The following is a 72,089-nucleotide window of genomic DNA, read 5'->3' as shown; positions in this document are numbered from 1 at the left end:
TTCCAATTATATCTATCAATATTATGAAGGCTTTTACAGAAGGGTTTGTTCGTATATCATTCATAGCCTGAATTATACAACATTGTATACCTAAAAACATGGCGAAAATGGATATTTTAGGGCTGTTGACAGTATTTTCTGATTTATGGAGTGATAAAAAGAGATATCAATATTCCTTCTGTAAAAGCCTTAGATACTAATATGACTACAAAATGAAACAAGAATTTTGAACCTGGCTTTATCCAAAGTTCAGATTTCGATTCCTGAAATGTGTTAAAATATGTGCATATTTAATGAGATAATGGATCATTTGCATATTTAAACATGCTATTTCAGAAAACTTGTAATTAGAATAGAAATTTCTAGCTGATACCTTTAAGTTAAAAAAATTACCCTATTCACCTGGGGTGTCTCGCCTTAATGCTTTACCGCTAATGAATAAATCCTATATTGCTAGTCATTTTATTAAAACTACGATTTGTAAACTTTTTGATTCCAATTACAATAATCTTTTTGTCATAATTGTAAAACATATCTTAACATCCATCAGCAATCAATACAACAAATTATCCAACACTAAATAGAAGAAATCTGGACCTATTTATTTTTATACAACAGCATGTTTTGGGACTGCTCATTGATGTCATCAAGAGCTATTGAGTCTACCTTTTGTAGTCGGCCTCTCAGAATGTTTAGCATTTATTTGTCTCTTAACATTCCTATAATAATTAGTAATTAGTAATTTATTGTTGATATTGTTTTGTTCTTTATTTTTGTTGTGAGAATCACTTTGCAATTATTGTGTAAGTGCTATATAAATAGTTATACTAATATTATTGTTGTTACCATCATTACTATTATTAAAAATGTTTTCTTTGTTTTCTTTGTTTATCGCTGCAGAAAGGATCATGCCAGCCCACATCAAACACCTGATCAAGAACTTGTGAACCTCACTGCTGCGGACACCTGTGTGATATTCGACTCTGACTGGAAGTTACCCTCAAAATGACCTGCAGGTAAGATATATATATATCTGCTCTGTCTGTCCTAAAGATAGTTCAATAGGGCTACAACAACAACAACAACAACAACAACAACAACAACAACAACAGTCTTTCCATTTATTCCCTCGGTTCTTTAACCTGTTAAACCCCAAGGTCCCCGTCGGCGGGGACCCTGGTTTTTTTTTCACGACACTGTGTCCCATAGGGGATCTTAATATTTAAGAACCTATTAATGTGTCATACCAGATTAACGGAAATAATATCAGCTAACTGACGATACAAACCATTTTTACCAAAACAAAACACAAGTCTCATAAGAAGCATCTAAATGACCCCTTAGCGAAAAATGCTAACGGACATTGGCACAGAACTCAAGATAAAAGTACCCTTATTACTTATTGTCGCTGCACATACAAGATATCCGTTTAAAGCTGAGGTTCCACAGATTATTTAGGTATATAGTATCATCACTGAGTGATCCGGACTCGCGACAGGGGAAGCAAACACAGACATCACAACACGTACCTTTACGGAGCTTCTAGGGAGATCGTCTCACCGTAGCTGTCAATCTGATCAAAAGACGTGTTCAATGGCATTAAAACGAGAAAAAATGCGGCTGAATCGGTTAATCCATAGGTTTTTAACGTCTCTGTATACAAAAATTATTTCATTTATAATCCATAATTCCATTTTTATGTAAAAATCGCAGAGCAAACGTTAGCTGCTAATGGTAGCCACCAGAGTGGCTGCTGCTGCTTCCGGTCTTGGCTATGCAGCAGTCTAACACACACACATTACCAAATAAGGACTAGGTGGGAGTTCCCCTCGATTCCATTGGCTCTGACGGTCAGAAAGAGATGTCACATCTCAAAATCCAGCAAGGGGGGCCAGAGATATGGAAAATCCACCCAAATTGCCCCAGAAGAGGTTTTTTTTGCTAAATCTGTCTAAAAAAGGTCAAATATCACTTGTTTTGCATCAATCTTGATACCGGGTACTTATGTTGTACTTTGGACTCCTAAAGCTTTTACAGGGTGTCCGCGGGGTCTTAAAAAGTATTAAAAGTTGATAAATCAATTTAGCGAAAATTAAGGCTATTAAAAAGTATTAAACGGCATTTTCCAAGGTATTAAGAAGGTCCACAGCAACGACAACATGAAACACCCTTTAATTTACTGAAACAACATGTCGGGAAACCCCCTCAAGGTGGCCCCATGCATAGCGTGCCATAAAATGCTGCTTCTTATTTTAAGTTTCGTTGCCTTGCTCCGCTCCGTGGGGGGGGGGGGGTTATCTGCTGGTGGACTACCTGAGAGATATACAGCAGGAGAACACGCCGCCCACCGCGGAGAATAAACAGAAGGGCAACCATGACAACCATGCTCCGGGGTCTTCTTCGCTGCTATTGGTGTATTTTGTGGCGGCAGCAGCGCCACTTACAGGCCTGGCATATGTACTACAGCGTTTCCAGCATTTCCAGCGGTCTAGTGTGAACGGACACGTTAATGAATCAAATGCGTGTGAACGGAAGACTTTTTTGCGTATGCGTTTTACTGTATGCGTCCTCGTGGGGCCGGGGTCTAAGCCAAACTATATCCGGTAACAGAGATCTGCTATTTTAAAGTAAGGTCAACACATATGTTGACACCCTAAATATAGTCTATATTAAGAACGAGAAAAGTCTTAACATATATATCGTTTTTTGTGAACATATGCCAAATGTGTGAGGGTGATGACGTCAGAGCATCGTCCTATGTGCCGGGCTTAGCCCCGGACAGCCCCAGCCCAATTTAACCACTGGGTATTTGTGAGGGAGCTCCTATATGGCATTACCCCGCTGAAGCTCACCAAAGTTTAATATATTTCATAGTTCAAAGTTTTGTCAATTGTTTTGTTTATTGGTCAAATACTGGTTTCTGAGGAGTTTTACTGGAATGAAAGAGCACAGAGCACAGAAGCAACAAAGCAGCATACTGCATTAAACCTGACCTTCACAGAGAGGTTGAAGTTCATGTGGAGAGGAGGCTTCAGTAGTCTCTCTGTTTAGTTGTGCTATCTTACAATCAATATAGTAAATGTGAGGTAAAGTGTGTCGCCAATGTAACCGGTTAGAACTCGAAGTTGCGATGAGGTCTTAAAATGTATGGAAAGGGTCTTAAAAGGTATTCAATTTGACTTCAGGATTCCTGCTGTTGCAGTACGCTTAGTTTATTTTTTATTTAAGAGTTTTCTAAATCCACTTGTGTAAATGTCTCTCTGCGTCGCCTTTAGCCGGTCCAGCAGTTCTCCAAGAAGGAGATCGAGGACCTGCTGAGGAAAGGAGCCTACGCCTCCATCATGGACGAGAACGACGAAGGCAACCGCTTCTGCTAGGAGGACATCGACCAGATCCTGCAGCGAAGAGCCACCATCATCACCATCACCAGGTATGTTCTTAGCAGCATTAGCCACTTGCTCTTTGTGAGACACAAAGTACTTGTTTGAAATGTAATAATTAAAACTAGGGATGGGTACTAAACGGGCCCCCGGGGCTGAATTATTAAAGGCCGTGGTACCGTTAAGGTCCAACGTTATCGATCTTTTTATCGGTACTGGAGACATTTAAAAAATAGATGTCATATGTATTATATCTACATAAACATTATATCGCAGTCTTACTGTCGCCAACTCCGTTTCTAATATGCAATAAGACTACAAAATGCATCTATGATTTATTTTCGATCTTTCCAATCCAGACGAGATCTCTCTCCCCGGTGGGGCAGTTTACACACACAACCTGCTACATGCATGCAACACACACACACATATGTGTGCGCATACAATCACACACACACACACACACACACACACACACACACACACACACACACACACACACACACACACACACACACACACACACACACACACACACACACACACACACACACACACACACACACACACACACACACACACATGACGGAGAGAACTAAGCGCCCCGAGGGTAGTTATATGTTACCCGTCTTGAGCATGGATGTTTAATAAGAACTGGATACAGCGTCGGAGGAGGAGGGGTCTCGTTCTTTCCTATGAGAGCTGCTCATTGGCACATTAAGTCAAAATGGCCCAACTTTTGAGAGAGCGAAACGTCAGATTACCCGTCATGCCTGGCTGTCAGAGCAGACGAACCCGTTTGTGCGCTCACAGAGCATGCGCCCCTTAAGCCCCGCCCACCGAGCCCCCACTCTCGGCTCACTAGAAAGAATGAAGAGAGAAAATAAATCTAGATTCGGCTTTTAGTGCATTTTACAACTTTAAGGACCGAATGTTTCTAATAAGGGCTATACAATAGTTCATACTGGGTAGTTTATTTAGTTTAAAAAAAAATTATCCACCGATTTACAGACGTCTCTTTGCCCATGTTAGTCTATGGGAAAAAGTATTTCTGGGCCGGTCGACGTCACAGACTGATAAGGAAATTGTAGTACCACCATTTGGACACAACGAATATTTTCCTCAGAGTCCGGCGCACTTCCTGGGGGCTTTGTCTTGATGTGGACTATGCTCGTTGCCAAAAGTGCAATAAGAGTTTAGCATGTAAGGGCGGTAACACGAGCAATTTGTCTAAACATTTAGCAAAAGTGCACCACATTCAGACGGAGGAATGCACCGGGTTCGACTGTCTTTCTAGTAGCTCTGTAGCCCCATCCACGAGTAACGTTTCCACGTCAGGTGTTATGTATGCTAGCAGCAACACACAGAGTTAACTCCATTATACAAACATGGGTTAATGATTAGAGGTAACTGAGTTATTTATTTTGTTAACGTTTCAGCTATTCTGTTTGCAGTTCATCACATAATTTAATACGATTTGTTAAAACATTGTTGTTTCTTATTTTCAGTTTGCTTCAAGCAGTTGCTGTACGAGAAAGACGTGGAGGACCAAGAAATGCTGGCCAGATTTGCAAAGACCGGAAGATACATAACAGAGAAGATAATGGATATTAACAAGAAAAAGAAAAAAAATGTTTAGAATTTCTTTGAATTATATTTGTTATTTTTAAATCAAATGCATCTATTTTAGATGATATATTTATTTAGATGTAGTTTTTTTTGTAATATTATTGTATTAAGTATAATTTATTAAATAAAAATACTGTTGAATACTATACAATGTCTTTATTTTGATAGTTACCAGAATACATTGTATATTTAATACTAACATAAGCTGGTGATAGATAAATGCTGGTCTGCTGGTATGCCAGCAGACAAATATTTATAAAGAAAGAAACAGAAGGGAGGGAATGATGATAGCTAGACTCAGAATAAATCACACAGCATTGAATGGTACGCTGCATGTCATGGGGAAAAGTAACATTGACAAGTGTGGGAACTGTGGAGTAAAAGAAGATTTAGAACATATCTTGTTACATTGTGACATCTATAAAGCTGAAAGAGAACAACTAAAGGATAACGTTTTAGAGGCAGAGAGGGAATGGAGTGTGGTTGGTATTTCGGGAACAAGAGGAGAGGGAGAAAGAGCTACCAGAAAAGCACTGTTTACCTTTAGTGAAACTGGGGTAGGTACAATTATCTAACATTAGGTCAGGAAAGATCATAGATTGTTGTTTTGTTTTATTTATTTTTATTATTATTTGATTTCGACCGATCTCCTCTGAATTGTGCGGGAAATAAATAAATGTGTATTTAAATGTATGTATACATATTTATTGCCTCATTTATTTATTTCAGAATTTATTTCATAGGCATATTTATATATAGCCTATATATGTATTTATTTAATTATTTATTTATTTAATTTTGGCTTAAATGGCATTCCATAGGGGAAGAAGCAGAGACCTCAGCGACATCCAAATGAATATGAGTGAGTATGTTTTTCCTATGCAACATTTTAAGTTGGTTTATAAACATGCGGTTAGAATGTGAAATTGAGTGTTGTAACTCGCAGAAATATCTGCAATAGTTTAGCATATGGCAGCTAAGGTTGGCTAGCTGGAATGCAGGAATACATCACAGTCGCAACCAAACAGTTTTAAATTGAATTAGAAATGACTGACTGAAATAAGTACGTTTTGACTGAAGTGAATACCCAAGTGGTTCAGACTTGTGTGTTGTGACATTTTAATTTAATATTGTGAAAGTGGCGCGAAGATGGCTGTTGGTCGGGTTTAGGGGTATGTGTTTGACTGTCAGTGAGCAAGACCGGCGGCAACTGAGCTGCCTGTGGCGGGGGAAGACAGAAGCTTGCAGATAAAGAACAGACTGTGTGATAGCAGTTATTGTAGGCACCACTAATGTTACAGTGAGGTCTAGCTTGCTAACGGTAAACCAGCTAGTGGTTGGGCGAGTGAGAGAGGGAGCTGGGCTCAGTGAACGACGCTGAAGTTGGCTTCCGATTCAGAGCATCCGATTCGGCAGTTAATGGGAAAGTTAAGGGACATTTAATTTACAGCGCTGAGCGAACAATCCTCCGTGTTTGAACGTCTTAAATCGCTGCATAGCCGATTTATTTGGACTGGATTATCCCAGAGGGTCTAAAGATTCTTTATAACACAGTTTGAGATTTGTGAAACCTTAATTCTATTTGTGAAAATACAAACAAGGGAGATTTCAGTGCTTTTTTCACATGTAGACCAGATTAGACCAGGTCCTGATCTGAAACCACTAGACCTACACTCATCAAATCTGGACTGGATTATCCCACAGAGGCTAAAGATTCTTTATAACATAGTTTCAGATTTGTGAAACCTTAATTCTATTTGTGAAAATACAAACAAGGGAGATTTCAGTGCTTTTTTTAAATCTAGAACACATTAGACCAGGTCCTGATCTGAAACCACTAGACCTAGACTCATCAAATCTGGACTGGATTATCCCACAGAGGCTAAAGATTCTTTATAACCCAGTTTCAGATTTGTGAAACCTAAATTCTATTTGTGAAAATACAAACAAGGGAGATTTCAGTGCTTTTTCACATGTAGACCACATTAGACCAGGTCCTGATCTAAAACCACTAGACCTACACTCATCAAATCTGGACTGGATTATCGCAGAGGGTCTAAAGATTCTTTATAACATAGTTTCAAATTTGTGAAACCTTAATTCTATTTGTGAAAATACAAACAAGGGAGATTTTGCTGCTTTTTTTAAATCTAGACCACATTAGACCAGGTCCTGATCTGAAACCACTAGACCTACACTCATCAAATCTGGAATGGATTATCCCAGAGGGTCTAAAGATTCTTTATAACACAGTTTGTGAAATCTTTATTTTATTTGTGAAAATAGAAACACAGGTGGAAGGCTGAGGTTGCTGCAGCAGGCCAGGATCAGGATCAGAAAGTGAACCTCCCAGCTTGGCAAGCAGGGCACAAACAGGACGACACTCCCAGTACCTGCCAGAGGACAGCAAGGCAGGGAGCACAGACAGGCAGAAGGGGTCGTCACAACATGTTGTTTTGTTTTGTTTTATTGTTCTGTCTTTGTATTTAAGTATTCCAGTAATGTATGTTGCATGTTTTAATTTGATTGTATTTACTTGTTTAAATGAAATTTGTTTTAGGTTCACTTATAAAATCTGTCCAGGGACAACAGATGATAGCCTCTTGGCTAACTCTGGCACATTTACAGGAATGTTAATTAATGTGCACTGTCCCTGTTAAACAAATGAATACATAAATAAAAATAAGTGTATGCTCCTCATTTAGGTGATAATTCTTTATCTACAAAGTTTTCGTATCTTAAATACTGTTTCATAGCAAACAAAAAAATTAAAGAGATGTTAAAGGAATTCAGGTTCATGAGATAAAATAGAATAAAGGTTTCACAAATCTGAAACTGTGTTATAAAGAATCTTTAGACCCTCTGGGATAATCCAGTCCAGATTTGATGAGTCTAGGTCTAGTGGTTTCAGATCAGGACCTGGTCTAATGTGGTCTACATGTAAAAAAAAAAGCACTGAAATCTCCCTTGTTTGTATTTTCACAAATAGAATTAAGGTTTCACAAATCTGAAACTGTGTTATAAAGAATCTTTAGACCCTCTGGGATAATCCAGTCCAGATTTGATGAGTCTAGGTCTAGTGGTTTCAGATCAGGACCTGGTCTAATGTGGTCTACATGTGAAAAAAGCAATGAAATCTCACTTTTTGTATTTTCACAAATAGAATAAAGGTTTCACAAATCTCAAACTGTGTTATAAAGAATCTTTAGCCTCCGTGGGATAATCCAGTCCAGATTTGATGAGTCTAGGTCTAGTGGTTTCAGATCAGGACCTGGTCTAATGTGGTCTACATGTGAAAAAAGCAATGAAATCTCACTTTTTGTATTTTCACAAATAGAATAAAGGTTTCACAAATCTCAAACTGTGTTATAAAGAATCTTTAGCCTCCGTGGGATAATCCAGTCCAGATTTGATGAGTCTAGGTCTAGTGGTTTTAGATCAGGACCTGGTCTAATGTGGTCTACATGTGAAAAAAGCACTGAAATCTCACTTTTTGTATTTTCACAAATAGAATAAAGGTTTCACAAATCTCAAACTGTGTTATAAAAAATCTTTAGACCCTCTGGGATAATCCAGTCCAGATTTGATGAGTCTAGGTCTAGTGGTTTTAGATCAGGACCTGGTCTAATCTGGTCTACATGTGAAAAAAGCACTGAAATCTCACTTTTTGTATTTTCACAAATATATTAAAGGTTTCACAAATCTCAAACTGTGTTATAAAGAATCTTTAAACTCTCTGGGATAATCCAGTCCAAATAAATCGGCTATGCAGCGATTTAAGAGGTTAAAACACGGAGGATTGTTCGCTCAGCGCTGTAAATTAAATGTCCCTTAACTTTCCCCTTAACTGCCGAATCGGATGCTCTGAATCGGAAGCCAACTTCAGCGTCGTTCGTCAGAAAGGAGTGCTGACGGAGAGCACCGGAACGCCGCTCCAGCTCTTCAAATATTGCAGTACCCATAAGGAGCCGTACACATACCGCAGTGTTTGCGTGGCTGTGTCTTTAGTTGTAAGCACAGTGGCGATCTGTTGTTATTAGCATCTGGTTAGCTAGCTATGCTAACGAATTTAAAGAGCTTTTCTACAACCAGGTGGAAGAGAGCTCTCCTGAGAGGCTCAAATAACCTCAGCTCAGTGAGGTTAAGGCAGGGCCGTATTCATGGAGTCAACATTGGGGGGGACCAAAAATTCAATAAAAATTTGAATACTAATTTCCTGCCATTCTAAAGGAAAATACATAAAAAATCACTAACACATTGGATACTTTAAAACCTGTTAAACCCCATGCCCCTGCCCGTGGGGGCAAAACACAACAATAGTCACGAAACTGTGTCTCAGGCATGGTTGTAGGAAGCATCCTCAATGTGGGTGGGACAATTTGACGGGGGGTGTGGGCGGGTGGGGGACCTAACCTCCTCTAGGGGGGTCCGGGGGCATGCCCCCCACCGGGAATATATATATATTTTTTTTTAAATGTTGAAGTTAAAAGCATCAATCTGGTGCACTTTGAGAGCAACATTAGGGACTAAATCTATGGATACATCTCAACAACACCCATGTGAAACAGAACTGAACAGATTTACTTTTTCTTTATGCATATTTTACAAATCACTCTTTTAAACCTTTTTAAACTGTAGTATGAGTTGGAATGATTTCATACCTGTTATTCTCTTATTTTGTATAACTATAATGATCATATAAAGGTGTGCCTTGGAAATACTTGTTTTGCATCAATCTTGATACAGGGTACTTATTATTTGTTATAGTTTGGATTCCTAAAGCTTTTAGTCTACCATCCCATCATTCAAGGGTGGTTTTCACAATAAGTAATGGTTTATTTGTTGCACGGACACTATCATTTACATTTTTTTTACTATGTTCAATCTGAATTTACTTTAAAAACATCTATATTGATATATATATTATATACTGACATTAGCCGGCCAAACCCTGGCTAACAACTGAAACCAGCTAGCCCACAGCTAGTTAGCTACTATTCCTGAAAAGTTCGGTTTTAAACTCAGAACTACAAGTTACTTACACAAAGAAGCTAAACCGGAGGGTTCATTAACATTACCATTACGAAATAAAAATAATACTTAATAATACTTTATAATTACTTTAGGGCTAACTAGAAAAGATACCAGAACTGATGGAGGGCAAATTAAAACATGACTGACCTGCTTGGAGCATCAAGCTAACTGAAGGTGGACTCAGACGTGCAACAGCGAAATACACCCGCGGGTACAAAATAAGGAATTCATTTACATATGAAAAGAAATATCATTTTGGTGAAGCTCACAATAACAGAAAATATTTTTTTTCTAGTATACAAATAACCAAAATAAAGAAGTCAAAGAATAGCAATTTTATTTAAATTAAAAAATCAAAAAATCAAAACTTTTTTTTTTTTACTATTTATTGGGGGGGACATTTTGAGTGTATCTGAATATTGGGGGGGATGTGTCCCCCCCAATGTATATGGTGAATACGGCCCTGGGTTAAGGCACAACTTGATATGATCATTATAGTTATTAATGAGACTAAATGAAAAACAGGTATAAAATACTATATGACAGTAACAAAAAAGTTGTTAAAAATAACAAGATTAGAGTTTAAAAGGGGAGTGATTTGTAAAATATCTAAAAAGAAAAATCTGCCTACAGTTCTGTTTCATATGGGTGTTGAAAGATGTATCCATAGATCTCTTCATTTTGCTCTCAAAATGCACCAGATTGATGCATTTAACTTCAATATTTAATAAAAAATCTTCCCGGGGGAGCACGCCCCCTAGAGGTCTGATGACAGACAGTAATAGATTACATTATGGGATGGGGGGGGGGACAATGTGGACCTCTGTCGCCTGTCAGCGGAACTTACATGATGCTGTTTAAAACATAATAATAAAGGGCGGTGCCGGCCGTCAGCGAACCGAGCCGGCCGATCTCTGAATTTTGAAAAGCGTTTTAGCCAATCAAAATGAAATATGCGGGACGCACCTAAAGTTGTGAAAATGCTGTGCAGTCCCTCGCAAAGCGGTACATCTGGTCACCCTAGCTCCTGTGAGTGACAATATATTGCAAAGACTGACTGACAATTCATGTGCTGGTGGTAACACATTTTTAAAAACTATATGCTGTTTTACCATTAAGTAAATATTTGAGTGAAAGTAGCCAGACCTGTACCAAACCCAGACGTTCACATGTATTGAATTATAATCCATGTTCATATTTCTTATACATCAAAAGAGTTCTACTTTCTAGTTCAAAAATGTATTTAACCATGTCTGATACATTTTTAATTACAGGACGTCTCCTTATGAAGAAACATTCTATAGCTTGAACCGTGGACGTTCTACATATGTATGGCTCCTCATTAGCAGTAAGTACAATGGACATCTTACTATTTAATGCATGGGTGTTTAACATTTAAAAAAAGGATCAAGGTTTATTTTAGATTAACACTAAAGTGGTTACAGTAAAGTTGGTAACTCGTATATCTATACTCTGATTGTCATTTTTTGTTTAATATTTGTGTTTGTTTCAGTTACATGTGGAGGTGTAAAGACTGTGCTGCAGAGGAAGATTTCATTCTGACAATGCTTTGACAAAAGATCATCAGGAAGTAAAAAAAAAATGTCATTCCATTAACTTTTACTGTGGTGCTGCAGCCAACAAGAAAATGTGTTGATTTTATGATTTGATTTATGTGTTTTTCTTTATTAAATGTTTGTAGGTGGAAGCAGAGTTTGCTCGCATCACCACTGGCCCACTGAGATCTAAGTTCATGCAGCAGCTAGATCACCACTCCTCCAAGCTGTTAAGGATTTTCCAGAAAAAAGGGGGTGCCGCTGGGCAGAAAATAAGGAATATCATGGCAGAATACGACATCTAACAAATGCCTGGTTATTAGAAATATTAGTTTTGTTTAAATTCATTTTTATTGTAATTATTGTTCAGTTGTATTACTTAAGCATGCAGTAAAATGTTGGAGACATGTGGCTGATGGAATACATTTTAAGTCATGTTCACACAAAGATTAAAATGTACTTGATCAAGTCATTTTCAAAATGAAAATGAGTAAATTAATTGTATTTTCATCTAAAGAGATTTGCATATTTGTGTACCTTTTCTGTCGAATGTAGTAATACATAGTGTTTCATGAATGCAAATTCACATCAGTTAGTCTTTAAAGCAGAAGTTTGGCTTTTTTGAATTGCAATAATTTGATTTACTGTGCTGTATGGTAGTGAAAACATGCTTATGCTGAAACATATTTCTAAGATTATCATAATGCTTAGTTCCCAGTTAAATAAATAAACAGGATAGTTAGCTTGTGCATTAATGCATCTAGTGTTAAATGCTGCACAATGTAAAAATACTATTCCCCCACTTATGCATTTCCCTTGTCCCTGGTTACAGAATGACGCCATCGAGACAAGGAGAGCCTGCGTTATAAAAGCACTAATTGTGTACCTTAATGAAGACCCCGAAAGCCTGATTAGAGAGTACCTCGTAAGTATTTGTGCCTCTACTTTCCACAGTATTACCCTCTGGAAACAAAAAAAGTGATTTATTTCGTACTTTTTTGAGCTGGTTTTAAACAAACTAATGGCACCACAGGTTTGAAAGAGCAATCGGAAAATAACCCATATGCATGCATAGTAAAATTCCCTTTTCAAAATATCAACAGCAGACCGTTGACCGTTGCTTGAAGGTATAATTCAGAAATGGAACTGTTGAGTTTCTCAAATTTAGAAGTTTTGAAAAACCATTTTCATATCCATGGTTAACTAAATACCCACAAGCCCCTAGTAGATACCGTCAACAACTAGAAAAGCTACACCCAATGTAGCCTGTAGGTATGCTTATCTGGGAGCTGTATATATGTTAATTAGAAAAAGTGTTGCTTTTTTCCCTTGTGTGTGTAAGTCTGGCTGATGGTCTATGTGTTCTACCTTTTAGGATGTTGAGACTGACCAGAGTGTAGATGAGATGGTCTTGGGAATCTTCGCCATAAAGAAGGAAGGTGCAGAGCTAACAGATTCCCTCGCAGATGTGGGGATTGTAATTGAAGGTGTGGAAGTGCTGAACGATCTTCAAAACATTGCGAACGCACTGGCAATTTTATTTGGACTCACATATGCATTGCACTTGTGCTATCCAAAAAAAACACGTTGTTTTTTTTTAGATGCACGTTTGAGGTTCTTCAAAAAATTCTGATGGAAATGGAAGTTCGCCACCTGTCAACAAAGGCTCAAGTTGCAGTTTGGGCTATGTAGTTAAAACATGGTGCTCTTTTGAACATTTTTGTTGCTAGCTAAATGTTGTACAACTTCAACCTTTTGTGTTTGTTGATAAGGCGTGATACAAAGAAGTCTTTATGGGTTTCCATGATTTTAAACTTGGTAAACCTGGTTGCCTATGGTTATATCGCGTTTCATGTGAAATAAATGTATTTTTTTCACTGAACAAAAGTCAGTTAATTTGAATTTACTTAACTACACTTCGTGGAATTTGTTGACATAGTCTGGTTTAGTAAGTGAACTTAAAATGACTTCCATTATAGCAATGAATACCAGTTAAGTAACACGGAATGCAGTAGTGATTTAAGTGTGTTAAGTTGGAACTACAAATTAAAGTTAAGTTGATCTTACTAAATACAGTTGAGTATAGCAGATCTTACTTTTAAGTAAAATGAATATAGGTGAGTTAAGTTAGTATTATATAATATCTTTATGTTGGCATTAATCAAAAAATCAAGTATGTCTAAAGAAACTGCACTGTGTTGACGTAATATTGCTCAGTTAAGTTAGCTGGACACAGAGCTATTAATTAAATCCAGGGTGACCGGGTATTGTTGAAGTTAATTAACACGGTCAGTTATATTCTTCTTACTAGTGTTATTTAATTATAACCTACTCAACTCAGTTTCGTGGAATTTGTTGACATAACTTAAGTAAGTCCAAGAAAAAAAAATTGTGAGTGTATTCTACTCTACAGTGAAGGCCATTAGCAGAACAATATAGCCTAGTATACAAAACATTTACAGCAAAGTACCTGCACTGTAGACACAATCCACTGACGTTAGCAAAGGTAACCAAGATAATTGAGGTATTTCTTTTTTATAGAAAATGGGTACTGCACCATTAATGTGCCCTGATGAGAGGGGGGGAGAAGTGAGGACATGTCGGGATAACACATATTTAACCAAAAGAAACTAGTGAAGTGTACTGATGTAAATGAGTGAAAGATGTACACATAAAAAACAACTTACAATCACAACCAGGTTTTATGATTTCGCTTCTGTCTGGGCTTTGTGTTGAGCAGGGAAACGGTGTTAGCTTGAGCAGATCTCCTCTCCAGCCCTCTCAGCAGACACTGCGGGGTGATTTTGTGAATGCAGTTTAGAAAAATAAAAACAGAGACCAGGCCACAACATCAATTATCAACCAATCAAAGCAAAGCAGACATCTAGATGAAAGTGTCCTAAAGGGGATTACATTTGACCCTGTGCTGTCGTGTGACAAAAAATGAAGGAATCAAATGTCCCTTTTTTCTCTGATACTTTATAGTATATTTGTTCCAAACAAGTATTGAGGACATTATACCAATGTAGATTCAAATGTTGTGTCAAATCAGTTGCTAACAACTTCTTGCCCTGTTAGCGTTACACAGTGAGTAACAGAGTAACTATTTCAGATCTCCTAAAATTCCTTTCTGTCTGGCATCAAGGACAACAGTTTAGGTGAATATATGTAATACGAAAAAAAATGTATGTTACCTGAATTAGATAAAGGTAAAGTGAAGCTGGTGTTTAAGCCATCAGGAATCAATTTAAGATAAGATAAGATGGACCTTTATTAATCCCGTGGGGAAATTCAGTGGTTTAAACAGCAACAGGGTAAGAATGCCAAACAGGACAGCACAGATTCACACAGATTAAAGATACAATTAAAGACTAAACTGTTCACTCAACAAAAAGTCATTATGTAAAGATGATGCGTTCGTTGTTTATTACCCTGCTCTGAGTGTTTCAGCGTACCTAACTGGGGTAGGTATAGACGACGGACAAATAGGATGGCAAAGAGAGAAACACAGTCTGCTTGGCCTCGTGCAGGCTGGTTAGATAACTAAAGGTTTGGAACAGGGTGTAACAAACTGTGATTCGCACCGGGCTCTGAAATACCACAGGCCCGGGGGGACTGAGTGAGCTCTTGGCCCATACCTGACCTCAGCACATTTTCCCATCCAACACCCTTCTCCTCTCTTCTGGCATCTTTTCATAACAACCCCCCACCCCAACCCTCTTTCTCTCTGTGTGAGACAAACATCCCATGGTTGGTGTGTATTCTCCACTTTCTCATTTTAACCCCTTAAACCTTACTGACATGTCAATGGCAAACAGGTTACAGTTTTTCTCGATTGCTAACACACTAAAATTCTACATGAAGCACAATTATTTTAACTGACACTCAAAGAGCAAAACATCGGCTCAAATCTCAAAAACTCTAAACACGTTTTCAGCTTTTCACACAATTTGCAAATCAACATGGCACTTTTTGCAAACCACTGCACACGTCTCTCCACGTAAGACACAGGAATCTGACATAAAGTCACGTGTGAGCAGGTTTCAAACACTGATATTCAAAATGCCTCACACATGGACCAATGATCAAGAAACACATTCCACCTGACCAAACACCTGGTAGCATAATTGTTGGCTCATCAATCAGGATGTTAGCACTATAAAAAGACCAGGTGAGTACTTTCTTACAGCAACAATGGAAGCCAACGTGGAAGCAAGAGGAAGAGGAAGAGGAGAGGAGGAGGAAGAGGAGGAAGAGTACTCTCTAATGAAATGAAATGTTATCAACCATGGTTTGACGATGAGAGAGGCTGGACGGAGGGTTCAGCCTAATCCAAGCCGATGTACTGTCGCCTCTGTAATCCGGACACTTAGACTTGAAAACAGGTTAGTTAGTTTTAGCTCTGCATAATTCATGATATATCAGTGTTTATATCTGTTGTGTGAAACGTATATTTACTTCATTACTGTAATTGAAATGTTGGCATGTTGCATACTATAACTGTACACAAATCCTGCACAATGTACTGTGGTAAACTTACTTTGATGCAACAGACACTGACCGACCACTATATCGTTGTTGTTTATCTGAAGGACTGAGAAACAAAGAGGTGGAAGGCTAAGGATGTTCGATGAGGCAGGCAGCAGCAGTTACTAACTGGGTTTTGGCAAACAATGCATCACACTTAGAGAGATCCGAAGCATAGTAGCTATGTGCTGAGATGCATGTTGCACAATGTTATCTTTGAATAAAATGTGATTTCTTTCAACAACTCATTTGTATTCTTCCTTTACTGTATTGCTGTAAACTCAAGCAATCTTTCTCTGCAGAAACCTCTCTGTACAGAGCACAGCCCATAACAGATGGAAGTGCTTTAGATGATGCTCAGCAGTGTGTAGTTGGGTGGTCAAACAATCTAGTATTATGAATGAAGTGTTATATTTGGTGCTAAAGTTTGCATTTGGTAAGTGTTTGTGTAGTTTTGAGTACAGTTCTTCACTTAGCAGGAGAAATGAGGTGTTTTGCACTTTGGGTGTGTGGTTTTGTGAATTGTGTTTGGTGTTCTGAGAAACTGAGCAATCTAAAGAAAAATGTGTGTTAGCAATCGAGAAAAACTGTAATAGAAACTTCAAACTCCTGCTGTGAAACCAATTTCTATTTGATGTATTTCACAGGTATAAGGCACTAAGTATCAAGTATCTGCTTTTCAGGGATATCTATTTTAAAAACAAACAGAAACAGTAGGAGCAGATGCAGAGTCTGTTGGTAGTGTTCAAACTCTACAAATAAAGATACCAAACACGTCAGATTAACAATTGAGCAAACAATGCATTGTTATTATTGAATAGCAAAGCAATTAACATGAACCTTTTGACCTCTTTAGTGGAAAGCTGATGATCTTCCAGAACAATATGAAGTTCCTGCCTGATTTATTGTAAAGTGGAAACCTATATTGTAAATACCAACCCCTAAAACATCAAATAACTATTGTCAACATGCCTAACCCATTAAGGACGTTTTTAACCTTTCTAGCTGTTCACACAAGAAGCAGGCATGGCAACATACTCTGAATGTATTTACACGTCCCCTTGTTGGCATTTTCAGGATTACTTAAGTATTAATTCAACAATGTTTAAAGGCTACCTTATTCCGACTTAATATTCTATTACGGTGCATAAACTATTTTAGAACATTTCAGACAATTCTGGGCGGAATAATAATAAGTCTGACCTGACTCCCTGTGCACACTCCTCACTCATCACACTGGTGACATTATTAGATTGTTAACACTGATGCCTTATTGAGTGAGCACCATTGAACAGTTTTAGTTGGTCATTGTAGAGAAGGATTATTTTACTCTATATGAAGTTTAATAAAGACAGTGATACTCAATCCAGGATCCGGGCCTTTCAGCTGGTCACCAGGTACTAAGAGCTCATGAGACTAATATTTGGGGTCAACAGCTGTCAAACAAATGCAGTGCAGTAGGAGGTACAGTTTTTCCAGCTGAGGTGTAGTGGAGTAGGCAGTGCTCGACCAAGTTCCCATATATTTTTCTTTTCATTTTCAAAACTACCATCACGATAAAAAAATGTAAAACACATAAAACAGCATTGGTAAAAACAACGGATAAAATGCACTTGAACACATTAAACACAGTTACTAGAACTATAAATATAACTTCTGCTTTCAAAAGTGTGCAGTTTTATTTGAATTAAAAGGTATTAGGATAAAATATACTTGCAGAATGGCTAGTTTCAGTATAATTATCATTGTATTTTTTACTACATACACTGCCAGGTAGCTTGAGATCACTAAAGTTTGATTCAAACTTGTAATACAGTTTTTCTCGATTGCTAACACACTTTTTTTTTTTAATTGCTCAGTTTCTCAGAACACTAAACACAATTCACAAAACCACACACCCAAAGTGCAAAACACTTCATTTCTCCTGCTAAGTGAAGAACTGTACTCAAAACTACATAAACACTTTCCAAATGCAAACTTTAGCACCAAATATAACACACTTCATTCATAATACTAGATGGTTTGACCACCCAACTACACACTGCTGAGCATCATCTAAAGCACTTCCATCTGTTATGGGCTATGAGAGAAAGACTGCTTGAGTTTACAGAAATACAGTAAAGGAAGAATACAAATGAGTTGTTGAAAGAAATCACATTTTATTCAAAGATAACATTGTGCAACATGCATCTCAGCACATAGTTACTATGCTTCGGATCTCTCTAAGTGTGATGCATTGTTTGCCAAAACCCAGTTAGTAACTGCTGCTGCCTGCCTCATCGAACATCCTTAGCCTTCCACCTCTTTTTTTCTCAGTCCTTCAGATAAACAACAAAGATATAGTGGTTGGTCAGTGTCTGTGTTGCATCAAAGTAAGTTTACCACAGTACATTGTGCAGGATTTGTCTAAAGTTATAGTATCAACATGCCAACATTTCAATTACAGTAATGAAGTAAACACGTTTCACACAACAGATATAAACACTGATATATCATGAATTATGCAGAGCTAAAACGTAACTAACCTCTTTTCAAGTCTAAGTGTCCGGATTACAGAGGCGACAGTACATCGGCTTGGATTAGGCTGAACCCTCCGTCCAGCCTCTCTCATCGTCAAACCATGGTTGATAACATTTCATTTCATTAGAGAGTACTCTTCCTCCTCCTCTCCTCTTCCTCTGGCTCTTGCTTCCATGTTGGCTTCCATTGTTGCTGTAAGAGAGTACTCACCTGTGGTCTTTTTATAGTGCTAACATCCTGATTGATGAGCCAACAATTATGCTACCAGGTGTTTGGTCAGGTGGAACGTGTTTCTTGATCATTGGTCCATGTGTGAGGCATTTTGAATATCAGTGTTTTAAACCTGAACACGTGACTTTATGTCAAATTCCTGTGTCTTACGTGGAGAGACGTGTGCAGTGGTTTGCAAAAAGTGCCATGTTGATTTGCAAATTGTGTGAAAAGCTGAAAACGTGTTTAGAGTTTTTGAGATTTGAGCCGATGTTTTGCTCTTTGAGTGTCAGTTAAAATAATTGTGCTTTATGTAGAATTTTAGTGTGTTAGCAATCGAGAAAAACTGTAATGGGTGATAAAAGTTTCGTACAATACTTGAGTAAAGATGCTAATTGACTTTTCCTAACTGTGAGCATCCTGTGTTGTGTGCATGGTTAAACCTGCACCTGGACTCAAATATTGTAGTCCATACAGACCGCTGTACACAGGACCTGCCAGCCAGTCTAATCTTCCTGGGACAAAACAGATTTGTTTTTTCATCCATTGAGTTGAAATTAAAAAGCATATATGGCAGATAGACACTGTAGATAAGGACACAGGCATTAATGGTGCAATGAGGGAAAACATCTGTGTTTAATGAGGCGGACAAGCTGCCTGGCTCTGGACAAGCTGGGCCACAGAGGGGTCACCTGGCTTGTTTGTTTTTTTGGTCTGTTTTTGGAAAAAGCTCAAGTGTAATCTGTGCGCAGAGCAGCTCACAGCTGAAGGTAACCCGTTGTTTACAGATTAAACTCTGTTCCTTCGGTGGAACAGGCTGACCCAAATCGTTGAGGTCAGAAGGAAAATAAAATATATCAAAATGAATTGCAACAGTCATTTTGGTGTGTGTTCATGTGTAAGTGCTGCATGTGCTGCATGTGTGTAAGGGAATAAAGTGTCCTGCTAAGAGCATCACTGCAGTCTCTGGCCCAGTGTCATGTGTGAGGATCCTGGGGAGAGAGTAGAGTATTGTGTTTCAATTTTATTTATTAGCCTCTTATATAAGCAGCAGCAGGGGGAAGGCACATACTGAGGCGGGGGTAAAGGGCACTGAGCTATGAAATACAGTCTGGGTACACATAATTACACTGTAAGAATTTGCACCAAGGTAACTTAAAAAATATGAAAGACAGAACAAATATGTAAATAATTTGACTGTGGCAAATGTGAAACTAAAGTACACAAAGTACTCAAGAAAAAAAGATTGTGTTACTTGTTACTTGGAAACACAATGACGACACTGGTCGAAAGTGAATCATTTAACTTTAACAGATGTCCTTAAGGCTGCGGCCCCACGAGGACGAAAACGGCTAAACGCATAGGATTAACGCAAACGCAATCGCAAACGGCTTCCGTCCACATGCAATAATTATTCGGATAGTGTCTGCCCACACGAGACCGCTCCGTTTAGCTCCAACCGCTGGAGAAGCTGCAGTACATATGCAGGAGCCTGTAGGTGGCGCTGTAACTTCCTCCACAAAAGCAGCGAAGAAGAAGGTTGTCATGGTTGCCCTTCTGTTTATTCTCCGCGGTGGGGGCCGAGGGAACCGGGCAGAGTTTTTCGCCAGTCAGTGTGTATTAAAGTTGAAATCTTCCGGACAAAATTATAAAAGTGCCGGTCAAATGTCTTCTTTGTTATTTATTGAGCTTTAAAACAAATGAATAACGACTCTATATAATATAATGACAAAATACACGGAGCCTCTCTTTTTCCTCCCTCTCTTCGGACAGCGCCAGTGTCTGTCTCATGCAGCAGCTCATCCAGTAATCAGTGACCCGGCCGACTGTAAAAATAAACATATTTATAACTAGTTTAGGGAGTTTGAGAGGTAATTAAAATAGCTAAGGGTGATGATCTGACTTGAAGTGTGTGTTTTGCTGCAGAGGGAGGAGCTGCAGGTGAGCAGAGCTGCGTGTCTCCGTCCTGTCAGATTAGACTTCACTCGCGAGAGAAAGATAAATAATCTGAATTCAGGGTGCAGTTTACTTTGACGTGGGGGTGAGCAGCAGAGGTGGGGAGAGGCGGGGCTATTGCCTCATCATTATTGCTGTAGATGTTGCACAAACAACTGTAGCATGGTCAATAGCGTCCGGAGCACGATAGCAACTCTGCGATCCGCCATTGTTGTTGTTGTTGGTGGCGAAACACTTCAGCACTGGCGCGGGGTAAGCGGAGGTGAGCAGAAGAGGTGGGGAGAGGCGGGGCTATTGCGCAATCACTATCAGTGATCTGAAAATGTCCGTATAGGGCGCACACACGGAGCTGTTTGACCCCCCAGAGAGTGGCGTATGCATTTCTATCCACCTTGGGACCCGTTGTCGTTTCCTCAGTCGTTTAGTGCCATATTCGGTCGTCCTCGTGTGGCCGAACGGTCTATATGACACTAAACAGTAACGCAAACAACCGAATTCGTCCTCGTGGGGCCGCAGCCTAAGTCTCTGCCTGTACAGACAGAGAAACTGAAGAGAGGACAGCAGTGAAGAACTAATAGAAAGATCTGATAACGTTTTCCTTATTGTATTTTGAACAAGTAGAACACAGCTTGAATGTAATGATTCAATAAATGTCTTTAAGTGTAAGAATTGTGTGTTTCTATTCAAACTAACAGCACTACAGCGTCATACTTTGACCAACAAAGCAATGTTATTTATATGATGAATCCCAGAATTAAATTGATGTATGAGTCAAAGTCAATAGCCAGAATATTACCTGGGCATCCAATCACAGTACACATGCGTAATATCTGGACTCACACACACACACACACACACACACACACACACACACACACACACACACACACACACACACACACACACACACACACACACACACACACACACACACACACACACACACACACACACACACACACACAACCACTCAGGTCAGCCAGGGCATTAGTGCAGGCAAACAAGGGGAAAAAAAGATGTGGAGACAAAGGAAAACCCATGAAACCTCAAGCACCTCCTGGCCTAAAACTGACCCAGGCACTGCTCTCCCCTCGGGCCTAATTGAAAAGAGAGTGGCCAAGTTACCCCTGAATGACACCAGAGGTTATCCAAGGGGCTCAGCCATGGTTAAGGGTGTGTGCCTGCAAGGCTCTGGCAGTAGAAAACATGTACTTTTTTCACTGTACACAATTTCTTCGCAGAAACTGTGATGTTACTGAGTCCTGGATCCCATTGGACAATGGGAAATCTGTGTAGATGGAAGAAAAAAGTGATACAGAGAAAAAGACAAGATAAAGGGGGAGGAGAAAAAGAAAAAAAGAGGGTGAATTGTTGCAGCCCTCCCCTTTGCCTCATTCCCCGTCAGTCCGTGCTGACTGTGTGTAGCACTGCCTCCCCTCTCTCCTCTCCTCTCCTCTCCTCTCATCCCCTCTCTCCTCTCCTCCCCTCTCTCCTCTTCTCCCCTCTCTCCTCCTCTCCATTCCCCACTCCTTACCGTGTGGAATTGGGTTTACATAACCCACTGCAGTCTGAGATAATGTAGCACACCACTACTGAAGACACCTTCCCTTACGAGGCAAATAAGACTCACAACATTTGCAGCATAAACATTCACAGTATATCATGTGCTATACTTAGGAGGTGATACTCACTGCCATCGGCCATTTTAACATGCGTCTAGCATGTGTTCACATACAGGTATTTTCTGAGTAAGTGTTCGCAAAAGCTTTTGCTCATGGTACAACTAGCCCTCAGATATGATTGGTTTAGTCTTACAATGACCTCATTCCAGAAAGAAGGAGCTTCTTTATGACTTTTCAGGGAACTGGTCTCTGATTCCACACAAAATACCAAAGGCTTTTTTAAACCCTGCTGTCCTGACAGAACCCCTTGAACACAAGCCAGCACCATGTGAACACTACGCAAGGGTCTTTGATACCTTCCCCTCTACTGGCATTACTACGTGTGTGTGTGTGTGTGTGTGTGTGTGTGTGTGTGTGTGTGTGTGTGTGTGTGTGTGTGTGTGTGTGTGTGTGTGTGTGTGTGTGTGTGTGTGTGTGTGTGTGTGTGTGTGTGTGTTTGTGTGGCACAGAGAGGCCGTTGTCAAGAGAGAGAATGCAGGAAATGTATGTAACTCTTCCTAAATCACAGTTAGTGTTTTACCAGTTTTGTACCCAGCCAGTTCTGTCTGGACAGGGACGGGGAAGAGGTCATATTCAAGGTTGTCACCTGTCTCTGGGAACGCAGTTTAATGCTCCAGTGTGTGTGTGTGTGTGTGTGTGTGTGTGTGTGTGTGTGTGTGTGTGTGTGTGTGTGTGTGTGTGTGTGTGTGTGTGTGTGTGTGTGTGTGTGTGTGTGTGTGTGTGTGTGTGTGTGACACTGTGCGTCATTCATTCTGGCTGATGGACTTGAATCAGTAACCGGGACTGTTGTTCTCTACATTCCCCTCTCACTCGATGGCTCAGAAGAGATTAAGTGACAATACCTCACCTAACCCGACTTTCTTTTAGAACAACAATGACGCACACATGTAATAAAATGCTTTTTGACAATCCTCCAATGACCATTTTTAAATGTTCAACAATCATATCAAAGTATGTCAACAAACTATTGGCTACGGATTTGATACAGGGTGTGGCTGAATTACAAGGCCAAAACGACATTTAACCTACTTCTACAGTTGGGTAATAATTCCAATAAAACAGCCTATTGAGTTTTTAAATAGAGAAAGCAATGATATCAACAAGCCACAATACATAATATGCAAAATATTTAAGTTATCAATTTGTTGACATAATCGCCACATGGTCGTTAGTCAATATGGTTAGTAATATACCATAGTGCTAATGGCTCTGGTGCTAATTAGCTAACTTAGCAAGATGGTAACAAGGTGGCCTTTGTCTGCTTAACTTCAACTTGTAAGCATGCTAACATTAGCAGTTGGTTCAAAGCACCAACTTATTGTTGATGATAGGCATTATGGTTATGGTCCATGGTGTTTATTGTTGGAATTTGTATAAGGCTGTTGTGAATATCCTGATAAAAAGAATAAAATAAAAATGTTTTGGAGAATTGACTGATATAAATATCACTATGCAGCAATCTGTGAAATTGTTGTTGATGTTTGCAGAGTGAGGAGATCGAGATGAGTAATTACATTAGAGGATATCAATGTCAACATGTTTTAATAAGACCGGTAATTCCTGCCGGGCCTCTAATGCCTCCCTTTCCTTTCCTGCCTAGCTAGCAGGCTGGTAGAGGAAGATCTTCTCTTCACTACAGCTCCTTCGTCTTAAATTCCCAAATCCCCCATTCTCTAGAGCATGGTTGTCCAAACTTCTGGCCACATACAGAAAAACATACAAAGGGCGTGAGTTATATTTCCTCATAAGTTAAGTTATAAGTTGGAAAAATCAATCCAATGTAGGTAAATTATTCTTGATACTTAAAAAAAAAACAGCTCTCCAGAGGGTTTCAGTTATTGTGTTGGCAGCTCATCCCTTAAAACAGAAGCCTCAGATTGCTTATCATAAGAGGAAATGGGAAGGGTATATTTCAAGGTTGATATGGAAATAAGTTATTGGGATTTTTTCTTATCAACTTAGATTCGTTAGAAATGTTTCCAGCTTCAATCGACAGAATTTATTTGAAAATTGTGCTAATTAATACATGACTACTGTGTAATATATTTGAATATATATATATATATATATATAGGTGGGTTGAGTTGGTTATTTCAATCCAGTAGAGTTGATGTGTCAACCAACTCCCCTCCCCAGTTATTTGTTGGCACCCAAAGGATTGTTGACATCCACCTCGATTGATCGTCTTCTTATTAATAGACACATGCGTTTTCAAGCATTTGGGATACCTAAGTTGTAAATGTATACATCCTGGGAGAGGGATCTCTACTCTGTTGCTCTCTTTGATTGACAATCTTCTACCTTATTACCCTTGTGTGAACTCCTACCTGTCCCTTCCCGTTTTAATTGTATTGCTACTCTGACATCTGAATTTCCCCGCGGGGATTAATAAAGGTTTACTTTATGTTGTCTTAAATTAGTAGCAGGCGATGCCGTAAAGCTTTAAACCCAATTTAACCTCAAATCACCTCTTTGTTTGGAAACTGGATTAAGCATTACATTTCAAATCAGTGTGATTCATACATATTAATCATAATGGTAAAAACCAGAGGCACCGGGAAACTTTGGTTACATAAGACAACCATTTCTTTATTTCGCACCTCTGCTGTACATAACATAAACAAGCAGACACCCAAACAAACACACTCTCCCACACACAGATCTTAAGAAAATATACAAAACAAAATATGGCTGTTTATATGCCATGTGGGCTGAGCACTGATAATACAGTGGAATGATACAAAATAAAAAAATCATTCGTCATCCTCTTCTTCCTCCACCTCTTCTTCTTCCACCTCTTCTTCTTCTTCTTCTTCTTCTTCTTCTTCTACTACTACTACTGCCTCCACCGCTGCCGCCGCCTCCTCCTCGTCCTCGTCCTCATCTTCTTCATCGCTGATAACATATTTCTTGGCTTTTTTGGTAGCCACTTCTTCTTCGCCGTCGTCGTCTGCCTTCCTCTTACTGGATCCCTCGCCCTCCTGCTCAAAAACAGAAGAGAAGAGATGACTCTCATGCTGACACTAGCAGACATGTTGTACAGTTTCTCAGTACGTTCAGTTTGTTATGTTACAGTTGCGTTTTGTTTTCGGGAAGAACCACAAGTGTTGTTATTCTGAAGATAAATGAGTGCATCTTTAAGTGCACGTTATTCAGAAGGACTAGTATTTCTTGTCCTGTTCGGTTCACTGAAGACGGACAAATGTCTTTTTTAAGCTCTAAAGTAAACTGCATTACACTGCCCCCTGTCTGTGCAGCAGGACACAACACCCACCTCATCGCTGTCTAGCTTCTTGGCCTTCATCAGCCTCTGGGCCTTGTCATCATCGGAGCCTTCATCACTGTCTGAGGAGTAGATCCTGGCTCGCTCCTCTGAATTGGGGGAAACCATTGAGGATGTTCAATAGGCCTTCATAAAAATCTTGTGAGAAATAATAAAATATCCTCCCTCACCTCTGAGACCTCCGCCTCCCTTGAATTTGCTCTTGATGGCTGCCAGACTGATGGTCTCGTCGCCCTCCTCGTCGTCATCGTAGCGGTCGGGCTCCAGGTAGCTGCTGCTCAGGCCTCTGGCGTGCTGCTTCTCCCTCATCCTCCTCTGCTGCGACTCTCTGCGGATGGACGCTCGCAGCCGCTCCTCCTCTTTCTGACAGGAGAGACACCAGGGGGAATCATTTTAAGCACTGGCTTCAAGTTTGACATTTAGTTTCTAGCTGGTAATGTGAGAGCATAACTTTTCAACTAGATTGAACCTATTAAATCAAAACATATTTTGAGCAGGCTCAACACCTCATTTTTTATTTTTTATTTATCCTTTATTTATCCAGGAATGTCCCATTGAGATACAAGATCTCTTCTTCCAGGGAGTCCTGATTTCTGGGCTGCAACATTTATTTATATGCACTATCAAATGACTTACATTTTTAATTTGATCATATTTTAAGTAGTGTTATAGTTATACAAGTGTCAGGTTTTGATAAGGTTTTTTAAGATCCCTGTACAGATTATATAGTCAGAATATATTTGATATTTCAGTATGGAACAAGCTGTTCAGTTCTCTCGTATTTATGGTTTTGGTTTATCTACCTCCTTGAACACATTACCCTACTTATTAGTTTAATATTGAAGAAACATGGATGTTGTAGCAAAGCAATTTTCTATGCATATTAATTAACTAATCCCTTTTAACTGTACAGGTTAGGCAGTAAAGGTAAAGAAAAGAGAGTGTGATTACAGTTAAATGTCTTGAGTCTAAAGTCAAACTCCACATATTGGAAGCTCATGAGGTGCATCCAACTCTGAAATTAAACTATTAATGGAACAGAAATAAGCTGTAAGTGCATCTGAACTGCTGCCGTGTCAATCCACACAGCAATGGGAGCCTTTAACCATTCTTTTCAGACTGGAGCTGCCCTAACCCTTTCAAGTCTGCCCCAAGATCAGCCAAATCTTGCATGTGAGACATGTTTTTTAGTGGTTGCGCCTAACAGCAATAACAGCAGGTGCGCGATGCTTGTACAGTGATTCTTCCCCAGATGAGCGCTGAGCACGGTGAAACTATAAACGAAGCTATCAGCAGTGTTTGTTTGGTGTTGACAGTAGATACAAAACCAGCCCCCTCCAGACATGCTGACACTTTTTCCATTTCACTGACCACTGTGTGACCCCATTATGTAAGGACGTCAGGTTAAGTCTTTATGTAATTGAGCACAGTGCCTGTCCGCAACTGGCCTCACGCCACGTGTTTGGTTCCTGCGAGAACAAAATCATTCTCAAACAGGGGGGAGGAGAGGGTGCGTTACCTTAATCATTTCATTACGATGGGACTCTGGATCTCGTCCAGCCATGGGAAGGATTCTGATCTTCTGGGTCTTGGAGCAGCGGTCAGCCAGAGACAGAGTCATCTTCCTGTGGGTGGCGCTGTCTGTGGAGTGGGGCCTGGATATAGAAAATATACATAATGTTACATTTAATGCATTCCACAGTGCTTTCTCTTTAAAAGTATTACCTTAAACATTAAGTGGGCAGTTTTCACAGCTTTATTAATATTCATATTTATATTGATTTTGTTGGTAATTTGGAGGAAAAATAAACATTTTATTAAATGAAAGTAATTAAATCCTATTCATTAAACATTGGGAGAACTGAATAAAGAGGCAATTACCATTTATATACCAAAAACATGTCAGCACTCAAATGCATGAAAGTATTTTTGAACAAATCTAAATGTCATAATCTTTGTGAAAGTTTGTCATTTTCTAATAGAAATGGCTCAATCTTACTTGATTTCCAACTATTCCTAAATGATCAGCTCTCCTGTCATATAAGAGTTATTTTAACATCTTAAAAAGTGTTACTTTGAAACCTACTTTTTAATTTGTGAAATTGAATCTTTAAAGGAATGTCACATCACCAAGTTCTAGAGCACATTCAGCTCTAATCCTTAATAGAAAACTCTGCTCTGATGATATTACACAACCAGAACATATGGTCATGTCCTGTCTGGCAGGGCGGAGCGTCATGAAAGCAGCTTTGGCCCGTGTACTGCTGGTCCTATGTGTTCAGAGGAGACAGAACATCCAGGTGTACTCGGGGGCCGCTAAGAGGCTTACACACTTCTTATTGGGAGAAATCTGGGCAGCTTGCACAAGGTGACCCTGATCTTGCAGCATAGACTACATTCCTGAAAGGAGCTTGAATGAAGGCTATTGTTGTTGTTTTGAGTTAGAGGCACCGTGGGCCATATTTGCATGTCAGGGAGCCAGATAGAAGAGGAGTATCTCTAGCAACCTATAGCTTTTGCCTCAAGGGAGAACTTCTCTTTGTGTGAGACTCAATTCTTAATAGCAGCCTGTCACTAATAACAACAGTGGCATGTTTCTGTGTTACCTGAATGTGAGTTTGGTTTTGAACACAGCCTGTCCCTGCAGTCCTGTACCCTGTCGGATGAACAAGTGGTTGTGGTCCCCCTGGAGAGGAGCCTTGTAAACATCGAACACTTCATTCCCAAGATGGAGGGACATGCTGTGGAAAGAAGGAGACGTTTTAAAACCATGGAAGAGGAGAGTACGTCCTGTACACAGTGTAGCAACCTCTCACACATCCAGCTCCACATAATACACACCTGCCATCGGACCATTTGACAATGCGTGCATTGCTGTCTCGTATTTCATTTCCCTCTTCGTCTTTCCTGGCTCTCCAGCGAATTGTGTTCTCCACCTGTTGGAGAGAAACTCTGGTCACTCTCTTCAAAAGAACATGAGCCTTGTTTCCAATTATTTCTAGAAGCCTTGTATAGAGAAAACTAAATACATTAAACAAAGTCAAAAACAGTTTGGCAATAAATAAGGTATTATTTATAAGCTTAAAATAATCATTAAGGATTAAGCAAAAGAGTAAACTGAAATAAAATCCATCACATATGAACCCCATAGATAGAATACAAGCATTATAGGGAAATGAGCAGCAACATCAAAAGTGCTTTTAAAAAAAGTCTGCCCTATTGCACAATTTATTTCAATTATTTCAGACAACTACAGATAAATGTATATACAAGCAGGTGTGGACTACATACCTTCAGCTTCAGCCTGGTCCTTCCCTCCTCATCCAGCATTTCTTCATCCTCAAATTCATCCTCATAGTACTGAGGATCAAAGGGTCTATAAAGGGTAATTCATAGAAAATCAAAATGAGTGGAAGACCTTTAAGTAAGGCAGACGATATCCTGCTCATCAATCCCCAACACATTTGGGTGAACACTTCACAGAAAGTGTAAGCTCTTGCAAATCTCTTACTCGCAAGCACAGAGTTAAATGATCCTAGGCATCAATTAAAAGGGTCTAAAAATGTGCATTTACTTTTTTGTACTCTCTTCATTTTAAAGTACTTGAGAGCTCATCGGGTACAACATGCATGTTGTATATATTGACAGTGCCATGGTTCTGACCTGGGCTCCACAGACAGGAAGTTGGGCAGCTTGACAAAGTAAAGGTCAGATCCCAGGTCTGTGCTGACTTTTGGGATCTCTACTTCGATGCGGGTTTCGGGGGCATGCTCCTCTTCTGGATGATCCCCGTCCATCCCATCATCCTGGACACACAAAGAGAGGGAAGGGAAGAGAACATTTCAAAATACACGTAATTATGGGGATCACCTCAGAGAGGCTTGCAGAGAAGCTCAGATAAAAATAGATTTGGGAACTCTTATAATTAATAATAATAATAATTCATTACATTTATTTTTGCTATTTTCCAGATGCTCAAAGTGCTTTACATTACATATAACATATTAGACATGTAACATTGAATACTGTGGACAATACCCACAGGAGCAAATTAGGGTGAAGTGTAGGCCTGTCGCGATAATCAATAAATTGACTTATCGTACGATAAATAAAAATGGACTCGATAACTTTTCTGAACTCGATAAATTGCCGTTTACATGCGTGTTTGTTTACATAAGGATGTGACCAGCATTTTAGCCAGGCGGACTGTGTCTGCCAGCCCGGCGCGCTGTGAGGGGCGGGGCTCACATACAGCCCATGACACAGCCAGGTCAGGACACTCTGCGTGCAGCAGTGTAGCAGCCAAATGAATAATATAGAGACAAGCAGGAGACAACGTGTGACTTACTCGAGGGGAATTTGAAGTTAAATGGAAGTGGTTGCAAAACCTAATACCACATCTCCGGTGTGGGAATATTTCAACGAGGCAAACCTATGGACTTGAATGAGCCGGGCGGTGTGTCGCATTTGTTTTAAAAAAGGTAGCAACAAAAGCTAGCAATACGACCAACCTTAAACTGCACCTGAAACACAACCACCCCATTCCGTTTTCCCAGCTGGGAGCAAACACGGCAGCTGGAGACCCCCCACCTTCCCTACAGTTTGCAATCAAAGATGCATTTGCCCGACAATGCAAACATGTTGTTGGACCTTGCTCGAAATCTTTGAAATACAGATTTGGATATGGCCTGTTGACGCATCTGGGTCTTTGTATGGACAGTGGACTGTACACTTAACTGTTGTTCTATTTCGTCCCTACTGACCGCCAGAGGCGGTGCTTTAAGCACTGGATATGTCCATCGTGCGCATGCGCAGCTCGAGTACCAATAACAACAAAGTCACCTGTGACCCACGTGACACCGGCTATATCAGGTGTCGTCAGAGGATCTGTTCCTTTCATCTTCTCGCTGCGCGAGGGTACCGTGGCTACATTTTTGTAGCCTACAGCGTTCAGGTTTGAACGTTTGATCTGAGGGATTTCTCTGCAAGCAGCTGGCCGCGTGCAGCTTCGCGACTGACAGTCGGAGCTACGGGTCGTTAACGCGTCCTCCAGGAGCTGTGGTCGGCTGTGCAGAGCCTCGACAGACAGGTTTGTGTCAGCTTGTTGCTGGTGATGGCTGTGTTCCCGCACCCTCTCCCAGCCAAGTTGTCCTGATTGCCGTCTTATTTTTTGTTTGGCTTAGACTTTCTGGTGACGACAGTGTTCCCGCTTCCTCTCCCATAAAGTTGCCCTTATGCTCTTTTGAAAGTTCTGCTTGTGGCGTTGTGCCCAAGCTATCATTAGCATTTGAGTCCCAGCTTTGGCTGCGTCCCTCATTCGATTTAGTATGGAAAGCCCAGAGTGTCATACTTTAAACCCGTTTTTCATTTAGATGCAGAGAGTAAGGTAAGTACTTTCTATTTCTTAGAAGCTATTATCTGGTCTTAACATTTGTGTTCTGACTTGGTCGCTTGATTGTTAGCAGCAGCCGCTTGGCTAACACCTTGCTGTTGAGCTTAACTATTAACTCAGGGCAGTGCTCCCGCTCCCGGTAACATAGGGTTTGATTGCAGTAGCGCTAGATCGTTGTATTACTGCTCCTAGTACTAGACTCCTAGCACTAGGATGATATGCAGAGAACATCTTCACTGCGGGTGCTGTGTGCTCTGCATGTGCGGTTACTACTGTAACCATGGCCTACGGTTCTATGCGGGCTGTTCTCTTTCTTAGAAGCTAATTATCTGGTCTTAACATTGTGTTCTGACTTGGTTGCTTGATTGTTAGCAGCAGCCGCTTGGCTAACACCTTGCACCTCATTATTTAACTCATCCGGTGAGGGCAGTGCTCTCGCTTCCGCTCCCGGTAAACGCATGGTATGGTTGCAGTAGCGCTATATCGTGGTATTTACTGCTCCTAGTACTAGACTCCTAGCACTAGGACGATATGCAGAGAACAATCTTCACTGTGTGTGCCGTGTGCTCTGCATGTATGGCCATTAAGGAGGATTTCATCCTCCCAATATTATATTGTCTAGTGGGCAGCCGTTTGGCTGACACTTTTAGGCACCGGCCACAGTTACTATTGTAACTAAGGTTCTAAGCCGTAAGTACTGGCCATAATTACTACTGTAACTACGGTTCCAAGCCGTGTAAGTACTGGCCATAGTCAATACCGTAACTACGGCTCTAGGCTGTGTAAGTACTGGCCATAGTTAATACTGTAACTACGGTTCCAAGCCGTGCAAGTACTGGCCATAGTCAATACCGTAACTACGGCTCTATGCTGTGTAAGTACTGGCCATAGTTACTACTGTAACTACGGTTCCAAGCCGTGCAAGTACTGGCCAGAGTTACTACTGTAACTACGGCTCTATGCTGTGTAAGTTCTGGCCATAGTTACGACTGTAACTACGGTTATAAGCCGTGTAAGTACTGGCCATAGTTACTACTATAACTACGGTTATATGCCGTGTGAGCCCTGGCCATGGTTACTGCTGTAACTACGGCTCTGTGCTGTTCTCTTCTTTAGAAGCTAGTTATCTGGTCTTAAACATGTGTGTTATTTGACTTGATCTCGCTTGATCGTTAGCAGCAGCCGCTCGGCTAACGTCTTGCGTATACTGTTAAGCTTCTTTATTTTACCCAGCTAGGTGAAGGCAGTGCTCTCGCTCCCGCTCCCTCTACCGGTAATGCGGATTTTAATTAATTTGTTATAATTAAATGTATTTGTTTTATTTATTATATATAATTTATATATTTTAATATTATTTCACATTTCATTTGCAATGTTCGATACAAAGTTATGTTTGAAAGTATGTACTTGAATTATCATTAGGGTTGGGTATCGTTTGAATTTCCACGATTCCGATTCCGATTCCGATTCTACTTTTCGATTCCGGTTCTTAACGGTTCTCGATTCCGATTCTTTGAGGGGCAGGGTAAAAAAATGATACATGCTTCTTCCACCAAAAAAATTACATTTATTCGAGAAACTTTTACACAGGTTAGTTTAAAGTAATATTCACATTAATCAGTCTGTTTATATTCACTGCTATGTAACTTTAACCTGAGAACCACTGAAGCTACAACAGTGCAACAGTCCAACTTTTAAAAACAGTTCTTGTTGAGAAAAACAAGCATATCTGCCTTCTCAGGCATACCGGGAAGAAATGTTTGAACATTTTGAAGTAAAATGCTTCAATCTGGTGCACACGCAGAATTACTAGAGACTAGATCTAGGGGGTACAACTCTAAACACCCATATGAAAAAGATCGGTTTACATTTTAATAATTAAATAACAAATAGCCTACATGTAACGCATTTTATTTGTGTTGTTCATTCATATCTTATTTTACTATTTTATTTATGCATATGTTTTTATCTCTCCAGTTTAAAACGATGTGTCTGGTTTACTGTCCTATAGTATACATTGGAATGATTTCAAACCTGTTTTATCCCAATCATTATAAAAGAGTGCCTTGGAAATATGTGTTTACATAAATTGTGATCAAAACGTTTGAGACCCACTGAGATAACTTAGACTAAAGTGAACTATTTAAACCCTCAGAGTCCTTTACCTCACTGAGCTGTAGTTATCAGCCTCTCAGTATGACTGGAGAGGACTCTCCCTCCACATCATTGTAGAAACATCTTCTTCTTATATCCGTCAGAGCAGCTAGCACCAGATGCTAATAACAACAGCGCCCTCCCTTTCTCCCTAGCTCCCTCGCACTTTGGCTGTGAGCTGCGGTTGCCAGATAAGCCAACATCCCCCATTTTAATCACTTGCAGCGCCCATCGTACAGGGCAAATGAAACGTGTAGCCGGGGTGAAAAGGGTGTTACATTTACTTAATTATGAATGTTGTTACATCAAGGCTGAAAATTAGGATGAGCACCAACGGTCAAAACATTTTCTCCCAGAGCTGGCAGCGCAGCGCCTCCACAGATCTGGCGCCCTAGGCGAACATCTATAACGCCAGTGCAACGGGCCGGCCCTGGTCTCAGGTTACACTGTAGGAAATGTCCCGCCCCGCTGCAGTCATGCAGTAGGCTACGGAGAGCGGCGAGAAACATTTCCTCAGGAATCGAAAAGCGGAACCGAAATTCACATTTCTAAATGATGCCGTTGGAATCGAAATGTTGGAACCGGTTCCGAACCGGAACCGGTTCTCGGTACCCAACCCTAATTATCATTATATATTATCATTATGTCCGTGGTCTAAAATGGTCTTACAACGGTGCCGACAATATTATCGTTTATCGCAATAATTTCCGGGAAAATGTATCGTCCAACAAAATTAATTATCGTGACAGGCCTAGTGAAGTGTCTGAGACAGAGAGCAGGGGGATGGACGTACCAGGGGCTGACCCGGGGTCGGAGGCTTCTCTGCATCGCTGTCTGAAGAAATGTCATCAGCCTCTCCAAACAGGTCATCTGCTGCAGTCTTCTTTACTGTCAAAAGTAAGTTAGATAACTACTTTAAAGTACATGAGAGCAACACAAATGCATCCTTCAGCTGCAATTAATACCAATAAATCTTTCAGGAAAAATTTCATTTATTTTTCCAAGCGATTTCTAACCTTTTTTTGTTCCAACATCACTGTCTGAATCTGAGTCAGAGGCGATTTTTGCTTTGGGCTTCTGTCTTAGAAAATCATCTTCGCTATCACTGCTCTTAGGAGAACCTGAAAAATAAAAGCAAAACTGGTGGTAAAGCAATTTCATTTGCACACATCAGATTTAGTTTGTAAAAAGCATTATTACCCCATGAAAAAGAGCAAGATGAATCTCTTATTATTCTTAGAGTCCTAAGATTAACTTTACAAGATCAACACAGATGTCTGGCTTGAGGTCCAGTCCCTGTACAATATCGGCTCGTTCTTTGACACTGGACTCGAGTAGTACCTGACTTCCTGCTCCTCGGCCCCTCGTCATCAGAGTTCTCTCTTTCTTCTTCAGAGTAATGACGTTTCTCCCCCTCGTCCTCCGACTGGTCGCTCTTAACCCCTCCTTCCCACTTCTCATCCTCTGACTGGTTCTCCCTGGCAGAAGCTTCTCCATCACTGTGAGGTGTGCCTGGCGCTGACTGCGGAGTCCCAGGTTCGCTGTGCACACTGGATATAAACATACATTTGGATGAAATTAAAATCAGGTCTTCTGACTACACAGGATGGACTTTTGATAGATGAATAAACACAAGTACATGCTCTTAGACAGTGTTAAAAGGTCACATAATAACTTGGCATTGTTATACTTAACTAAAGTACTGTGTTTTAGTTGGGGTCCCCTCTGGCATCATGTCATGTTATTTCAGTTTAACAATGAAGCAAATCCTTATGGCTTACCTTCTGTCTGAACGGGCACTGCCCCTCTCGGAGCGAGGGCTTCCCCCTCCAGACATCGCGCTGCCAGCCGGGCTTCCTCTGTCCGACTGGTGGCCCCTCTCCTCCTCGTCTTCATCCTCGTCCCGACGGCCGCGCTCTGAGCCGCTGTGCTGCTCTGCGCCGCTGTGCTGCTCTGCGCCGCTGTGCTGCTCTGCGCCGCTGTGCTGCTCTGCTTCAGAGTGATCCCCCTGGTTTGAGTGCATGCTGGCCTCTGACTGGTTCCCTGAGCGCTCAGACTGGTTGTCGCTGCCGCTGCGAGGACTGTGCTGACTGCGAGGACTGTGCTGACTGCGAGGACTGTGCTGACTGCGAGGACTGTGCTGACTGCGAGGACTGTGCTGACTGCGAAGACTGTGCTGACTGCGCTGCTCGTCCTCACTGTCGTCTCCAAACAGCTCCTATTAGGTTGAAATAAAGTTAAGTTAGATGAGAGAGGAGAACACAATAGAGGCTTCTCAATACTCAAATTTCCCCTCCTCGACTCCTCGACTCCTCGGTCCTCCGGTAGTGACCCGGAAATGAATTTCAGCGCGCCATTTTGAAGGACGTCTCATTTCTCTAAATGCACACCGAGGACCGAGGATCGAGCGTCGAGGAGGCTCTCTGGAGGAGCTATAACCGAGGATACACTGATGGTTCCTCCACGGCTCCTCCGCAGATGCATTTCCGGGAAAGGTGGAGGCGTGACGCACGGCCGGACTTATCTCAGCCAATGACAGCTCTGCATGCAACCCCTGGATATTATTTTAGAACCTGCTCTCATCGCAACGCGATGTTTACAGTGATAACAGCTGTGAGGTGCAGAAAGCAGAGCAGTGTGTAAAATATATATCACTCAGTATAACAGGCCTACTCTCTTTATTTGCTTTAGTTTAGTAGATATCTACAAACAAAGAGTCGATATTTTTCTAAAACCATTTAGTGCTTCACATAATAAAATACACAACGGCTGTAGCCTGATTATGCTTTAGGAGCTGTAGGTGTGTGTGTGGTACAGTGTGTAGGTGTGTGTGGTACAGTGCGTAGATGCGGCGGACAGACGGGTCTCAGTTGGTTTGATGTCCTTACTTTTAATACTTGCAAATACAACGTTTGGCCCGTAATTTCAATTCCCCATTTCAGCGACGAGAGAGAGAGGGGGGGGGGGGGGATATATCCAGTCTCTGATTGTGTTACGTTATTATGAGAGTGCTCTCATACTTTAAATTGCATATATTTATATAAATATATTTGTGTCTGTGTGTCCGCATCTGTAGCCTGGTATTGTCTCATTATACCGCACTCTCAATGAATTCAAAGTCAATATGTGGGGGAACAATGTTCAGCTGATCCAGCAGAGATTATAAAATATGACAAAACACTTGACAGATGATGCAGCTGTTGCCACGTAATAATGAACGGACGTCGCTTTAATATGACCGCTCAGAGGAGAGGAGTTCTCATTTCTTTAAACGTCTGCTGCTTCCCCTCCTCTCTCCTCGGTTCCCCTCCTCGGTCCTCCGCTCGCATCTCCTGTGGGCGGGTCTAAGTATCGAGGAGGGGAGTCGAGGAGGGGAGTCGAGGAGGGGAAATTTGAGTATTGAGAAGCCTCTCAGGATTATAAATGAATCAGTGGTTCTAGTAGGGTAGAACTTTATCCATGATGGCTGACCCCTGGTGTCAGAAGGTGGGGTAGACATAATGTAAAAAACAGTATTTATTATCAGTCCATAGTTAGGGTTTTAATTCTATGGTCAGCAGAATCTCCAAGTGTGTCTGCTTTTAACCTTTTCCTAATTAGCTTACACACTTTATTTAGATTTCTGTGATTATACATGCAATACATATGACATGTAATGTATTATTCAGGATTTCATATTTTCCCCTACTCTTTTGATAATAAGCAGTCAAGTTAGGGCTGAACAATAAATCAGAATTTTGTCAAAGTTGCAATATGACTTGTAAAATAACCAAATTGCAGGAGCTTTATTATTTGATTCAAAATACACTACATTTTGCTGCAAAGATGTCCCAGGCTACAAACTATATTCCGCACACTTACAAGAATGTATTTGTTTGGAACAGTTCTCCATTTAAAAAAATCAAACCATTACATTTTAATATAAAAAACGAGAATAATTATGCAAAAAAGATCACTCAAATATGTTGAATAATAACGCAATTGCATATTGGTCAAAACAAGCGCAATTAAACCTTTTTCCAAGTAGTTACGGTCTAATGTCTCAGATATAAAAACCAGACTCGATAAAAGAACGTCAGACAGAAAAGTTGAACTCACTGTTAATGTCGTCGGGCTGTTAGATTTATTAGCTATTCTAAACATATTATTAAATGATAGTAAATGTTTGAGTGATTATTGGACAGGGGTCAGAGTAAATCCACAAAGAGTGTCAATCTTCAAACACACACCTTATTAATGCTGGCTTTTCCTGTCTCCCGGCCGTCCTCATCCTCATCGTCCCGTTCCCTCTCACTGCCGCTGCCCGAGGCGTTACTGGCGGATCGGGGTCTCTCCTGCTCCGAGTCTGAACCGGAGCCAGAGCCAGACACTGCTGAAACACAATAAAGCAATGAACATTCATTATTTATTCTGGGACAGAGTGTAGCTCATCCTAATTGCTCTCGCACAGTTCTATGTCAATATCAACACCAATAGACGCTATTAAAAATGGTACAGGTGTACATATCAGAATCAAAACCAGAATAATGTTTATTGCCAAGTATGCCTAGTGTTTAAGATTTAAACAAATGTGCCTTAGTATTTGGTACACCAACCATAACAAGAGGAACAAATAAATACATGCAGAGTACTGTCAATGCCAAGAACTTAAATACAGAATAAAAGCCTTACAACAACAAAAATGAAAACTCAAAACATCAAAAATAAAACACATATTTCGTCTACACGTGTTTCTTGTCAACACTCAATGGAGTAAACTAGGAGACATGTAAAAAAAAAAAAAAAAGACATTACGCAGCTACCTTGCCGTTTCGCTCCCTCCTCTGCAACATGTGTTTGTAATATTGCATGTGATTTGGTTGATACTACTAAACGTATTTATTATGTTTTTTTTTTTAAAATACTGTTACTGGATAACCTGGAACGGTACTTTTGTAAATTGGAATTTAATTTAATTTCCATCTTTAATATGTTATGTATGCCTCTTATTTAGATTGCCTCTTGTTTTGCCATAACAATGTAAAGTTCCCTTCTGTGGGACTAATACAGGTAGGCCTATTCTGATTATGTCTGTGAAATAAGTACTAGGTTATTTTTAACCTTTGTAGTGTTTACATTTTGGAATTGAATAAATAAAATCTTAATACATGATTTAAGCAGTTAGAGCGTTTTTTCACTCGCTTGTTTTTCCACTAGCCAAACTAACAACGCTAAGTGTTGTTTGGCTGATGAGAGCATGTGCTGGAGATACAAACTGCACTGTTGTTGCAGCACAGCTAAATAAGCGGGTTCATACAAATACAGAGAGCTACCTTTTTAATGCAAACTAAAGAATAAACGTTGACTCGTTTCTCATATAGCTAGCTTTTAAATAATATTAGATACCGACACCGTTACACCGGGGTAATGTTCGGGCAGAGCAAATGTTAACATGGTTAGCATCGGGAAACACTCGACATCGCTATACACTAGATTAATCAATAAATACTATTTTCACCGACTGAGAGACAGTTTTACCTCGCTGCTCATTGTCGCTGTCCCCATCACTCCCGAACAAATCATCCATGTCCGCCATTTCTTCCAAACTGTGGCAGCAACAATGTGACCTAACAGGAAATGATCGCCCGGCTCAGGGATGGTTTTGTTTCCGAGTTCAATCCGCGGCGGACATGTTTGTGTAGTGAGCGAAGTCAGCCACAAGAAGGGGGTACACACTTAAACATCAAGGGTCCACACCACAGTAAACTCTGAGGCTCTGCTGTTCTCTCTCAACATGTAATCCTCCAATACATGCAAACATTTCATATTTAAACAATATATTTCAGTTTTTTTATATATATATTTCCCAGCTGTATAATGCTATATCTTGTTTTCCCAGCTTTATAATGCTATCTATCTTGTTTGAAGAACATTTCAGATTTTTCTCCTCAGTTTCCTTCACGTTCCTATCACTTATACTAAAAATAATACAGTTTATTACGAAAAGGGTATTGTCAGCAACAAAGACGTAGGCCTATGCAAAGAAACTGAGAAAACAATTTAACAGTCAAACTAAATTCTTAACATTTCAAACCTTATGAGGATGGTAGGCTATACCATTATTTGATTGAAAATAATGAAGCTGCTAAAACGTTTATGAATGTGTAGGCCTAATAGACGAAAGGCAAATCATGTAGGCCTATTGCATTTCAAAGTATAATAAAGTACATCTATATTTCATTTGTGAAATATTTGCAAAGTCAGGACTAGATTAAAAAGTTGTATTTGTGTCATGTTATTGGTTAATTTATATATGTGTTTGATGTACCCTATGCTTGTAGTCATGTATGTATTGTGCACATGAATTATCTTTGTGGGCCAGAAAATAGCAAATTAATGGTTCAATATTATGACATCATGCTGCAGTAAACCCTGTCTTCACCTTCAGCCATTACTGCAGACAGAGGTCTACTGTATTTGCATTTATCCTTTGTTGTAAAACTGGATTAAAATGACAGTAAAGATGTCTTTAGTACATTACAACCCCTCTAGTGGATTGTAGTTTCTGTGTAGTGTTACATGCTAGGGATCTTGTAACAGGGCACAAGACATCCTATCTCCTCTATTGTGCAACACAGTCTGAAAAAAAGAAAATAACGAGCAGCCCTCTATCTTTAGAATCAAAGTTAATTTAAGGTTTATAGTGTACTAGACTCTGTATATTTTTTTGAAAGAGGTAGCGAACGACAAAAAGAGATAGAAATGCTCTAGTTTTGCATGTGTTTATATAGTCTGTCTGGTCTTTGGTATTTGTGGTTAACTTCTTGGCACTATGGAAAATGCTTTGCATCTTTTTTGATGCATGAACAGACTTCACTTCAAACACTAACATTTTGCCGTAAGAAAATAAACGTATTACACTCAACCTTTCTTTGTACTCCTCTTCAATATAACAATGGGGTTTGGTTGTTTGTGCAAAATGTAATTTTGGGCTATACCATACACATCACAAAACTGTACATATTATTATAATTTGGGATCAATAAAGTATATCTTATCTAATTCCTCTATTTTAAGTGGGCTGTTGGTTTAGTTTATTCTGATAAAAACGAAATGTTCTGTAAGCCTTACTTTTAGTATAGCACCCATCTCATCTCATAATAGTTTAATGTTTAGTAGGTGGGGCAAAATGTAATTCTTAACTCAAGGTCCTCCTACCAGTTTTTTCATGGGCCTATAACTGCTTCTCGTGGTCATATAATTGATTATGTAATTCATTGTAATAATGATTAATGGTAAGATACTTACTGAGATCTAAGTACAGTAATAACATTTTTTTTTTAAATAATGTTATCTTTTTTAATATATATTTATAAAGCCTTTCCTTCTTTGTTAACTGGATATAAATAAAGGGAAAATGTAAGTAAAAGTAATAAAGTATTGCACAGTGTAAACATATTTTATTATATTTCCGATCTCTCATCTAATTTGTCCGTTTCGGTGCAAAAGGGCGGGACAATGTACGCTATTGGTTACCACCCAAAATAATCTCTGCCTGTTGGGTAATTCAGACGTCACTCGGGGAATGCTCTGGTTCTCCCTTCCTGTGTTACCGCCCTTGGGCTGAGAGAGAAATCAAGCACTGGAGACATCGCTTTCATTGGGAAGACTGGCGATATTTGGAGATATTTTAGTTAGGTCCCATTAGCCTCAGGTAAGAAAATAAATACTTCTGGGGGTTAGAGTTAGTATGTGAATTCAGCGAACTTGCTAGCCGTACTGTTCAACATACTGTCACTTGTGCTGGTTTAGCTAAACGGCTATCAACTTGAGTCCACTGTTAGCCTGTTAGCTGCTACATGTCATAGGGCTGTTTCGCCTGGTGTTACTGCATCCGACTCAAATGTAGCTAAGTTACCAAACTATAGTCAAATAAACTGCTTAACAGTTAACGTGTGTTGTATTTTACCTGGCAATGTTAATCACTATCAACACGCTTACTGTGAGTGTTGTAATCATAAACATGTCAAGATCGAGTTAGCTAACACCGTTACGATGTGTCCACAAGAGATGGATGAAACCATTATTGTATATTAGTTAGGGCTATTAACTTACCACCAAAGAAATACATTGACGTGAATATAATATTAGTTGTGCGGTATGACATGTTGGTGCTATGCAGTATAAAGTATCCTCGAATTATCTGCTAGTTCTTGTTTTGTTGTGTAATACTGTGCCAAATTGTAAGAACAATATAAGAAAAATGCGTCTCAGCCCCTCCCTGTCCGCCTGACTGCGTTGACAGCCAGGACATCAATACCTCGATTGTCTGTTTTACTAAGACAAGAGTTTCAGTGTTTTTTAAGGACGTAGTTTTGGTGGGGTGACTCACACCAGTGTGGACGGTGAGGTAAAAGGATGTGGCTTTAGCAGCAGTTCTTCTTGTTTTATAGGTGCAAGGTCTTTGTACATGTGTCACTGAGTACACAGTGACATTCTTTGTGTAGAAGCTAATATGGATGTGTATTTGTGAGTTCACAAAGGTAGACTTATTGTAAGTCGCTTTGGATAAAAGCGTCAGCTAAATGCAATGTAATGTAGTTTGACCAGCAGGGCTCAATGGTGAATGAAGGGTGTGGTCCAAGTCTTAAGGCTGCGGTCCCACGAGGACGAATTTGGTCGTTTGCGTTACTGTTTAGTGTCATATAGACCGTTCGGCCACACGAGGACGACCGAAAATGGCACTAAACGACTGAGGAAACGACAACGGGTCCCAAGGTGGATAGAAATGCATACGCCACTCTCTGGGGGGTCAAACAGCTCCGTGTGTGCGCCCTATACGGACATTTTCAGATCACTGATAGTGATTGCGCAATAGCCCCGCCTCTCCCCACCTATTCTGCTCACCTCCGCTTACCCCGCGCCAGTGCTGAAGTGTTTCGCCACCAACAACAACAACAATGGCGGATCGCAGAGTTGCTATCGTGCTCCGGACGCTATTGACCATGCTACAGTTGTTTGTGCAACATCTACAGCAATAATGATGAGGCAATAGCCCCGCCTCTCCCCACCTCTGCTGCTCACCCCCACGTCAAAGTAAACTGCACCCTGAATTCAGATTATTTATCTTTCTCTCGCGAGTGAAGTCTAATCTGACAGGACGGAGACACGCAGCTCTGCTCACCTGCAGCTCCTCCCGCTGCAGCAAAACACACACTTCAAGTCAGATCATCACCCTTAGCTATTTTAATTACCTCTCAAACTCCATAAACTAGTTATAAATATGTTTATTTTTACAGTCGGCCGGGTCACTGATTACTGGATGAGCTGCTGCATGAGACAGACACTGGCGCTGTCCGAAGAGAGGGAGGAAAAAGAGAGGCTCCGTGTATTTTATCATTATATTATATAGAGTCGTTATTCATTTGTTTTAAAGCTCAATAAATAACAAAGAAGACCTTTGACCGGCACTTTTATAATTTTGTCCGGAAGATTTCAACTTTAATACACGCTGACTGGCGAAAAACTCTGCCCGGTTCCCTCGGCCCCCACCGCGGAGAATAAACAGAAGGGCAACCATGACAACCTTCTTCTTCGCTGCTTTTGTGGAGGAAGTTACAGCGCCACGTAGAGGCTCCTGCATATGTACTGCAGCTTCTCCAGCGGTTGGAGCTAAACGGAGCGGTCTCGTGTGGGCAGACACTATCCGGATAATTATTGCATGTGGACGGAAGCCGTTTGCGATTGCGTTTGCGTTAATCCTATGCGTTTAGCCGTTTTCGTCCTCGTGGGGCCGCAGCCTTAAGGAGGACGTCTGCTTTTGGAAGCCTGAAGCTAGGTTGCCCTGCTGAAGGGGTGCAGCAGGTAACTGAGGAATGTCCTAGTGACTGCTGAGATGGCATTTGTGTTGATACTGCCAGTGCCTCCAACACCACGCTCTGCACTGCAGTATTGCAGATAAACAGGCTCATCACACAGGATTTGGTTTCCTGCTTACCTTTCACTCTGTGAGTGAAACCTGGCTATGGGTGCGTTGCAAGGCTTTTATTTGTCATACGTACATAGCTATAGTGTAGTTATGTCGATGACAATCTTAGGTCACAGGCGCCACCAACAGTGCAACACAATACAACTGAAAAATAGTGCAAGTAAACACAAAATAAATAGTGAAATAGTGCAATAAGAGTACAAGTGATTGGAATATGATATATTAGATGCATAATTTGTAAGTTGCAGCCAGATGAATGTTATGGATGTTCTACAGTCACAGTAGCGATTAACATCTGTCTTTACATTTTGTACAAAGGCGTAAAAAGGGGTCACTGTTCGTGGACAGCATCATTCATAGTCAAACCAGGGCAAAACCTTCTCAAGATGAGAGTCAAGGCACAACTTGAAATGTGTTCTCATTATGTATTAATTAATGGTGTGTGTCTGGAGTGTGTCATTGAAACGGTGTAGTTTGCTAATAGTGTGTGTTTGTTTGAGAAACACCCCACTTCCTGTCTGGCCCTTGTACACAAGTTGGAGGGATACAACATGCTTAAGTGAATGAACTACATGAATGATTGTTGTTTTATTTTTCTGACATGTGTTTATATTACCACACGTAAAATACAAAAATGTCCATTGATATGTAAACACATGTACTTTCAGTGACACCTATATGTTCTTATTGTTTTTACTTGTTCATTTATTATAGTGAACGGCATGATTAGACCCTCTGTTGCTATATTTCTCTCTCCATGTGTTCTCTATCATTTCTGACACTTCCAGGCACCTCAGGGGGAGGATGATTAAAAGGATTGAGGAGAACTGAGTTACAACAGGGAGGAGAGATGGAATGGTAGAGAATTAAAGTAGGTAGGTGGTAGGAGGAAGTGCAGACTCTTGTCTCATGGGTAGCAGAGCTGGGCTATTCTAACTATAGTCTTTTTGTGGGTTGACTGGGCAATGCTCTATAATAATATAATAATAACCAGTTAGGGCTTCCTGTACATCTCTGATCTGCGAGTAATTTTTCCTACGGCTTCTTCCTCAGGGATCTAAAACTGGCAACCTGGATATTGGTAGCAAAAGCTATACTTGATGGAGATAAATGTCGTATGTCTTTTTCCTCTTTTAATTTAATAAATAGGGTTACATAATATAATAAAAAATATGGATATATTGTGATTATGATAGATCATGCAATAAAGAATAATTTATTAAAGTGTACTCACTTTGGCTTGATGCTGGTTTCATTATAAAACCCAATACTCATTGAATAAAACACTTTATATTTCTTCCGACATTCTTTTATTGAGCCAAATTAAACTCAATACCAATAGAAACATAATTATATAAATATTTTGAAGTTTCGTTTTTTACGATAGTCTCTTACAAACTAATGCACTTGCATTCTTTAGCTATGTGTTAATCACGAAAATGTACATCACAATGAGGATTACAAAAACAAAATCATAGGCCTATTCTGTGACCTTATTTCTTAATGAACATTGCCAATACTTTGCCCAGGAAAGAAACATATTTTGATTCATACTCATAGTTTAACTTTATAACAGGCTATGCTCAATCAAGGACACAATTGCAGTTTATTTGTTCTTTATGCAGACAAACAGTAGATGAGATTTTTCTGTAAAGGCTTGATTTAACTTTGTAAATGGGATCATGCATCTTAAAGTGTTGCTTAAATTAGCCAGGTTGCAATCCTTATTAAAATGTTTATGTTATCCAAACAGTACCTGAGTGAACTGGTCAGTTTATGTAAGTGAAAGGTGAGTGTATTATTGGCTCAGAGCCATCTGTTGTTGTCCTGAAGGATTAGCTGAGAAGGAGAAAGGAATCAATCAGACCGGACTAATGGATCCTCTCAGTGTCTCCACAGCAGCCTCAGCCCACCCATAGCCATCATTACCCCTGTCTGCATGCTCCATTACTCTTCTGTGTGCATGCTCGAATGTACTGGACCTTACTGTTAAAGGTGAATTTGAAATGCATCGAGTAGTTATGTCAGGGAAGTGGAAAGTAGGATAAGATGGTTAACGGTGTTACTTTGAGCTGACCTTGTCATAAGAGCATTATGTGCATGTGTGTCATCTAACACTTGTCCCAGACTGCCATCAGCAGAGTTGTCATCTCATTGTGCCCTCTGCTCAATATGAGGTTAAGTTACATACACATTTGGCCAAAGAAGTCATACTCAAACTTCTGCTTTTCCTATGTTCTCAGTGGCTAGCAAAGGAAAATGTCATCGCTTTCAGATAATTAAAGTAGTCTCCCTGGGTTGTCCCTGTCGCTGGAACATCTGAGTGTTGATTATGAAAGATGATCAAAACTCCTTCTTTCCAAATCATGCGAGCAAAGGCTTTGAATGACGTCATGCTAACCGATCCCTGGCACTGTTCCACGATCACAGTACAGAAGACTGCTTTTGTGGACGCAGAAGTATTGTCATGTGTTTCGCATTCATGGGATACGTTTGATCCATCAAATATAATGCTCAGTTAAAAAGTTATTTTCACATTTTTATTCCATTCAGATTCAGAAGCACCATTAGCTTAGCTACATTGCTTCTTAAATGGCTGCTCTCCTTCCTCCCAGTTGTGCTGTGCTTACTGTACTGTACTGACTCTCTATCTCATTACATTACTGGTGGAACATTTGGGTGACATTATTATTGTTGCACATTATATCATAAGGTTTGATTAAAGTAATCAGCACTGACATTTGAGCCCAGCTTCATCTGCTGGCTCTCAGGCTGGCAATTGCCCCTGCTATGACTCTCATAACCATTTCAGAAATATATGTGTGTAGCTGCTGCTGCAGTGGTCTAATGGAGGAGATGAGGGGAAGAATTAGAGGCTGGATTGTGGAGCAGTGAACAGTTCAGCGACAGACTCTCAGGGAATTCCTCTGAACTCAGAAAAGAAACCACTCGGGCAGCTCCGGGGAAATGGCACTGAAAGTTGAAAGAATCCTTGGAAGCACAGGTTATTTTTTCTGCTGTTACAGAGTGTAAAGATGTTGCTGTATTTCTCACTAGACGTGAATAGGAGGTGTATGTAGTTACACGTAGTCACTTTGGATTAGAGTGTCGACTAACTGAAATGTAAAACAAAGCTTTGTCTTTCTTAAAAGAAGTGTTTATTTTTGCCTTGATTATATTTGGGACAGTGTAGCCTAAGATGAAGTGTGTGTAAAGTGAAGCGTGTGTGTGATTGGGAATAAAACCATCTGTGGAGTCATGAGATCATTGAGTGTTGGGGCTGTGGCGTGGGAGAGGGAGCTGGAGCCTCCTCATTTTGTTTGACGGGGTGCACACTGAATCTCTCACTGTTCCACTTATCTCAGCTTTATTTAATCTTAACTTATCTACTTACAGTTTACTCCACGAAGCCCTGACCCACGTAGGATAAGCTTCTTCTGTTAAGTTGTTAATGTTTTCCAAAGTACCACAAAGTTGTTGCTGATTCCCGTGGGAGTGGTCTGATGATTTTCTGAGCCTGAGAAAGTTCTTCTGTGTGTGTGTGTGTGTGTGTGTGTGTGTGTGTGTGTGTGTGTGTGTGTGTGTGTGTGTGTGTGTGTGTGTGTGTGTGTGTGTGTGTGTGTGTGTGTGTGTGTGTGTGTGTGTGTGTGTGTGTGTGTGTGTGTGTGTGTGTGTGTGTGTGTGTGTGTGTGTGTGTGTGTGTGTGTGTGTGTGTGTGTGTTGCATCATTGCAAGGCTCCATTACCCAACCCAGCTGCTGATCGACTATTGTTTCACAGGGAGGAGATCAACATTTCTCTCTGTTTGGATATAATTAGGTTACATTGTTTAAATTAGCTAAATGAAGCACATTTTAAGCCCCACCATCATGAATGTGTATGTGTGTGTTGGTCTACAGGTAGCCTCGCCCTGGTCCGGAGCAGTGAGCTCGAGAGGAAACATTGTGGCTGTGGTCTGCTGTTCAGTGTTGCAAAGCAAGATTTAGCCCGCACCATGGCGTTGTCATTCAAGAAGGACCTGGAAAAGTACAAGGATCTCGACGAAGATGAGATCCTCAACAACCTGTCGGCGGAGGAGCTCAAACAGCTGGAGACGGCCCTCGAGGAGATGGACCCTGAGGTCTGGACACAGTGAGGGGGACTCTTTAGTGGGAGGGAGTTCTGTGGCAAAGGGAATCATGGGAAATGTATGCAGTCAAAATATATTTGTAATTCATTTTCTCAAATAAGGTACACAGACATACCCCAGTTTTCTTAACAGATACACCTAGTTGTACCTGGTACAAACTAGTTTAGGCCGGTTGAGTGTAGTGAGCCGTAGAAAGTGGACATTGGTGAGTAGCTAGAAATGGTAATGGGAATAAGTCCATCAACATACACATTATATCACATCATCACAGTTTCATTGAACATCACATCTTCAAATCGAGGGTGGATTTCTCCTCTGCACACGTCCCTGTCCCCAGCCTCTATGCGGGAAACATCTCTCCGCTGCAGCAGCTCTGTCCGCAGGCTGCCAAGTGTTTGTAGAGTAGAGCTAAAGAGAGTATAATGAAATCCCCCCAGACGCCTGGGCGTTTTATTTAAATTCCATCTAAGCCGAGTGAAATAAACCACCCCTCATGGCCCACAGGAAACAGTCAGCTATAGTGGGAACATATTAATAAAAAGTAGTTTCACAGAAAAAAGCTCTGAAGTTTTCCCACATCTTCCCCCAAGTTTCGACTAACCTAAATAATTACTTTTTTATTATTTTATAATGTTTGCTATAAGGTTTGAGTTATACTACTACTGACATGAGCTGAATTGGGCAGCATAGTTGCAATTCACAGTGTTAACAATGAATGTAATTGCAACAATGGATATTTTCTATTCATATTGAAGACATACAGATACATAAACAGCTTAAAAACCCACATTTTACATTTACCCATTACCCAATTAGAAAGCTGTTTATATGGTCTATGGTCTATATTGAAGTCTTCATCCGGTGACGGGTCTAATATGTGTCCTTGTCTCCTCTCCTCAGAATGCTCTTCTCCCAGCGGGCATGCGTCAGAAGGACCAGACGACCAAGCAAGAGACAGGAACTTTCAGCAGGGATGGCCTTCTCAAATACCTGGAGAAGGAAGCCATGGAGTACAAGGACCGAGACGATGTAGTGTCCTTCACTGGGGAGAGGAAAGGTGTGTTTCCCAACAAGAATATTGACAGTTTTGCAAGCTTCCCATGACAAGAAATCAAGAGTCAAAACGTTTTGTAACGTGTTTTCTTTATATTAACATTTCATTTATTAAACAAAACAAATTCCACTAGCGATGCCATACGTTGTTACATTGTGCAACTCTCATCAACATCACTAGTGCGGTGCTTTCACATGTTAGTGATGTGTTTCTCAGGGGATGAGGAGTGTGTCGGTTTGTGTGTGGGTCTGTATCAGAGGTTCAGACACACAGCTGTAATTACTGTTCTGCTGTCTATGCAGGTATTTGTAATGCATGTCTGCTCTTATGCAACACACAGCAGTGTGGGGGAGGTGAGCTTGTACCAGGGGATAGGAGGTAAAGAGTGTCAAAGGAGGAGGCAACGTTAGCATTCAATGTCTTGAATCCACTGTTCACTTAGTTGTTTAGTTTCTCGAGATGAGTAAACGGTGACTTGATGACTTTTTCTCCAACATAACTATGCAATTCTGAGCCTTGAGGCTTATTTTACTGGGAGGGATTCTTTAAGTGTCCACTGTGCGGCTGTATTACTCAGCACCCAAGGAAGTGCAGTGTTAAGCGCGAGCTCTTGAGATCTAAGGGGGAAATGTGTTAAAAGCGTGTTCTGTGCACACTCTGTTGTGAATTGAGTGAAGACCAGTTATTAACTCTAACCCCACCTAGCATGCTGGGGAGAGCTCACCCTGGCTCAATGCTTGTTTGAGCTAAACCATCCTTATGCTCTGCTGGGCGATGCAGCTTTGTCATGCTACTGTAGATGTACTGCTCTGGACCCAAGGAAGCGCAGTGTCAATGTAAAGTTGTTTGGCAGATAATCAGAACTCGAAGCCAAGCTATTGGCACAGCACTAATCTTTATATTAGAGCAGTGGTTGTATGTGTTACTCACAGTTATATACCAAGGCTATTTAGCAAGCCCTTAGCATTGACATTGAAGGAGGTTAAAGACAAGGCCTTGAATGTGGGATGAGGGAATTCCTTTGTCAGAGGACTCCTGAGTTTGTAATGGACAAAATGTTCCTTTTTAAAAACGGAATAAACCTGATATTCTTGAGAGAAACCAGGTCTGGTCTAACTGGTATTCAGACCAACGTTTAGTCATCTAGTCACTTGATAGAAGAGGGAAAAGGAGGTGTTAAATATTTTTTAGCATAGAGAGTGTAGCAACATTATACATGTTTGTCCAGAGGATTTCCTTTCCTTTCTTTCTTTCCTTGTCTTTGTTGGGATCTCCAAAGATCTTAACCCTACTCCCTTTACAGAGAAGAAAAATGGAGCTGACATCTTACCCCTGACCCAACCCTGGTCTGTTAGAAATTATACTCCGGATGTGTTTGAATGTGTGTGTGTGTGTGCGCGCGCATGATTGTGTGTGCGCCAGATGACAACATGGAAAACAAATCACTGTGGTGGTTCTGTGGAATGCAGCTCTTCCCCTTGTTAAACTCACCCCCTGCTGATAAATAATGTGGTCATGAGTGTGTGTGTGTGTGTGTGTGTGTGTGTGTGTGTGTGTGTGTGTGTGTGTGTGTCTCCTCTTAGTAACACACACATTATTCAGAGGAAGAACTGCCTGCTTAAATCCCTCTGCAGCCTTTTAACCACCCTATTATACGAGTCACTTCTTACTATGTGCTAGAATCCATTGTTTTGTCTTTCTAATTGACATGTGTGTTCTGCTTGGATGGGGATTGGTGAATGAATGCTTGTGATTGTATTTTCCAGTGGTTGAGGTTTAAGTTGACATTATCATCATGCGTCAGCGTAAAGGAATATAACTTGTTACACGTAATTAAAGCGTTCAGGGAAGGCTTCTGTTCAAGTCTGATAAACATCTTGTTTGTTGAGGTTACAGTGGAGGGTGTGGCTGGTTGACCAATGACAACACAGAGCAGCTCTATCACACGCCTCCAGTATACAGGTTTTTTTTAATAAATTGCTTTCACATTAAAAGCATTTGCCATGTGTAACAGGGACGTGGTACTGCAAATGACATCTGCTAAAGATGTACTAAATGTTAAGTTAATAGGGTTGTTCTGGTTGATTACATCATATTTAATTTGTTTGGCATATTTATCTGTGATTTAAAGAAACTTATTTGGACTACTGTTTGTTTTAACCTTCCACAAACAGAACGATTCAACAGACACATCTCCCTTGCTCCATTCAAACAGTTGTTTCTGTGCAAAGAAGGCTTGTTCTCCTTTGTTATATTTCTGTATATCACTTAGCTAATCAATTAGCATCTAAAATGTAATCCTAATCCAATAAAATCATTTTCAAAAACAGACCCAAATCGTAATCGACTGGAATTATCATTTAGGTATTGTACTGTTGTCTTGCATTAAAAACAACATTAGAGTACTGCTTTCAGCATGCGATGTATTATGATGATGTATTATGATGTGTTATGTGTTCTTCTTTTGTGAATAGCAGCGATTAATGCACGACTTGTCACAATCTGTTGCCTGACTGAATATAATCTCTAGTGTCGAGCAGACACTGCGTTATTGTCTTGCCTTGTTTGGTCTATTTAGTTTGTTTACTCCATGATATACTCTCATGTGGGATCAATACAAGTGACAGGACTTTAGGCCCGTCTGTCTCTTGGCTCCGTCTTCTCAGCACTGCCTCTAAATGTCTCTCCAGAGGGACTGGCACAGGAGGCGGCCCGATGACTGTATTTTACTGTTCTCTGGCCCTCAGGAAGTGCCAGAGCCCCCATTTGGGACCAGTATGAACAATTTGACTAGCTTGACTGACTTGGAGGGATGGAAGGGGGGGGGGCTGCCTGTTCTTGGGGTGTTTTTGTGTAAGGAGACGGGCAGATTGGAGCAAATGGCACCCACTGCATGGTCTCTCAGTGTGTGTTGCTCCAGCAGTGCGGTTCAGATTAGACTCTCTTCATTGTTCCATGACTTCCTTCGCTCTTTCCGTTTCTTGCCTCAGATAGGTTACCATGGTGATGCCAAATTTGTGAGACAGTTCTGCCAGACTGAGTTCTGCCGGTCTGAATGTTGTGTGAAATAGCAGGAGGCCCAGTCTTATTTAAATGGCACATGTTGTTGTTCAGACTTCAGAAACATTTTCATTATTAACTTGGCCTAAACAAAAATCTTCAATTGATTATTTTTTTCTTCATTCCATAACATTGGGTAGGTTTAATGTTTTGAAACACTGACCGAATGTGTCAAAGGTATCTACTACCTTATCTAAGTAACTGAAAGCTTGATTTAAGTAAACTAGCCGAGGCATGTGCATTGGAGAGGGAACGCTTGCTTGGTGTCAATTCCAAACGTATGTGTGTTTATAATCATACAGTTGCTTGATCTGGGCATGTTTGGACACACGCAGACAGCACTTGGCAGTCTTGCAAACGTGTGACTGGCTCAAGGCAAGAGGATAGCAATGTATGTAGAACAATGTGTCACATTATTAAAAAGTGAACAGTTTTATATAAATGTGACGTTGTGTAACTTCTCAAAGAGCCTGACGCTGCCTGCATCATGTACTCATTTCATCCGTCTGTGTTGAAGTCTCTGTAATTGATTGCCCGCCCATGTTTATGAGGGCTGACTCACTCACCATCTTTTCCCTCCTAGGTAAAGTATTCATTCCTAAGCAGAGACCAATAGAAACACGCCAGGAGGAAATCACAACCCTCGATCCAGAATTAGAGGAAGCCCTGTCCAGCGCCACAGACACGGAACTGTGTGATCTAGCAGGTAAGAAGAAACACCTTTGAGAGAGCTTAGTAGTCATTGTGAAAGGGCCTGTTGAGCCTGGTCTCTGACTGTCCTTCCCAGGCCTCCTTCCTTTACTGTTGGTGTTGATAGGGGAATAAAAGGGCTAACTGAGCAAAATAAAACCTCTTCTCTGCTATGGCCTCTAGATTGAGTTACTTTTCATTCACTGAACACGTGCTTACACTGATTTCTGCCCACGGCTGCTGACTTGTTTCACAGCGATACTGGGTGTTCATACGCTGGTCACCAGTAGTCAGACGTATGATGGGACCTCATCTAAAGAGGGTTACAACAGTAAGTACAGTCATTGAATATAACTGTTTATTCAAAGCATGTAGCATGTTAACCTGACCTCTGCCTGGGTGTCTCTAGATGTGATCAAAGGGGAGAAGATGACCCCAGTATTTGATGAGCCTCCCAATCCCACTAATGTTGACGAAACTCTGCAGAGGATAAAAAGCAATGACAGCTCCTTGACAGAGGTCAACCTCAACAACATTAAGGTAAGCAGAAACTCATGCTATCAGTGTCTATATGCTTATCTATCTTTGGACCGATGACAGCGTTTCTTTGTTGCTTTTCCAGAACATCCCGATTCCAACACTGAAGGAATTTGCCAAAGCCATGGAGAAGAACACGAGCGTCAAGAAGTTCAGCCTGGCAGCAACGCGGAGTAACGACCCAGTCGCTGTGGTGAGGGAGAGCTGCGTGTGGGCTGTTAATATGTCTGTGGACACCTGACAACTCCATATTTACATATTTCCTCCTTCCTCTTCCTCCCCCGCAGGTGTTCAGTGACATGCTGCGAGAGAACAAGACGTTGCGGAGTTTGAACTTGGAGTCTAACTTCATCACCGGGGCCGGGATGCAGAGTTTAGTTGATGCGTTGCGAGACAACGACACACTCACAGAGATCAAGATAGACAACCAGGTACCAGATGCTTTGTGAACACACACACACACACACACACACACACACACACACACACACACACACACACACACACACACACACACACACACACACACACACACACACACACACACACACACACACACACACACACACACACACACACACACACACACACACACACACACACACACACACACACACACACACACACACACACACACACACACACACACACATACACACATATAAGCACACTAGGATCGGAAAGGAGGGCTATATATTATTTTTAAATAAAGTAGTCATACAGCCTAAATAAGTTGAAATTGTTTGTCATGCAGCGTACATTGGAAGAAAATGTCAAACAACACAAAGCAGTGATTTAAAAAAAAGAAAGAAAATAAATGATTGATAGTTTCCAGAAGAGGATAGGTAAAGGAAGCTTGAAAACAACTTAAATCAAAAGTTTACAAAATCACCTAAAACGCTTTTTGTGTATTGATGAAGCTTTGTTTAAAAAACATAACTCGACCTTATGTATGGACCAGGTGTTACTCCTAATCGATTATAAACCAAAGTGGCTCTGACTGATAATCAGACTTCTGTATTTGTTTGTGTTTCAGAGGCAGCAGCTGGGTACTACTGTAGAGATGGAGATGGCTAAAATGTTGGAACAAAACAACACCGTAGTGAAGTTTGGCTACCGCTTCAACCAGCAAGGACCTCGCTCCAGAGCTGCTGCAGCTATGACCAAGAACAATGACCTGGGTATGACTCACCTGACACACACACACACACACACAGACAGACAGACAGACAGACAGACAGACAGACAGACAGACAGACAGACAGACAGACAGACATTTCCCATGATGTCATCTTCCACCTGGTATATCTGTCTTTGGGAGAATGAGTCAACAGTTCCCTGGCACCTGTATCTACAATGTTATTCTTTCTGACAAGACGTCAGTCCTCAGTGACGGCCTCTGCTCTCTTTTAGCTCCTCATCCTGTCAGAGTCGCTCAGGTAGCTCAGGTCTGATGCATGGGTGTGACTGCAAGTGTGTCATTGCATCGCAGTGTTTGAATGAATTAACAAAGTATGGAGACTGACACGGTGTTATCACACAGCTTCACCTCACTTCCTGTTTCCTGCACACACTGACACATGCTGTTGATATGGATCTAAACTTTGACCGCATAGCTCATCAGGACTCACTGATTGTTTTCATGATAACTAACAGGCCTGTGTAGGTTGAAGGTTGTGCAGCATGTCTGTTGATTTCTATAGTATTTACTCTGTCAATCAATTGATTTTGTGGAAATAAATCTATTATTTCCTGCTCTTTTTCATTCTTCTTCTCCTCTGTAGTACGCAAGAAGCGAGTGGAAGCAGACGTGTAGGGACGGAGCTGTCTCCCAGCCAATCCTGATGTTTCATCTCACCATGTGGAATAATTTCAGCCAATGCCCTGGTCTCATCTCACTGTGTGGAAACTTAAGTCTTGTGCCAAATAGTAGGGCAAGGCATGCTCAACCCGAACATACATCTGAGAAGAAGGGAACTAACTGGAATTGCCCTATCCCATTTAAATGTTCATACTTATGTTTATTATTGTTATGTTGTTATTGAAGGTGTAAATCTGATTAGCTTTTAGTCATTCCATTTCAGCTGCTCCTTTCTTCTTCTTTTTGTTTTTTGAGCCTTTATGCGATTTGTCCAGACTTTTTAATTGTTTTTTTCTTTCCTTTTATACTACTCTATAATCATTGTGGAGTAATCATGAAATTGACCAAGTAACAGAGAAACAATTACACCTTTTGTCAAAAAACAATAACATTAAGAGTCCTGTATCCTCTACTATGATAGTTTGAGGCCTAAGCTACAAGTATATTACCCGTATTAGACCAACAAAGTGTGTCATTAGAAAGACTTAAGCATCAGGAAGTGACGTGACAAAGTCAGACACACAGCTACTGCAAACCTTATCCGACTGTACAGCTGTACGATAACATAAGGTATCATGAGGTAACATAAGTCACCATGGGGGTGTAGTCGATTGGAGTTGTTGGTCCATCGCCTTTATCCGGCTGGTGTGTGTAACGGTTAGGCCTCAGAACAGCTGATGGCTCACCCCCTTACATGAATTTAATACTGTACGTATCAATGCTTAATGTTTTATAATACTTAATGGTTTCATTATAGCTTAAGATCTTATCTTCATACTGTTCAAATTCCTTAAATGTCCTTAACATGAAATACAACTAGGTGTACTGTGAAAAGAACAGGATGCTAACTTCTGCCTGCTCTTACAAAGGATGCTGTAACATTGGGTTTCTCTTATGCTTAACCATGCCAAAGACTTGTTGGTTAGTATCACTACGGTAACGGTTATTGGTTTTGGCTTTGTCAGCGACAGTCACTTCCTCGCAGTACACACAAGGGAAACAACAATTATCTACACATTGTTTAGATCACATCATGCCATTACATTTTTATTTATTTTCATGTTGTTGGCCATTTATAGCACAATTTTCAGCAAGTAGTTCACTGAGATGTGAGGAGGAGTCTGCGAACACAGGCTGCGGCTACTTGTGAACTATTTCTCCTCGATCTTAAATTTCACTTTCCCTCGTTCACACTTCCCTTGGCTCTCAGCAGTAGCATGTAATTCCTTATGTAACAGATAACAACATGCTATGTGTGCCTCAAACTGAACTTCCTGAGGTACACTCACCTGCTTGAGAGGAGATTAACAGGACTAATTCAGGATTACTTGAAACTTGTATATACTGTGTGTAATAGGAACAATATGCTGGCATGAACATCACATCATGTTTCTGTCGACCACAAATGTTACTTCATCTTAACAGCCTCACATTCCTTGGAAAATAATTTTGGGTTTTATATCTGTGTACTTCTTACCTGCTCATATCTGTTCGTATTTTCTTCTTGGACCTTTTTTGTTTTTACATTACTGTGCTGTGATGGTGGACAGTCAGCTTAAGTGGAAAACTGCTTCTTTGCCTGGGCTTGTTAAAAGTGGTCTGTGATTCATAATATGTATATTATTAATTGTAAAATGCCATCTCAAATTCAAAGTGCACACACTCACACAGGTTTTTATGTGTGTACCACTTAGATCCACACAACTCGTTTTTTTACTTTAAATTTCAACTCTAGATGTTGACTCAATATAAAGAAAATGTACTATTATAAACCCACAGGACTGGTCAAAAAGCACTGCTGAATATAAGATATCCTCAACAATAAATGTTTTTACATACTCTTATGTGCCATTGTGTTAATTAATTTCTTAATAAATCTTTAAAATGTATTCATACAGCAGTTAATATTAAACCAGTTGCATAGCTTTTATTCTAGAAAATAAATCTACGTTCCTTACAATTTGTTTCTCTTTTCCTCTTTTCCAAAACGTCCTTAGCTTTGTCCTTCATCTTGTTGGTTTCGATGGAGTTTCCTCCGTTGTCATGGAGACGCTCAGTTGTTGACAAAGGGGCGAACTGCATTTGCTGATTAAAGCCACCAAAACAGGCTGGAAGCTGTGCAGGATTTTAAGTCTGAGAAATAGTGCGAAGATAACATTTTAATAACTAACACAACAAGATAACATTTTAATGTCAAATGAGAATTTCCAAGGTCAATAATGAACCTTAAATTTCCACTTAATTGTTTATATATTTTACATATTTATATGTAGAAAGAGATAGATGGTGGTAATGCTGAAATGCTAACCTTCCTTATCTGACTAGCACTAAGACACACCCTAAGTGAAGTTGAGCCGGATGGCAATTTAGTCATTTGGTAGGTATGTGGTCATAAACCAAACGTATTGCAAAAGAGGAAAAGTAATTTGATCAGCAAAGTCAGCAAGCTTCATCATTTGCTGGGGAACTACAAACTAAAATCTCCACAGAAGAGTAGATTTAAAGCCGATTGTGAGCAAAACTGAAGTTCTAAATGTGTTATTTTATAACTTGTAGAGAGGCCTTTTGGTTTCCAGTGGTACTCTGGTGTGTGTATGCACCCTTTAATCAGATCCAGTTTTTCAGAGTGTTTGCACATGCCTGAGAGATGATGTCATGTATTTGAGTCCATCCCTCTCTGGGTTTCCTGTGCCAGAGAGCTGCCTCCAGACAAAGCTCTGCACTGCTGGCAGCGAACTAGCTGTAGTGAATGACTCAAGTGTTTCCACTCTGTGAGCACAGAGAAAAGCAGAACTGCAGGTTTAGGTCATGTCTGTCAATGACCCCAGGTGGCATGATTTCAAAGGAAAAACCCAGAATCTAACGGTGAAATATATAGCTGTGTTCTTATATAAGTACTGCACAACTGTGCCCTCAGAGACCATAAACTATTAATAAGCACTGCTCCTCCGCATGTGGAAAAATACACTAGAACTAACTGTTTCTAGTCCATGTCTTTGTTTGAGCTGATGAGAGCACACTGTATTGACTAGTATACTCTGTTTACTAGTTAAAGCAGAGTATCTGGTGATGCATGAAGTTCAAGCCTAATGCATCATCCAAAACCAAGCATATCATTAGACAGCTATGCACCATCTTATAATGAAAAAAAGAACATGACGTTGATGATATTCTACTGAGCACTTATGCATGGGTTGTGCGATTGTATGTGATATCAATACAACTGATGGTCCAACACACTCTCACTCCCTAAGTGTCCAGGAGCGACGTTTGGTCAGTGTCCGTGGCGTCCAGTTGTGACGCTCCTAGGCTCCTTCAGCGTCATAAAGGGACGCAAATAGCTTTCAACTGATTGCAATGTATTCCCATCTGCGGCGGGATTCGTTTGTGTCGGCTGCGCATAAAGGCAATGTGAGCGTCCATTCCCATTGGATAACGGAGAATTGTACACCCGGAAGTAAGTATTCCTCTTACTGTCGATTGATTTTACAGTGATATCTGCACTACTCATCGACTAAAAAACACCAGATTATCCTTGTTAATTACACAACATTGATTGGTTTAAATTGTGTGCAATGCTTTTGTATTTTTCCCCTTCGATTCGGAGAAACAAATATTTGTTCGGAGTAAAGGATGGCAGAAGACACTACACTACCCAGAATCCCCAGCTATCGTTTGGACTGGATTTTCCATCAGAATGAGTATTGTAGAGAAACCTTGATCAAAGCTCTCAACAGTCCCTCTCTATTATGGCCTCATGCGCTTTGTAAACAAAGGCTCACAGATAACAAGGCAGAGGAGAGATTTGGAAGGGCACTGGTATACTGTTAATCTTTGAATAAAGTACTAGCACTGGTAATAATGTTCATTTTGGAGGAAATATTACTAATTTCGGGTATGGAAGAAATAACAGGCAGTAGAAATTTCCTGTTATCCTATCAGATGTCAGCTGAATCCCCAGAAGGTGAGCGCTGACATGTGATCAGGACCAAAGAAGCAGAGATGATGTCCTCTAAACACTGACTCATACCTGACTGGTTATGTAATCGCCCTGACTGAAAACACCTTGAGAAGTAAGCAACATCTGTGAGTGTGTGTTTGATATTACCCTCCTGAGCCTGAAAAGATGCAGCTTTCTGGCTTGTTGAGTTAGTAATGTTTTAGGAGAAGAAGAAAGATCTATTTATTTAAGAGGTGGTGGTGGATTTGAACACATATAATGTGGCATTAATAGATTTGAACAGGAATAACAGCTACCTCTATTACAAGGCAGCCAAAGCAGCCCTGTAGTATTACAATTCCTTCCACTTGTGTTAAAAATAGGTCGGTTTCTCAGCCTTAAAATTTCAAACAGATTCTGCAGACAGAAACTCCCACACTTTCGAAAAACAATGATCAACAGCACTATTTAACAACTGCTGGCCCTTGAAATACTCCATGAGCCTTTAAATATGATGTCATTTTTTAATTTAAGGAACTACTTGGACTAAAAAGTCATCACTTTCCATTATATGACGGGATGGATCCCTCTAGCATTTTGTCTTGAACTATGGTTGTTCATCAGTCTTTCATAATGGCTTTGATTATTCAATACTTTTGGAGAAAACAAACTCCAATTTGTTTGTATTTATCTAAACCCAACCAAGTAATTCACTTAAACAAATATAATCAATTTTTTCTAGATTTTTGTTGTGTAGACAATCTTAAATTCAAACAAGTGTAGACAATCTTAAATTCCAATATTCAAATGTTTATCAATGAGCCCTGGACTCATCACTAAAGTATTCAATTATCAAAAACAGTCTTTCACTTCATTTATGTTTCAAAAGGTTTCAGAATTGACTGGCGATTAAATTACGCCATCTGGTGGTTGAAAACATAGGGGACTTTGCACAGATGTAATTCCACAAACTGTCCAGTAGGGGTCGGACTATAACTGACTGATACATTATTGAAATATTGAAAAAGGTCCTGTGGGTGTCTCCTGGGACCCAGTCCCAGCCCATTGACAAATCTCCACTGTAGTGGACATTTTGTTCACATGCATCTAATTTGACTCTTTTGAGCTACTCTATCAATCCCTGATGTACTGTACAGAGGACATCCTGGGCAGTGATATGTCATTGGTTAAAATTGCATGTGGGGAAGTTCCTCTTTCTTTTCAACCAACATGGTTGGCATACCAACAACAACATTTTATAGTAGGAGGAGGGGTATGTCTTATATTGTTGATCAATTGTTATTTTTACCATGAAAATCATATATGTTCTTGTTTATTAACATGTGAGGAACTATATAATTAGTTCTGAAAGCAATTAAATAATTAAAGTTTTCAAATAACAGCTCTTTTATAAATGTCCATTCTAGTGGACGTCAGGACTATCTTCATGGACTTTATGACTCAATATTGTTGCAGGAGATGGAACTGAAGCAGACATTTTCTGTACAAGATAGTTACGGGAAATTCAGATTTTGAGCTCTCAGATGATGAGAGAGATGAGGCGTTCACACCTGGGATAGAAGAGGGTCCAGAAGAAGGGGGGGAAGATGCAGGAGGCTCCTTGAGCGCACAGATACAGATAGAGAGACAGATAGGGACAAGCAGGAAAGACATGTCCCTCTGTGGGCCAAGAGTACCACGTATGTCTTATTGTTGTTTATTATTTTAAGTGAAGCCATGAAACATTTGAATTGCTTCAGGAATGCAAGCTTTGTTTCTAGAGCATTATCAACTGGAGACCACATCCATAAAACTAGTCAAGATGACCCTACAGCCCGTGCAGACTGGGGTCCAATTAAGTACTTTTCCCTCTACATTGACTACAAAGTCTTTGAAGATTTGGCAGCATTCACCAAAAACCAAACTAGTTTTTTAGTGATCAAATATACAGCAATATTCAGATCAATTACTTATTTATTGTTTAAATAAAGGTATATAAAGTATTCTTGTATTAATATCACTCTATAACCATAATACGTTACATAGTTGTTAAGTGAGGCTGTCTTTTCACACTAAAATGGTCCTGACGTCCTCTACAGTGGACATACTGTAACATTTAAAATTAAACTACATTTTAAAAAGTCTAAATTGCAATAGGTTTTTTTAACCCTAAAAAATTGGAAGACACTTTTTTTCCTCGGTTCCCAGGAGGGTAGGTGTCTCATATTCATCATCTTTTCTATGACAGTATGCTGATGGATTCACCCCATTCTCCTAACATGAACCTGATGTAGATGCATGCATTTCATTTCATTGTGTTCCACAGACAGCACTTGATGATTTAACAACTGTGAACTTGAAACCACCTGTGTATACTTGTAACAAAAAGGCTCCCATTTTACTTACGTGTCAAAGTGATATTGAATTGAATCCAAAATCATGTCTCCCAACACCTGTGAGTGCAGTCAGATCACTAGGAGGCAAAATAAAGTTGTCATGGAAACATTGCTAGATATGACTCATGGTATTATTGCTTCTTCGTGCCTTTGTTGCCTTTTTTTTTTGAGAAAGAGAGACTGAAGTAATCTGATTCCCGCTGTAGGTCAGCTAATTGAATCTCCTGTTGGTGTTTAGACATCTAAGTAGATCCCAGAGGTTCACCGTAGATATAAATGTTAAACATAATGAACTATTTCTGGGATTGAGTCATAGATTTGTAATGCCTTTAGGTTCAAAACAAAAACATCGTTTTTTTGTCTCCCAGCAATCCAACAACGCAATGAACTGATTTGCAGTTCAGTCTAACACATTGTGTATGATTAATGCATTGAGCGCCCTCCTCGACAGTAGGCCTCGCTTTGTACCCTTACATAAATGTAATGAACAGATTTCAATTAGAAAATGACAGTGAGATTATGTATAACCAAAAGAGACTAATTGAATAAATGAATCATTCAGAAATCATGAATCCACTTGTAGCTTCCTCGTATTTATTTATCAGCGAGTTAGATTTCATGGAGGAACATAATGTGCATCCTAAAGTAGCACCTGTAGTCTTTGTGTTCCAGTTAAATTAAATATTACTGCCTTTCACCAACACTACATTAAATTACTTAGTATGTTAATACAATTTGCACCATCATAACTTACTTGCTACACAGCCAGCATTTTGTTTAAATATGAGTAAGTAATCATATGGCTTTAACCTCCTAACACAGTGATTGAAAGAGTAGAAACAACCTCCAGGTATTCAGCACCATTTGGTCATCTCAATAATCATGGACCAGGGACAGGGGGCAATCAAAGTTTCCACTAGCTACTTCCCAGTAATAAATACATAATTAAAGCAGTACTGTCCAAGTTCACATGTTTTATTTTTTATGACTTGGTTATTTAACTAGGATTTATCTTGTTCATTTACGGTCTTTCATTTTCTATTCTACAATGATTAACTGACATATAATATACATAGGTTTTCATAGCAGCTGTTACGTCCCAGCTCGTGGAAAGGGGGAAGTAACATATAAATGTTGGACAGTGGTAAATTGGAATTTTTTTAATAAAAGAGCACAATTACATTTGCAACGAACAGCCATAATCAAAACAAAAGGCCACCAGGGCACCGGTTTAAATAGCAAACAAAAGGGAACTACGGAAAACTTAAAATAAGAGCTTTAACACGTTACTACACAAACAAAGTAACTAATAAACAAATAAACAAAAGAAAACCTCACTTCTAAAGTGGGAAAAAAAGGAATAGGTCCAACAAAAATAGGCAGTAACAAACACCACCTGGGTACAAGTTAACCACAGTTTAACCTTGTACTAGAGACAAACAGATTTACCGATGTAAGCACAAATATACAATCAACTAAGTTAACCACTGTTAACAGGGCTGTCACAAAATGTAAGGAGGGAGAAACGGGAGACGTCTGACAGATTCAGACCCCTCTCGACCAACACGGTGCACTCATTTAGAAAAAGACAAGATAGGGATATTATTGCAAGTCAAACTGTGGAAAAATATAATTTATGTTTGCTATTGTCAGTGTCATACAATTAAACATTGATATTACCAGACAAATCCAATCAAAATTAGTTTAGCATAAAAGTGTACTGCGAATTGTAAAAACCAGAATAAAAAAACAGTTTTGCAGTTTGGTCATGGGACTGTTAACCAGGCTCCTCTTACAGAGGCCAGCCAAAGTGATGCTGCACTTAACAGCACTGGCTCATGTTGTGGTCACAGAGACATGCTGAATGTTTACAGCCAATGTGAAAGGATCTCTCTAGTCCTACTGTATTATGTGTTTCACAAAAAAAGTGATGTAATTAACCAGCTCAGTCTGGGATCTAATGACCTTTCATGTAGTCGAATAATGATGGACTATGTACCTGATGTATTTCAAGAGCAATTGAATTAACAGCAACTAGCTATGATAAATGAAAAAAGTCCAACACTCCGGAACCAGGCTTGTATTTGGGCAATAATTGGTCCTAACAAAACAGCAAACATTGTGTAGAGGATGAGAAGTTCGAATATAAGTAAATATACTTTGGAATAATTCTTGTGAATTTTTATTGTAGAAATTATCCTGTCCATCAAGGAGAGCGCTCTTTAGGGTGGAGCTTTCTGGAAAGCTGGAAAGATTGTTTTCCTAACCTGTTGGTGATGTAAGCTAGTATAACCAGCAGAAAACTATAGGTTACTTACGTAACCCCAGGTCTCAGAGTAACATGACGTGAGATGTCTCACTATGGGATGCGCCTCAACGCGTATGCAAACAGAAGCATCAATCTCATTACGCCAATCCTGATTGGCTGGTGATCTTGACGTCAACGTCAGGGAATCCACCCACCCTTTAAAGAGCCTGTGACAGCATCCCAACAACTGTTGTGCAATGAAATATTGGGCTACTAGTCATCTCGAACCGTCAGTTTAAAAAAGAAAAAGCGATACCGTTCCGTTAAATATCAATAATTTCGAACATCGCGGGGAAATTCCTTCGACTCATTTTGAAGTTTTGGGGGAAGCCGGAAGTGACGTCAATGCGGGAACGCTTCGAGAGCCAAACACGGACAAAGTGTGTTGTCATGCGTAGAAATGGTGAATTACTGAGATTAGGCACGTTAATAACGTTTTAATGAAGTTGACTACAGTATATTCATATTTGTCAGTGCTTTCATGTCAATTTGGCGACATAAACATAAATGATCGTGGTGAAGATGATGATTACATTTGGATTACAAATCGGGAGTGAGAGCTGCTGAATTTCCTCCCGTCGGATGTGATATAAAAACAAATCGATTATTTTTGTGGTTGTAAACTCAAGTGGATGAAACTACATTTATTAGTGCTTTCATGTAAATTCGGGGAACATATGATACATTAAATGATCGTGAGGATGATGATTACAAATCGTTTGTTTGAGCCGGTCTGCATTTCCTGATGAGAAAACAAACCGATGCTTTTTGTAGTTGTAGTACACCAACAACATGGATTAAACGTGTGTTTTTTTTACCACAATGTTGGGGAAATTAATGGATAAAATGCACGGATTATTATTATTATTCCCACTCCGATCGGGACACTAGGTCCACCGTTTCCCCGCAGCGAGGCTCCCCCCGTTGACAGTTTACGTGGGCTGGGTGCAGTGGCGGACTGGCCATCGGGACGAATCCCGATGGGCCGGTACCGAAGTGGGCCGGTCGGATAAGTAACTAGCACATCCCCCATAGGCGGCGCGTGAGGCTCAGGTTTGAGAAGGCTAAATAACTTCTTTTACCTGACGCTGCCCGCCTACGGCGTCTATAGAAAAGAGATCAACTCAGTGTGCGGAGTTGAAATCTCTCAAGTCATATTACAGGATAAAGGAAATACAGTTTAAACTGCCGTATGCAGAGAAGACGCCGACGTGTCGCACTTATCATTCATATTACATCATCAATCAGATCATCGATCATATAATATCATAATATATCATATATTTCCTTATCTGAGTCAGCCTCTCCAGCCTCATCTGGCCGTGCAACACTCACAGTGTCACAGACTGTATGCAGAAGTATTATTTAACACATTATGTTGACGAAACACTCGAGACAAATGTAATTAAAGTCAGATCCACTCGTGTCTTAGACGTGAACGCGCTCTCAGCTGGAGAGAGAAACCCTGGCTTGATTTACCGAGTTGATAACCAGCGTCGTAGGACCGCTTAGCGAGATCTCGTTTGTTAGTTTGTTGTTGTTAGTTTGTTTGTTACTCAAACATATCCAGGGTCTGTTGAACTGGCTTCGTAGTACAGGGCACAGGTGGCTAGCAGCGCTAATGTCAAAGACACAGACATTATACATTATATTTGTATTTTACCAGGATGCAGTGACACAAATATTTACATATTTACATTTACTATCTACAGCACCCGCCGCCCCTGACATCCCCCACTCCCCCCGTTGACAATTTACTAGCGGTACCGAAGTGGGCCGGTCGAGAGTCCCGGGATGATTTGTAGTCCCATTCCACCACTGGCTACATGACCATATGATCGCCCATATTGACGCACCTCATTCCTAAACTTCTAACAGATACAACATAAACCGATCCTTCAGCCTCATATGAGCTCTCAGACACGTTCAACATTAACCTGTCATCGCTGTCTGAGCTTGCTGCTGTGTGCGCCGTCGTGCGTTTACATCTGACTGTATATATATAAAGGTTTACATGCAGATGCTGGGATCCTGAACGGTGCAGCTGGAGCGCTGTGCCCGCAATGACGTCACCCATCATTTGGCGGGATTTGAAGAATCCGCGAGAAGATCCAGAAAATTGTCAACATTGAAGGCAGATTAATGGTTATCAAAGTACACATATCCAAAATCAGTTCAGTAACGGTTTTCAAGGGGACAATATGTACTCAAATTGATGGGTTTGGATGATGGGGGAAAACCGTGTCACAGGCTCTTTAAGTAGCTTGCGATACAACGCAGCGTCATTCAAAATAAGCACCTCTTCTCGCTTCGCTTAGCAAGAAGGGCCGTCTGGTGAGACATCTCACTTCATGTTACTCTGAGGACTGGGGTTACGTAAGTAATCTATAGTTCTCATTCATAACACTCCGTTCGATGTCTCACTATGGGATATTGAAACTCCCGTATTGCTAGACGAGCTTATCTCGAAGATCACCAAAACAACCAGAACTTAACAGGTAGAACCCTGTCTCAACACGGGACCCAGCACTGCGCGGGCCACACTTGGAGCAGAGACATCTAGCCAGAAAAAGCGGACAAAAGTGAGCGGCGAGGACCAGCTCGCTGCTGCACAAATGTCTTGGATGGAAACACCCTTGAACAAAGCCCAGGATGTAGCCAGTCCACGAGTAGAATGAGCACGCAGGCCCGTTGGTGCCTGCAAACCCTGACTCGTATAAGCCAGAGCAATCGCTTCCACAATCCAGTGGGAGAGCCGTTGCCTGGTAACGGGCTTGCCCTTCTGAGGGTTAGCCCAGGATACAAGAGTTGGTCATTACAACGAAACTCTTTTGACCTGTCCATATAGATGCGTAAAGCACGAACTGGACACAGCAAACTCGGCCGCTGTACCTCAGAGGAACACAGCGGCGGAGGAAATGCCACAATGTCAATGGGGGTACATGAGCCAACCACCTTAGGTATAAAGGCAGGGTTGGGCTTCAGCAACACTCTCGTTTGCTCCGGGGCAAACTGAGTGCATGAAGGATGTACAGAGAGCGCATGAATGTCACTGACTCGCTTGGCAGATGCCAGAGCCAGTAACAACACTGTCTTCAGTGACAGGTGTTTCATGCCAGCTCCTTCCAGGGGTTCAAATGGAGGTCGAGTGAGCCCATCTAAAACCACTGCCAGGTCCCATAAGGGCACCAGTGACCTGGAGACAGGGAGGAGCCTGCAAGCTCCTTTCATAAAACGGCAGACCAAAGGATGTTGGCTAGCCGTCTTACCCTCAAAGCCCACATGGCATGCAGCAATAGCAGCCAGGTACACTTTGATCGTAGAGAAAGCTCTGTGTTTATCAATTAAGTCCTGTAGAAATGATAAAATCACCCCGACAGGACATTGAAAAGAGATGTGTCCTTCTTGAAGGCACCACTCCTCAAACACCCTCCACTTACAGTCATAGAGAGACCTGGTGGAGGAAGCTCTTGCACTCTGAATAGTGTTTATCACCTTCTGAGGGAGCCCCACTGTATTCAGATTGTACCACTCACGGGCCAGGCCCATAGTGCCAAGCGCTCTGGGTGTGGGTGAAAGATCGTCCCCCCCGCCTGAGACAGTATGTCCCTGCATAGTGGGGGCTGCCACGGCTGCCCGCACAGCAGCTGATATATCTCCGCCAGCCAGTACATTGCAGGCCAGTGAGGAGCTATCAGGATAAGTGTGTGGCGTTGTTCTCTCACTCTGGCCAGAGTTGGGGGTATCAGAGCCAGGGGTGGGAACGCGTACAGAAGGACCGGAGGCCAAACGTGCGCGAGCGCGTCCACGCCTAACGGTGCGTTTAAATCGCGCATTGAAAAGAACAGCTGACATTGAGCATTTTCTTTTGATGCGAACAGATCTACCGCGGCTCGGCCGTAACGCACCCGCAGCTGACTCACAATCCTTGGATGTAGAGTCCAGTCTGCATAGAGTGGTGCACCTCTGGACAGCAGCTCCGCCCCGAGGTTCATCACTCCTGGTACGTGCGTCGCTCTCAGAGAGAGGAGACGTCCGCAGCTCCATAAGATCAGTTTGCGTGCCAGCATGTGTAACTGGAGAGAACGCAAACCCCCTTGGCGGTTTAAATACAATATTGTGGTCGTGTTGTCTGTCCTCACGAGGACATGATGTCCTCTGAGAAAAGGCAGAAAGCGTTTCAGGGTGAGGAACACCGCTAAAAGCTCCAGATAATTTATGTGTGAACGTTGGAGGTCTCTGCTCCAGAGACCCCTCACAGGTCGACCTTCGTATATACCCCCCCAGCCCGTCAGACATGCGTCTGTGGTGACCACCTTTCGCGATATCATAGTGACCATCACTCTCCGCGCGCCATGACGCGCGGGGTCCAATCTGAGGGCAGCTACCCAGCGCTGAAACTCCCTCATGTGTAAGCGTCCCAGTCGTACCACCAGAACGGCTGATGCCATGAGCCCCATCAACCGCAGACATGACCTGAAGAGAACATATTTGCGTGGCTGGAAATGAGCGAGGCAAGCCCTGAAGGCTTCCACTCTCTCTGCTGACAGGCGGGCTGTAAAGGGCACCGAATTCAGGCGTAGGCCCAGGAAGAGTACAGTCTGGGCTGGAGACAACATGCTCTTTTCTGTGTTTATTACGAAACCCAGGTCGAGCAGGTGTTTTACGAGGACATTCGTCTGCGTAATAGCCTCTTTCTCCGACTGTGCGAGAAGGAGCCAATCGTCCAGATAAGTTGCCAGGCGAATATCTTCTTAACGGGGCTATCGCGGCTTCCGTACACCGTACAAACACTCTAGGGCTGAGAGACAGACCGAAGGGAAGTACTCTGTACTCGTAACAGACACCCTGAAAGGCGAACCTCAGATATTTCCTGTGTGGGTAATATACTGGGATGTGGAAATACGCATCTTTCAGGTCGACTGATGTGAACCAGTCGTTTTGGCGCACGAGACGCAACAGATATGTGTGAGTGAGCATTCTGAATCTAGTATAGGCCGAATTCCGTTCCCTCCCCGTTTGGGAACGAAGAAATACTTGGAATAAAAGCCGCTCTGACTCTGTTCGGCGGGTATTATCGAAATCTCTTGCTCTCGAATATGGGCCGACTCTCCCCGGGCCTGTGAATACAGAATGCCCGAGAAGTGAGGGGGGGTGACAGCGAATTGGAGCCTATAGCCCCGTGTTACTGTCTTGAAAACCCAAGCAGAATCTGTGAGCATCCTCCACTTTTCGCTTCTCAAAGCGAGCGGAGATGTCACAGCTCTGTCGTCTGCCCTCTGTGTCTTTATTTGTTGTGTTATGGGGCGCTCTAGTGTCTGAACACGGTGGTACCCCAGGTTGGCAACCCCGGCCGATACTGCGCATGCGCGTGGCGGTGGTGCCTTCACAATCCCGTCTATTGTCCGCCTTTTGAGAGAGGCCGTAAAATACAGAGCCGCTCTCAAAAGAGGGGCAGACGACAGACTGTTTATTGTTTTTATTGTTTTTCTTTTCATTTGTATTGACTGCGCCCTTGGCTTCAAGCCTGGAAACGACAGTGGAAAATGATTTATTCTGAAACAACAATGATGACATGTGTTTGTGTGACTTAAACAGGCAGCGGAACTTGCTGTCTTTGATGTTAAGTCCATTTCCCTGATGGCGCGAACTTGAGGATGACGTTCTGGCATCACTCGAGGCGGCGGGAAGATGGGGGCATGGCGGCACCCCGAAAACACATGAGCATCCAACACTGGAACGTGCTCTGGAGCTGGGGAACAGGGAACTTCCAGCTCCTTCATCGAGGAGAGTAGAGGAGGCTGTCAGGCCGCCCGCTTCTTCTTCCTCGCCTGGTGGCTGAAAACCTGGGTCGGCTGCGCCTGAGCGGCAGCTGCCGGAACCGGAGATTTTCTTGGCCATCTCCCTCTTGCCTCGTGCCTGGGCTGGGGACCCGGGACGGGCTGCGGTCTCTGCTGCTTCGGTATTTTGAACCGGGCAGGACGTGAGACAGCTTGAGTGAAGGCCTGCCGCGGGACCATTGGAGGTGGTGGCTGGACCCTTCGGGGGAGACAGAGCTGGAGAGCCTCGTCTCCCTTCCTTTTTGACTCGCATCTCAGCTGCATTGAAGCTAGAGCGGAGCCAAATATGCCCTCGGGAACAATAGGCATGTCCAGAACATCCTCTTTTTCCCAGTCTGGAAGGTTGGTCAGGTTGAGCCACCTGGCTCTCTCCTGTACCACCATCATTCCCAGTGCTTTGCCCGTGGCTTGGACTGCACAGTGCTGCACACGGAGGCATATGTCCGTGATCGCTGCGATCTCGTCCCACACGGCAGGCTCAGGTTTGCTCGACATGTCTTCGCAGAGCTCCGCCACTTCAGGCCATGGGATGTCCAGCCTGGACGCATTGCGTTGACACACGGCCTGCAAGTCCATGCTTAGGACGGGCGAAGCTGGTGTGCTCATCGCTCCCGGCTTTGCAGCCTGAGCCGATGAAACGAAGATGTCATCCTCATCCGAGTCAGACAGGCAGAACTCAGAGGTATCCTCTTCGTCCTCCATATAGTCCAACTCCAGGACATCCTCCGCGGGTGGAACCATGGTGAGGTCCAATTGGGAGCCCCAGCTTGACACAGCGCGGGGCTCCGCTTTCGCGGCTCTTGCCGCCACCGGGTCCCAGCCTGAAACGGCGTGGGGCTCCGGTTCAGCAGCTGTCGCTGTTGTTGAGCCCCAGTCTGACACAGCACAGGGCTCAAGCTCTGCGGCGGACGCCACCATGTCTTGATTGCCGGCCGGCGAATCAGCGGACATGAGGGGGACCTGTCCCGACAAGCTAGCTTGGCGTGCTAACCGTCGGCGGAGGCTCTTCATGGTGAAGCGGGTACAATGCCCGCACGAGCCGGGGTTATCGATAGCCTCCCGGGCGTGTTCCAGCCCGAGGCAGGACTAGCAGACCTGGTGTGAGTCTGTGCCTGACATCTTAAACCCTCAGCCGCATAGCCGAGCCTCCGAGTCCCTGACTCCTCTGGTGTGAGGGAGAGAAGGGTCCATCTTCGATCGACGGGGTGTCGGCGTGGAGTGGACACGCTAGTAACAGGTATGTTACTGAGAAAAAAAATCCAACCTTGCCGTTAGTCCGAAAGGAAAAAAGGCGACGATGTAGATTTTATTCTTTAAAGAATATTAACTGGTGTGTTAATACCTTTTTTTAATCTCTGTCTCCTCTGGTGTGAGAGAGAAAAGACTAGCAACAGGTATGTTACTAGCTTGAAGAAAAAAATCAAACCTTACCGTTATTTCGACAGAAAGAAACGGCGAGGCAGATTACAATATTAACTGGTGTGTTAATATTGCTCAGTCTTCTTGCAAAGCAAAAAAGTAACCGGCAAGCGCCCGTCGACCGAATGTTAGCTTTGGGTTCAGTCTGTGGACCGTTAAACTAGCCCGGTAACTGATAAATCGAGATGTGCTCTGAAGCGAGAAGAGGTGTTTGAATGACGCTGCGTCGTAGAGCAAGCTACTTAAAGGGTGGGGGATTCCCTGACGTTGACATCAAGATCACCAGCCAATCAGGATTGGCGTAATGAGATTGATGCTTCTGTTTGCATAGGCGTTGAGGCGCATCCCATAGTCATAGTGAGACATCGAACGGAGTGTTATGAATGAGAACCATTAATGTGTGACATGAATTAAGTAGCACTAACACTGCATAAAGGAAAAGGTTAAGGTATTGAGTATTGTATACAATAAAGATTCCCCAAATCATTCACAAGCATTTGTTTCTAAACATTGTTGTAGTATAACCATATATACAGTCTATGAGTATAACCAGCAATAGACCATTAATGTGAGAAATGATTTTGTGTAGCACAGTATTGAATATTTTACACAATTAAAAAACAAGCCAGAAGTGCGCATGCGCCAATCTTGACAGCTAAACACACTGAAAACTTGACTTTCTGTGTGGATGGCGAGGGGAATATATGGAAACCTATACTTTTACGACAGATTAATCAGTACAAATCTTAATCAAATGTTGTAAACTGCTCTTTTATTTGTGCCGAGCGAATAACTTACTCACTGCTATTTTCTTGCATAAAATGTACCAATGATACCAGGGACTTTACGTTGCCGGAAGTTAGCTATTATTTTTATCAGGAGAACATGACGATAAGCATTAAGTCTAGTTTTGACAGTTTTAGTTAAACACGATGTAATACTCTTATTATCGCACTACATACAATATATACCAGTAGGCTATTGATCTTTTAACTATCAACAAAGGTTCCTTTTTATGAATATATGTATTATTTTGAAAGTGTAACCGGAAACGGTATTATTGTCGTTCTAGACGTTTTTACGTCAACGTAACGGATCTCTGACAAAAGCGTGAGGTAGTGCTCCCCGAAACATGTATCTGTTCCCCAGGGCTGACATGCTGAATATGACCGGGGGAGGAAGTCTCCCTGCCGCCTGAAGCAGCGTCCCCTTTCCCGCAGCGAGAGAACCGGAGCGGTGATACACACTGAGGTAACTGGGCGCTTTATTTATTCAAGAGAAGATGGCGGAGTTTTCGCCCGTCCTGTCGATGCGGGAGGGTGGAGGACGTTTCGGCCAGCCCATCTTCCCCCGGTCCAGGTCTGGTTCCGAGTCAGAGAGCGAACTGTCCCAGAGTCTGGCCCGGACGAAGATCCGCTCGTACGGGAGCACAGCCAGCGTCACGGCCTCTCTTGGAGAGAAATACATAGAGCATCGGGTTACTGACAGTGATACCCTGCAAGGGATCGCTCTGAAATACGGTGTGACGGTAAGGGTGCCAAACAACCACTGCATGTTATCTCAATG

At 41.3% G+C, this 72,089-nt stretch overlaps 3 protein-coding genes across 4 annotated transcripts in view; 2 read left to right on the top strand and 1 right to left on the bottom strand.

The window, feature by feature from the left end:
- Positions 1 to 25,053: 25,053 nt before the first annotated feature.
- On the bottom strand, positions 25,054 to 38,948 carry leo1 (LEO1 homolog, Paf1/RNA polymerase II complex component). 2 transcript variants are annotated; one of them, XM_034104476.1, is made up of 14 exons: positions 38,841 to 38,948; positions 37,553 to 37,695; positions 35,105 to 35,541; positions 34,665 to 34,873; positions 34,340 to 34,444; positions 34,117 to 34,211; positions 29,441 to 29,583; positions 29,069 to 29,153; positions 28,619 to 28,713; positions 28,384 to 28,518; positions 27,297 to 27,432; positions 25,948 to 26,140; positions 25,769 to 25,866; positions 25,054 to 25,475 (listed from the first exon to the last, which is right to left on the bottom strand). In XM_034104476.1, the coding sequence occupies exons 1-14, from the start codon at positions 38,896 to 38,898 to the stop codon at positions 25,248 to 25,250; spliced, it is 2,160 nt and encodes a 719-aa protein (XP_033960367.1). In that variant the 5' UTR covers positions 38,899 to 38,948; the 3' UTR covers positions 25,054 to 25,247. The 2 variants fall into 2 exon arrangements, with proteins under 2 accessions (XP_033960367.1, XP_033960376.1); XM_034104485.1 differs by having other exon boundaries at positions 37,553 to 37,692.
- Positions 38,949 to 40,885: 1,937 nt separating this feature from the next.
- On the top strand, positions 40,886 to 56,461 carry tmod2 (tropomodulin 2). The gene is made up of 10 exons (XM_034108058.2): positions 40,886 to 41,016; positions 47,189 to 47,409; positions 48,319 to 48,475; positions 52,116 to 52,238; positions 52,479 to 52,553; positions 52,632 to 52,762; positions 52,845 to 52,952; positions 53,047 to 53,190; positions 53,796 to 53,940; positions 54,544 to 56,461. The coding sequence occupies exons 2-10, from the start codon at positions 47,284 to 47,286 to the stop codon at positions 54,573 to 54,575; spliced, it is 1,041 nt and encodes a 346-aa protein (XP_033963949.1). The 5' UTR covers positions 40,886 to 41,016; positions 47,189 to 47,283; the 3' UTR covers positions 54,576 to 56,461.
- Positions 56,462 to 71,602: 15,141 nt separating this feature from the next.
- The window catches only part of lysmd2 (LysM, putative peptidoglycan-binding, domain containing 2), a 5,465-nt gene continuing 4,978 nt past the window's right edge, over positions 71,603 to 72,089 (top strand). Inside the window, exon 1 of the mRNA XM_034102748.2 lies at positions 71,603 to 72,051. Within this exon, the coding sequence (XP_033958639.1) occupies positions 71,806 to 72,051 (246 nt within the window). The 5' untranslated portion in view covers positions 71,603 to 71,805. The remainder of the gene's footprint in view (positions 72,052 to 72,089) is intronic.

Source organism: Pseudochaenichthys georgianus, chromosome 3 (genome assembly GCF_902827115.2).
Source record: "Pseudochaenichthys georgianus chromosome 3, fPseGeo1.2, whole genome shotgun sequence".
NCBI lineage: Eukaryota > Metazoa > Chordata > Actinopteri > Perciformes > Channichthyidae > Pseudochaenichthys > Pseudochaenichthys georgianus.
Note: the sequence above shows the minus strand (reverse complement) of the source record. Positions and strands in the feature narration are given on the sequence as shown.

Bases quoted from the DNA above. Each gene is read 5' to 3' on its own strand.
- leo1 (XM_034104476.1), bottom strand. From the start codon at position 38,898: ATGGCGGACATGGATGATTTGTTCGGGAGTGATGGGGACAGCGACAAT. The intron at 35,542-37,552 runs GTGTGTGTTTGA...TCAACCTAATAG, and splicing joins GAAAAGCCAGCATTAATAAG to GAGCTGTTTGGAGACGACAG. The intron at 29,154-29,440 runs GTCAGAACCATG...TACCCTTTATAG, and splicing joins TTCCTGTCTGTGGAGCCCAG to ACCCTTTGATCCTCAGTACT.
- tmod2 (XM_034108058.2), top strand. From the start codon at position 47,284: ATGGCGTTGTCATTCAAGAAGGACCTGGAAAAGTACAAGGATCTCGAC. The intron at 52,554-52,631 runs GTAAGTACAGTC...GGGTGTCTCTAG, and splicing joins ATCTAAAGAGGGTTACAACA to ATGTGATCAAAGGGGAGAAG. The intron at 52,763-52,844 runs GTAAGCAGAAAC...TTGCTTTTCCAG, and splicing joins TCAACCTCAACAACATTAAG to AACATCCCGATTCCAACACT.